The sequence below is a fragment of the Struthio camelus genome, chromosome 14, assembly GCF_040807025.1.
Source record: "Struthio camelus isolate bStrCam1 chromosome 14, bStrCam1.hap1, whole genome shotgun sequence".
Classification (NCBI taxonomy): Eukaryota; Metazoa; Chordata; class Aves; order Struthioniformes; family Struthionidae; genus Struthio; species Struthio camelus.
Genome location: NC_090955.1, coordinates 89341 through 154391, shown reverse-complemented (window position 1 = coordinate 154391; position 65051 = coordinate 89341). Strand labels below are relative to the sequence as shown.

At 59.5% G+C, this 65051-nt stretch overlaps 1 long non-coding RNA gene across 1 annotated transcript; it reads right to left on the bottom strand.

Annotated features, from left to right (window-relative positions):
• Positions 1 to 4813: 4813 nt before the first annotated feature.
• Positions 4814 to 9128, bottom strand: LOC138061018 (uncharacterized). Its single transcript, XR_011134590.1, has 2 exons — positions 9024 to 9128; positions 4814 to 7364 (listed from the first exon to the last, which is right to left on the bottom strand). It is a non-coding gene; the product is annotated as an uncharacterized lncRNA (long non-coding RNA).
• Between the last annotated feature and the right edge of the window lie 55923 nt (positions 9129 to 65051).

Sequence of the window (65051 nt, the reverse complement as noted above, 5' to 3'; positions counted from 1 at the left end):
GGTGAGCGCGTCTCTTCGGGTGGCCGCGGGTGTCAGGCGGTCTCCTGCCCGCTGGGGCCGTCGCTGCGTGGAGGCGGAGGTGCGGGGCGAGTTTTGGGGAGGGGGCTCGGGCCTGGTGCCGCGCCGCGCCGGCAGCGCGGCCCAAGGTCTGCCGGGAGCGCGGGTTTGACCGTCCGTTTGCCGCGTGTCGCCCTCAGGGCCCCGGTTCCTCCCCGGCGCGGCCGGGGCGGGCGCTCGCCCCTGCGGAGGCGGCCGGGAGGAGCGGCGAGGCTGGCGGGCCCCGGAGCGGCGTTGGGCCGACGGCTCCCGTCGCGGCTGGCTTGCCCGAGGGTGCTGGTAAGTCGCAAGGAAGCTTAAAGCTACCGGACCAAACCGATTTAAGGTCACTTTGAGCCAGGTGCAGTTAGTGCAGCGCCGAGATCGTTTACTTGAGAGTTGTAGCTAGGGAAATGAGAAGGTGGACGGAGGAAAAGTACTCCCAGGCACCCGCACCCTGAGGCCTCCCCCAGCTGCGGGCCCAGACTGTGGGCCCCAGCCAACCCGGGCACCAACTGATGGAAACCCCCACTGAGCCTTGCTGAGTCCTCCCTCCTCTACAGCTGCCCCTAAATAGTATCTTGGTTTTAATAATTTAAATTAATTTATTAATTTATGAATTAACAGATTAATTTGTAAAAGGTGTTCTAATACATATCGGGTGTGATCTGTGTCTCCCCCTTGACTCCTTCCCACTTTAGAGAAGAGGGAATTTACAGCGCTTCTTGCTGAAGAATGTTGATGGGTGGATGCACAGATGACAAATGGATTTTTCTCTCTTTTCCTCACCACCAAGCCCTCTGTATGTGCAAGAGGACTCTCGAAGTGTGGCTGGTCTGAGATAATAGTGCTGTGCACAATGCTTAAGGAGAATATTAACATAGAACTGCAGGCTAAGGGATAACCTAAAACACTAAAAGGCTCAGGAAAAAGCTAGGAGAACAGTGAGGGGCTATGGGAAGCCCCAGTGACGCTACAGAAAACAGCCTGGCTTTTAGGCACGTTCTCAGAGAAGGAGCAATGTCTTACTCCAGCCCATAGGCAATGGGTGCTATTAATTACCACCTGTAATTACCAAAAGTTCTGTAAAAGCAGAAGGGGCTAGAGATGATGCATAGCAGATTATGAACTATAAAGTTGAAACAACAATCTTCTTTTAAAATAGAAACACGTTAGTCCTAAGTAATAGATGAATGTAGCTTTGAGTAACGTGAAGAGAAGTGGTTAAGTCAGTCACCCTGAAAACCTTTGAGAAGTGGTCCAAAAATCTGGTACCCTCATGGCCTCATCAGTCTTTCGGGTTTGTTTGGTAGGGTGGCCCACTGAAGGGGGACACCTTGAAGAGAAGCAGCTAGACGTCATGATGCAGTTGTTCATTTTGGTCATCGCCTCTGAGGTAAGCATCCAAGTACAGGAGGGATAATCTAGGAGATGTATCAAAAAGGTAACAGGTTTGAAACAGAGGCAGGCAAATTAAGTGCTGTCATTCTTCCATGTAGTTAAAGACTGAGAGAATTGTTGGTTAAGCACGTGTATACAAGGGTTTGAGAAAGGATATTGAATGGTACAATAACAGTGAACCAGAATAAGGTTTCATGGAAGATGGCATAGGTGTGTACTAGGTGATGTGCCTGCCTGTCTAATAACCTAGCCCTAGTTGCTGTATGTTTTGTTACCAAACTGTTTACCCTGTAATGTATGATGCCAAGTGCTGTTATAGCACCTTTCCTTTAAGGAAAAGAAAATAAAAAAAGAACATGGTAAAGAGAAAAAGAACATGCACAAATGTAAGTGTTTCATTGAAGGTAAAATGCAAGTTTATCTGTTTGTTACAGAGATGGAAGCAATGATAGCAAATGCTGACAAAGAGAAAAGATGGACAAGCAGTTTTTGGTGATTAATACCTAATGGACTGGATGAAACAGGGAAGCAAAAATGAAGCTTAATGGACCCTTAATATCATCAGAAACTGCTACAGAAGGAGGTGTTCCACTATGGGTAACTAAGGTAACTATTATAACAAATGCCTGTTATTTCTGTCTCCCGGGGGTGGCACTGAGGACTAAAGTAACCCGTTCTTACCTTTTGGATATTGTTAACTGTATCTGCCTCAGTTTTGCTTTGGTTGTTATCTTATATCCGTATACAAAAAGGAAAAGATATAATACTTGTTAGAGTAATTGCCATGGCTGAAATTGAACAGACCAGGAAAATGTAAGCAAGCTGAAGTAATAAAATCAAATGGAACCAACTGAAAGCTGTCTCCATCTCCCCAAAAGGGAAACCCCATTCCTCCTGTTGAGGAAGGATCCCTAGGAATAGTGATCAGGATAACAGATCACCAACATATAACAGAAGGTCTGCACGTGTTACAAAAAGTATGCTGCATACATATTTCTTTGCATGTGACTTTATGTATCTATGAAGCATCATATTTTAAGAGCTACAAGACAGCAACTTATTATCATAGGGGAATGATAGTCAAGTGACCAGAGTTCCCGAAGAGGAAGTGAGAGTGAGAGAGAAGTATCTGAATTGTAAAATTAAGAGGTGAATTTCAGGAAGGCTCAATTGGTGCAACCCCAGGTTCCTGATATGGCAATGGTATTTGGGGAAACAGGAATAGAGTAGCTAGAAAAAAGGTTAAAGCCTTATGAAATTAAGACTCTTTCTTGTCAGTTCCAACTTTAGGGCAATTTTAGGAGGATTTAATTACCTCCGGCAGAGTTAATATAACTTGCGTGGTATCAGCAGACCACGGTGGGAATTACGGGAAAGGAGTCAGGAATGGAGCTGGAACAAGGAACATGATGCTGCTTTCACTCAACTGAAAGAAGCGGCTGTAAAATCTCCTGCCCTCAAATTCCCAGGACAAGGCAAGCCTTTTTCAGTAAGGATTCCCACATCTACTGATTTCGTGGGAGCAGCGCTGCTGCAAAAGAGCAGTAGAGGGAAAGTGGGTGCCAGTGGCATCATCCTTACATCCCCTTTGAGGCCCGAACAGAAACTCTCTGGCTGTGAGAAAGACTGTTTAGAAGCAATCTGGGCTGTAACTGTCTTTGAGACTTTTACCTTTTATCAGCCCAGATGCAGCCCAATCTGCTCAATTCCCTCTAAACTAGCTCATGTCAGGGAAATAAATAGGCAGCAGAGTATCCTCTGTCTAAGTGGGACAGTGGGCACTGATCTTAACAAGGGGGGAGTTACAGTGCAAGTGTACCAAGAAGCAGATCATCTTCTGTGCATCTGAATTGAATGAGGGGTAGAGCGCGGTTGTGCCAAAAATGTGGACACAGAAGGCTTCTGAAAGATTAAGCTCTAGGAGCTACTTAGTCTAACTTCCCTTTCACAGCAACCCAAGTGTCCTCATGGCTTCCAAAAGGGGAGTTGGGGGAAGCGGTATTTGTGGCTTGCCTGTGCTCGTTTGCTTTGCTTGTGTGTATATTAGATCTGCTTTTGTGCATATAAACGGGTTTGTCTTATGATTTTCTGCAGAGCTCTGATTTTTTTTTTTTGCTTTGCTTTATACTTTCGGAGGATGATGGATTTTACCGTGCCTCCATCAACAAGCGCTGGCTGACAAAGTTATAATGTCCCAGCGGAGACTCTTAGGCAAGACGGAGGAGTTCAGACACGCAGCCTGCCAGAAGAACGTCACCTGGGAGGGGTTGCTAGCCTTGAGCTATAGGCGCTGATGCATATGGCTCATTCTGGCAGACACGGAGGGGTTTTCTTTGGTGGCAGAAATTGTAGCTTGACTGTACACCCTATAGCGGCAGTATTTTTGTGTTTATAAATTGTGTTAATCTTAGGTATTCAGAACATCGGGGATCGACTACATGCTGCCATGAAGAACTACAGGCTACCGCTCTCAGACCTTTGTAAGTTACAGCGTGTCAGGAGCGGCCAGGAGAATCCAAATGCCAGTGGAAAGATTCTCTGCGTGGTCCTGCTGAAGAACTTCAGCTGTAGGAAGGTTGGCTGCATCCTCACTGGACTTGTGAGTAATAAGCCACAATTCATGGACCAGCCAAGGAGAGAGGGGAATAGTGGGCCCGTGGGTGCACCCTCGCTCTTGCAGACACAGACACTCTGGAGGTATAGGGATACAGGCAAGCAGGCCCACAAGTGGCCTCCACGTGCCTTTCGGTGTGGCTGCGGGTCCTCCACACAGCAGTGCCCAAGTGGACTTTGGGCCCAGCGGTACACAGGGAGCTCTGCAGCTCAGCAGGTGAGTGGAACTGGAGCGTGTTGAGGGCTGTTCCGGGCTGTCTGGATCCATCTGGTTCCACTCGCTGTCCCTCTGTCCAGCGCTCCATCTTTTTCTTTCTTTCCCCGTAGCTCTGTCCGATACCCCGTCCCTTTGTTTAGCTACTCAGTGCCCTGCCCAGTTCCCCATCCCTCTGGTACTCTTCGCATCCCTCTGTCAATATCTTCCTCCCTCCGACTGGCTCCCTGTCGCGCTGTCCAGCTCTCCATCATCCTTTTCCCCTCTCTGTCCCACTACCCGCCCGCTGTTCCTCTGTCCAGCTCCCCATCCCTCTGCTGCTCTTGTCTGTCTCTTTGTACCTTTCCAGCCTTCTGTCCCCCTCTCCAGCCTTCTCTTTCTCTTTCCATCCCTCTGTTCAGCTCCCCATCCATCTATTTGTCTCCCTATCCCTCTTTTCCCCTCTTCTATCTCATCTCTCTGTCTGACTTCCCCTCTCTCTTTTTTTTCTCTCCACCTTTCTGGTTGGCTCTTCATCCTTCTCACTCTCTTCCCATTGGTCTGACTGGCTCCCTTTCCCTCTCTTCCAGTCCCCGTTCCTCTGTCTGGTTCTCCACCCTTCTCTTTTGCTTCCCGTCCCTCTGTCTGCTTCCCCTTCCCTCCTTTCCTCTCTTTATTCTTCTGTCCACTTCTACATCCCTCTTTTTCTCTCTTCTGCTCCCTGGTCCTCTGTCCAGCCCTCCACCTGTCTGGCCCTCTGTCCTCTTTTTCTCTTCCTTTGTCCAGGGCCCTGACCCTGGGGCTAGGTCTCTATCCTTCTCTTTCTTTTTCCATCTGTCAGCCAAGCTCTCTATCCCTCTTTTCTTCTGTTCTGCTCCCTGTCCCTCTGTCCAGCTGAAGGTTCATCATTCCTTTGTGTTTTGTCTGGTGTGGAAGGTGTCAAGAGGCAATTGGTGCTCGGCAGAGACGATCAGTAGCAACCAGAGGGTCCCATCAATCTGCCTGGTTCAGGTCATGTCAGATACCCCTGCAGTGACTCTATGTGCAGAGGCATGGGGCTGCGGATGTGCAGTGGGGGAGCACTAATGGGCCAAAGATGCTGTGGAGGATGTGGTAGACATTAGCATGTGGTAGAGATTAGCAGAGGCTCCGAGTACTCGGGTGTTAGGACAGGTGCAGGTAGGGCAGGGTGTGCTAGGGCAGTCTGGAGCTGCTGTTGTCCGTCTTACACGTCAGCGCAGTCTGCAGTTACTGTGTCTTGTCTGCCTGTGCGCAGACAGGGCTGCTGCGCGGTGCAGTTGGAGTCGTGATTGTGTCGCTGGCATTGAGCCCTGTTTTCTGACTTTATGCAAACTGTTGTCTTCCCTACATCAGCCTTACTCTGCTCCTCTTCCAGGAGCCTGTGCTCAGCTCTGCTTTCCAACACGCTGTCACGTCACAGGGATTTCCAGCACGGTCTGTCTAACTTGGGCCACATGCTAGGCAGCCTGAACGAGTGAAGCAAAATCCTTCTTCTGTCATTGTCCAGGCCAGAGTCAGTTTCCCATCAGCTCAGTCTCCAGAGTTTGGAGTTTTTGGAGGCCTTAGTTTTTATCCTGCCTTGGCTGGACAGTGCTTTCTGAGAGTGTCCGTCAGCGGCACAGTTTCCCTGAGGAGGACCATCTACCGAAGGCTGGAGGTGGCCGAGTGCCTGAGCGAGCCTGACTGTATGTGAGGGCTGCCGTGACATCCTTGCGATAAAACGGAGCCTGAGAGAGTGACTGGAGCAGTGTAGAGGGTCAGTCATAATTGTGGGAACAGTTACGGGCCTTGGACAAGGGAGTAGTTCTAGGAGGGCTGCGCAGTTGCCTGGCCTCTCAGTAACTGTTCTGGCTTCTTTGCAGGTGCTGAAGCATAGTCTGGCAGTCGAAGGAGCGGTGTCACAGCTGGGAGCTCTGCGGAGATCTGTGGCTGGCCATGAAGGTTGCGCTCTGACTTGCAGCGTGGACACAGCTAAGTCTTGGGGCTGCACTGTGTGTGTGCAGGGCTGGGAGGTGGAAGGTGGTTGTCCCCTAGGTGGTTGCTGGTGTCACTGGCTGTGGATGTTTGCCCATGGAACCGAGGGGACCAAAAATATTAATTGTCTGTAATGGAGTTGAATAAGCGCTTGCAATGTTTCAGGTAGGTTCAGTGGAAGTGCAGCTTACTGCAGTCCTGTGGAGCGATTCTTGCATGTGCTCACATTTGAATGGTGGCTAAGACCAAGCTTATAAACAGCAACTGTAACATGATTCTGATGCATATCTTCCTGTTCTGCTGTACTTCTAAATGAAGGGGAAACTTCTTAAGCTGTGGGCAAAACTTGCAAGCTCATGTGTACTTTGGTGTTTCTTGCTTAAAGCTGAGGGTTTGGAGTTTTTCACTTGAGGTTTATTGTTTAGTTTGTTGTTGAGGGTCTGTCACTCAGGGGCTATGGTTTATTACTTTATTTTGTGGGGTTGTCTTTATCAGTCAGGGTTTACAGTTCGCTGACTTAGCGATCAGGGCGCAGGATTTAAAATCCAACCTCATCCGTAAATTTTAAAGCAACCACTTGGGTTCCAAGATTTGCAGTTTGTCACTTAGGGTTCAGGGCTTACGCCTTACTGATAAATGACAAGGGCTGAATCCTTAGATAATAAACTGTAAGCCCCGAAGCCTAAGCAGCAGGCTGCAAACCCTTCTTTGGGGTTCCTAACCTTCCCCTGTTCCCAGTGTTCAGCTTTGCGCACTGACCTGAGGTCTGGATTTGATAAGGCGCAGGCCCATCGCACTGAGAGTGGTAATGTGACAGGTGAGGTGAGAGCTGTGAAAGTGTCTTGCAGGGCTCTAGTCTGGGGTAGGGCAGTAGTGCAGACAGGCAGGATCAGAGATCAAAGATCCTCTCACCTGTCAGAGCTGAATCCTATCCCTGAAGGAAAAAGTAGAGGGGATAGGCTGTCAGCTACTCAGACGCCTGCCACCTCAAGGGCAGCAGCAGGAGCTGACCCTTCCCCAAAGGACCGACGAACGCTGGTGCAGAGATGACTCTTCAGGTGTCACAGGGTAAGGAGAAGCATGCTGGCACTGAGCTCCATGGCAAACTCCCTCCCAGGTGTTGCTTCTGTGCAGTAAAACAATAAACAGTTGCTTTACTCTTTGCGCTCGTGTCTGTGGTTTCTGCTGTCGCTTTGCCTGAAGATGATGCCCAGGGGAGGAGGTTACACATTGTGTCTGGGATTGGGAGCTGGTCCCCACATCCTTTGTACTTGGGGGTCCCTGCGGTTCCCAGGGACCCCAGTGCTGTTCACAGGGCTCAGGGTAACTTCCCTTGTATTGCCTCGACCCTTGGGGCTCTTGGTGGAGTTTTCCATTATCCTGGGGGCAGCCAGGGCCCCCCCCAGGGCCATGTGAAGTCCCCAGACTGCCCTCAGATTTGCTTTCAGCACTCCGCAATGTCCCTCATGTGTCGGTGGCGGGGGCCTGTGTGCCTGGTGCTGGGAGACAGTTTTCCTGGGGAAAGGGGGAGCCTGCAGGCACCTTGCCGTCAGCTGCATTGAGCCCTGTGACATGCCTTGTGGCCCCTTTAGTGTGCACAAAGGCCCTTCACTTGAATTTTGGTTTGCCCAAGAGCCCTGCATTTGCCCTTTGGTGGTCCTCAGGACAGCTCAATTCACGTTTTGGGTTGCTGGCAAGCCCTCTGTGTGCTTTTCCGCGTGCCCTGGGGCCCGATGTTTGTTTTGCAGCACACTGCAAAGTTCCTTGTCCAGGGATCCAGGACAAGGATCCCTGGAAAGATCCAGAGGATCTTTATCCCCTGTCCCAGAGTTTTCTGGGTGATTTTTGGTGTGCCCCAGGGTCCTGCCTTTGCCTTTTGGTGCCCCCAGAGTCACTCTGTTTGCTCTATCATCACCTGGTAATTTTTTTTTTTTAACTTCTATTGCACCCAGAGGTCTCGATTTGTTCTCTTGTCCCCTGAATACTCCCTTTTCCTCTCTGTACAGCCCAGGGCTCTCCCTTCAGCTTTTAGCGAGCACCTCTCAGGCGCTGGGGTGCCTCTGCTGCCCTGGCAGCCCCAGCTGTCCCTGATGGGGCTGAGGGTAATTCCCTTCCCCTGGTTCCTGAGGGCTGCAGCTGGGGGCCCTGGGGCTGGAACAAGCCCCAGGTGGGGCTGGGGGCCACGGCAGGCATGTGCCGGGGCTGGGGCCGCAGTCGGGAGGAAGCTCGTGCAGGGGCCGGTCTGGGACAACGGAGCTGCCTCTGAGCACCGCCCGCCGGGACCGGCGCTGCGGCCGCACCGCGGAGGAGGTGAGCGGGGCCGGGGGGTGCGCGCGTCCCGGCAGACGGGAGCATCTCGGGCCAGCGGAAACTGCGCCGGGGATGGCGGTGCACCAGGGCGGTGGGGAAGAGCGGAGCACCGGGGCCACGGGGAGTGGTCAGGAAGGGGGTGCGCCAGGGCTGGGGGAGAGGTAGGAGGGGGGCCAGGGCTGTGATGGGGCGAGGAGCGGAGAGAAAAGGGGGGCGCCAGGGCGAGGGTGGAACGAGGAAGGGGTTGCGCCGGGGCTGGAGGAGGAAGGAAAAGGGGCGTCGGGGCTGCAGTGGTGTGGGGGGAGGGAGGACGGGGGGGCGTCGGGGCTGGCGGGGTTGGTTTATTGCGCGGTCGGAGTGGCGCGAGGGGTCCTGGGTCAGACCGGGACCGTGTCGGGGGGGGCGGGGGAAGGAGAGATCCCAGAGGAAGGCCTGGGAGAGTCGCAGTGGGGGCAGGGGCAGTGTCGGAGCTGACCCGGGGCCGGTCCGGCGGCGTCGGGGGAATCTCGGGCCGGGGTTGGGGATCGCGGGGCCGCGCTCCGGGCTCGGCGGCGTCCGGGTGTCAGGGGGCGGGAGGGTGGTTGGGACGGGAAGGAAGTGAAGGAACCGAGGGTCAAGCTTCACAGAGCGCTGAGGACCGCGGCATGCCGGGAGCAGTAGTCTTCCGGCACGGGGCTTCCGGGCGGCCATGTTGTTTCGCGGGCCATGCCGGGAGCAGTAGTCTTCCGGCATGGGGCTTCCGGGCGGCCATGTTGTTTTGCGGGCCATGCCGGGAGGAGTAGTCTTCCGGCACGGGGCTTCCGGGCGGCCATGTTGGTTCGCCGTGCATGCCGGGAGGAGTAGTCTTCCGGCACGGGGCTTCCGGGCGGCCATGTTGGTTCGCTCTGCATACTGGGAGGAGTAGTCTTCCGGTACGGGGCTTCCGGGAGGCCATGTTGCTTTGCGCGGTGTGCCGGGAGCAGTAGTCTTCCGGCACGGGACTTCCGGGAGGCCATGTTGTTTCGCTCTGCCTGCCGGGAGTAGTAAACTTCCGGCACTGAGCTTCCGGGAGGCCATTTTGTTTCGCTCTGCCTGCCGGGAGCAGTCGTCTTCCGGCAAGGGGCTTCCGGGCGGCCATGTTGTTTCACTCTGCATGCTGGGAGTAGTAAACTTCCGGCACTGAGCTTCCGGGCGGCCATGTTGCTTCGCTCTGCATGCCGGGAGGAGTAGTCTTCCAGCAGTAGCTTTCCCGGCGGCCATTTTAATCTGCAGGGCATGCTGGCAGGTGTTACCTTCCCCTGCTGGGCTTTTGGGAGACCATCTTGTGTCTCTCGAGGTGGCAGGAGGTGCAGCTGTCAGCGGGTTTCCCACCCGCTGGCCACGTTGTGTTCTGTGGCATACCAGGAGCTGTAGTTCCAGGTGTCTGTGCCTTCTCAGCCCTGCAGCATTGGCCCAGTGTCTCTGTTCCTCACTGGACATTTGCTGCTCCCAGGAGAGTGTCCATGGGTCACCGAGGCAGTGGAATTTCCCTGTCTTTCCCTGGTACAGGGCAGGAAGTATTTTCCATCTCTGGTGTGCCCAGACAGGGTTCTTCCCCAGGGCCTGGGGATGTCCCTATTGTCCCTGGGGAGGGCAGGGAGAGTGTGAGGGGCCGTGGGGGCTCCTGATAGTCATAGCTTTGTTCAGGCTTAGGGCCAGGTAGGCAGCAACAACTAGGAGGAGTGGTGGCGCTGGGAGGGAATGGTGCAAAGCTGTCCTGTTTTGCAGCACAAGGAAACGCAACCAGCACTGTGGCTGTCCGAGGACCCTAAAAGAGCCGGAGAGACCCTGGAACAGCCGCAGGCACCCACAGCAGCCCCAGGGACTGTGTCACTGCCTCCCAAGGTCACTGTGTTCAGCTACCTTTAACTGGGTGGAAAGAGCCTCCAGGAGCCCTGGGCACAGCTGCAGAGGATCCCCAGTTGCCTCTACATATTTTCTTTACAAACATGGGATCTCTTGGATGCCTTGCTGCTGCTTCTGTGTTGCTCAGTGCCTAGGTGTGCTATGTTCGCATCCACCCTCTGTGCTGCCCTCTGCTCTGTTAGAGCTGTTGGCCGGATCAAAAGGGGTGTGCGGCTAAGAGCTAGGCCAGGGGGTCTCAGCTGCCTGGTATAGGACAAATAGGAGGGGGAATGGGCAACAGGACATAAAAGTACATGTGGATGAGAAACAGGTGCTTTAGAGGACTAAGATGCAGGGGCAACTGACAGGAGTAGAAGTAGCAGGGGAAAAGGGTGATGAGGAAGATGTGTTGTTAGAGGCAGTACAGCGGAGAAGAGAGGGGGAAAAATGCTCCTATGATGAAATAAGAACTGTCCTGAAGAGATTTGCTTTTTGCCCTTCAGGTTATGACTCTACATGACTTCCTGAGAACTGTTCTGAGCACATGGTGTTGTAGGTCAAGACTGCCTGGGCAGTGATCCTCAAGTTGTCTGCCAAGACTACGCAACAGCTGACAGCTGCCTGCGGAATGAAAGCAAAGGCCTGCTTCTCAGAGGTAAGAGGCAGGGTCCAAGTGGAAGGATTATGGCAGGTGAGTTAATGTCCCAGAACCTTCAGTTTTCTGCCTCATCACCCCAGGACTCACCCGTTTGCTCCCTAGTTCCTTCAGGACCTATCCATTTGCCTTCAGGTGTGCTCCAAGACACTCCATTTGTTCTCCTGTCCCCTCGGAAGTCTTTGCTGCTTTCTAGTTCCTGCATGATTACTCTGCCATTTAGTGTCTGTGGGTCTTCTGGTAGCATCAAGACTCCTATGTTTGTTCTTTTGTCCTATTAAGTCCCCTCTCTCTTTCTTCTGGGTCCCTCAAAACCCCTCCATTTGCCATTAGTGCATCCCAGAGCCTTTGTTTTTCCCTGTAGTCCTCTCAGGATGCCTCTGTTTGCCCTCTGAGCCCCTTAGGGCCCACCTCACTGTCTCTTAGTCCCATCAGCAGCCCTCTGATTGCCACACACTCCCCTCAGGAACCTTTGTTTGCCTTGAGGGCACTCCAGAACCCTGGGCGCTCATGGCACCCTTTCAGTGTGCCCTGAAGCCCTCCTTTTCTATTCCTTGCACCACAGAGTCCTCTCTATGCCCTATCCCTATGACCGTTCTGTGTGCCCTCTATCCCATCAGGTCCCCTTTCCTTCCAGTCCCCTCAAGACTCCTCCATCTTCCTTTCTTTTACCTCAGAGCTCTCTGTGTTCTCTAGTCTGATCAAAATCAATCCATGTGGCATGTAGCCTCAAAACTGCTGGCCTTCATTGTGTTCCAGCATTGCCTAAATGCCCCCAAATCCCACCTGAGCTCCTCCTTGGGAGTTCTGTTTCTCTCAGATCCCTTTCTGTTCTCCTTCTTTGCCTCTTAGTGCATACTATAGCCCTCCATTTCCTTGCAGCCTGCCTTATGCCTTCTCAATTATCTTCTACTCCCTTCAGAACCCCCATGTTTGTTCTTCAAAGCACCCCAGAACCCTGTGTTCTCCTGTCGTGCTCCAGGGCCGTTTGCAACCTAGTCCCATCAGAACCAGTCCTTTTCCATTTTGGTGCACCCCAGTGCCCACTGTGTGCTGTCTCTTCCCCTCAGGACCCCGGCATCTAATCCCCACAGAATGCCTCCTTTGGCCCTTGGGCTCCCTAACAACCCCTTCCTGAGCCCTTGATTTGAACTGGAGACATCCTTCTGACATGCCATCCTAGAACCCAATGAATGCCCTCTAATCTTCTCAAGACTCTTCCATTTTCTAATCTAGTTACCTCAAAACTGCTCCCAAAGCCTTCACTGTGCCCTAGAGGCCTCTCTTTGATGTCTAGTCCCCCTAGGCCTGCTCCAATCCTCTCAGAAGCCCTCCATTGTGCACCAGAGGCTCTCTTGGGTGTGTAGAGTCCTTAGGAGCCCTCTAGTACCCTCAGAACCCCTCCTGAGGCCTTTGTAGTGCCCCAGAGCCCTCTTGGGGTCCAGTAGCTCTCTTAGGACCTAATTCCTTCAGTACCCCTCTTTTGGCCTGCGTTGTGCAGGAGCCCTCTGTTAGCCTTCTAGCTCTCAGGGGACCACTCCAGTCCCATCAGAACCCCTCCTTTTGCCTTCATTGTGCCCCCTTGCTTTTTTTTTTTTTTTTTTTCTTTCTAGCCCACTTACAACTTCCCTAGTCTACTCTAGGTGTCTCTTTTGGCCAAAATTGTGTCCCAGAGCCCTCTTTTAGCCCTCCAGATCCCTTAGGACCTCTCTTTTCCCCCTCAGGATCCTTTAGGACCTTTGTTCCCAGAGGCTTCCTTTGATCATATAACCCCCTTATGACCCTTCTAGTGAACTCGGTACCCATCTTTTGGCCTTTCCTGTGCCCCAGAGAGCTCTATTGACCCTCTAGACCCACTAGAACCTTTCCAGTCGCCCCTGAACCCCTCTAGAGGCCTTTATTATGCCACAGAGCTGTCTTTTGGCCCTCCTGACCCCTGAGTCTTTTTTTGGCAATGTTAGACCCCTGAGAATCCCTCTAGTGCACTCTGAATGACTCTTCCAAACTTCTTTCTGCCCCAGAACAGTCAGGCCCTTTGGACCCCTTAGGACCCCTGTAGTCCCCTTGGAACTGCCCTGTAGGATTTCGTTGTACCCCAGAGTTCTGTGTTAACCCTCTGGAGCCCTTAGCACCCCTCTAGGCTGCCCTACTCTCCACTTTGGCCTTGAATTTTGACCCACAGACCTCTGTTGGCCCTCTAGTCCCTTCAGAAACCTTCCAGAGGCATTTGTTACTCAGAACCAGTCCTCGGATGCTTGTTGTGCTCCAGAGCTGTCTTCTGGCCCTCCAGCACCTACAGGAGCCCGTTTATCTGCTCAGAACCCCTCCTCAGGTCTTCCTTGTTCCCTAGAGTCATTTTTCAGGGACATGGAGGCCCAAGCGGTCCTCTAGTGCGCTCTAGCCTACTCTTCCAACATTCTGTCAGCCCTAAAGCTGTATCTTGGCTCCTCAGGCCCCTTAGCACCACTCCAGGGCACTCTGGACCACTCTTTGTGTCTTCCTTGCTGCCCAGAGCTGTCTGCCAGCCCTCCGCTGGCAAATAGTTCCTTTGGCTAGGAACTGTCTAGTTGCCTCTGAAGCCCTCCTGAGGTCACCCTTGTTCCCCAGGTTTTAATTTGTTGGCCATCGGGTCTCCTCAGCATCCCTCTAGTGTGTTCTGGGCTACTCTTTTGGCCTGTCTTCTTCCCCGAGGCTGTATGTTGGCCCTCGAGACCCCTTAGGCCCCCTGGAGTCAACTCACAAACCCTCTGGAGCCCTGGGTTGGCCCTCCAGCCCCCTCAGCAGCCCTCTCTTCTGCTCTGGAGCCCCCTTTAGGCCACCTTCTTCTCACCACAGACATCTGCTGGCCCCCATAAACCCCTTGAAGGCCCCCTCCAGTGTGCTATGGCCTACTCTTGCCGCCTCCTTTGGGCCCCAGAGGTGTCTTTTGGACGTCCAGCCCCTTTAGCCCCCCTCTAGTCCCATCAGAAGCCCTGGGGAGACCTTGGTTTGTCCTGGAGCCCCGCTGTGGCCCTCCGGCCCTCCTAGCAGCCATCTAGTATACTCGGGACGACTCTTGAACCGAACGCTGTGCCCCAGAGTCCTCTTTAGGCCCTCTGGACCCCTTGGGACTGTTCTTGTTCCCCAGAGGCCGCCATGGAGGTCCTCCTTCTTCCTTCCCCAGAGTTGTCTTTTGGCTAGGCACATGCCTGGAGGGCCCCCTCTGGTGCCCTCGGGACTACTCTGGCAGGTTTCCCTGTGCCCCAGAGCTGGATCTTGGCTCCCTAGGCCCCTTTGCACCGCTCTAGAGCACTCCGCACCACTCTCTGGCTCCTCCTTGCTAGCCAGAGCTGTCTCTTGCTTGTGCTGAGCCCTCAGGAACGGTCTAGGTGGCCCAGACCCCCTCCTGAGCTCCTCCTCCTTCCCCAGAGTCTCTTTGTGGCCATGCAGAGCCCTTAGAAGCCCTCTCGTGACTTCTGAACTACAATTGCAGTACTCGTTGTGCCCCAGAGCTGTTTTTTGGCCCCCCAGATCCCTTAGGCACTGTCTAGGTGGCCCTGATCCCCTCCTGAGCTCCTCTTCCTTCCCCAAAGTGGTCTTTTAGCTAGGCACACGCCTTGAGGGCCCCCTCTGCTGCCCTCGGGACTACTTTGGCAGGTTTCCCTGTGCCCCAGAGCTGTCTTCGGGCCCCCCACAGCTCTTAGCACTGCTGTCTCCACCTCAGAGCCCCTGGGCAGACTTTTGGGGTGCCCCAGAGCACTCTTTTGGCCCTCCGGACCCCTTAGGCACTGTCTAGGTGGCCCAGACCCCCTCCTCAGCTCCTCCTCCTTCCCTAGAGTGGGGTTTTGGGTCATGTAAACCCTTGAGGGCCCCCTCTGGTGCCCTCGGGACTACTCTGGCAGGTTTCCCTCTGCCCCAGAGCTGTCTTCGGGCCCCCCACAGCTCTTAGCACTGCTCTCTCCACCTCAGAGCCCCTGGGGAGACCACAGCACTGTTTTAGCCCTCCGGACCCCTTAGGCACTGTCTAGGTGGCCCAGACGCCGTCCTCAGCTCCTCCTCCTTCCCCAGAGTTGTCTTTTGGCTAGGCACACGCCTTGAGGGCCCCCTCTGGTGCCCTCGGCACTACTCTGGCAGGTGTCCCTGTGCCCCAGAGCTGGATCTTGGCTCCCTAGGCCCCTTCGCACTGCTCTAGAGGGCTCCGCACCACTCTTTGGCTCTTCCTTGCTGCCCAGAGCTGTCCCTTGCTCGTGTCGAGCCCTCAGGAAAGGTCTAGGTGGCCCAGACCCCCTCCAGAGGTCTTCCTTTTCCCCCAGAGTCTCCTTTTGTCCTGGCACACGCCTTGAGGGTCCCCTCTGGTGCCCTCGGGACTACTCTGGCAGGTTTCCCTGTGCCCCAGAGCTGTCTTCGGCCCCCCCACAGCTCTTAGCACTGCTCTCTCCACCTCAGAGCCCCTGGGGAGACCTTTGGGGTGCCCCAGAGCTGTCTTTTGCCTCTCCAGACCCCTTAGACACTGTCTAGGTGGCCCAGACCCCTTCCTCAGCTCCTCCTCCTTCCCTAGAGTGGGGTTTTGGGTCATGTAAACCCTTGAGGGACCCCTCTGGTGCCCTCGGGACTACTCTGGCAGGTTTCCCTCTGCCCCAGAGCTGTCTTCGGGCCCCCCACAGCTCTTAGCACTGCTCTCTCCACCTCAGAGCCCCTGGGGAGACCTTTGGGGTGCCCCAGAGCTGTCTTTTGGCTCTCCAGACCCCTTAGGCACTGTCTAGGTGGCCCAGACCCCTTCCTCAGCTCCTCCCCCTTCCCTAGAGTGGGGTTTTGGGCCATGTAAACCCTTGAGGGCCCCCTCTGGGGCCCTCAGCACTACTCTGGCAGGTTTCCCTGTGCCCAGAGCTGGATCTTGGCTCCCTAGGCCCCTTCGCACTGCTCTAGAGTACTCCACAGCACTCTCTGGCTCTTCCTTGCTAGCCAGAGCTGGCTCTTGCTCGTGCTGAGTCCTCAGGAACGGTCTAGGTGGCCCAGACCCCCTCCTGAGCTCCTCCTCCTTCCCCAGAGTCTCTTTGTGGCCATGCAGAGCCCTTAGAAGCCCTCTCGTGACTTCTGAACTACAATTGCAGTACTCGTTGTGCCCCAGAGCTGTTTTTTGGCCCCCCAGATCCCTTAGGCACTGTCTAGGTGGCCCTGATCCCCTCCTGAGCTCCTCCTCCTTCCCCAGAGTGGTCTTTTAGCTAGGCACACGCCTTGAGGGCCCCCTCTGCTGCCCTCGGGACTACTTTGGCAGGTTTCCCTGTGCCCCAGAGCTGTCTTCGGGCCCCCCACAGCTCTTAGCACTGCTGTCTCCACCTCAGAGCCCCTGGGCAGACTTTTGGGGTGCCCCAGAGCACTCTTTTGGCCCTCCGGACCCCTTAGGCACTGTCTAGGTGGCCCAGACCCCCTCCTCAGCTCCTCCTCCTTCCCTAGAGTGGGGTTTTGGGTCATGTAAACCCTTGAGGGCCCCCTCTGGTGCCCTCGGGACTACTCTGGCAGGTTTCCCTCTGCCCCAGAGCTGTCTTCGGCCCCCCCACAGCTCTTAGCACTGCTCTCTCCACCTCAGAGCCCCTGGGCAGACTTTTGGGGTGCCCCACAGCACTCTTTTGGCCCTCCGGACCCCTCAGGAACGGTCTAGGTGGCCCAGACCCCCTCCTCAGCTCCTCCTCCTTCCCTAGAGTGGGGTTTTGGGTCATGTAAACCCTTGAGGGCCCCCTCTGGTGCCCTTGGGACTACTCTGGCAGGTTTCCCTCTGCCCCAGAGCTGTGTAGGTGCCCCCCACAGCTCTTAGCACTGCTCTATCCACCTCAGAGCCCCTGGGGAGACCACAGCACTGTTTTAGCCCTCCGGACCCCTTAGGCACTGTCTAGGTGGCCCAGACGCCGTCCTCAGCTCCTCCTCCTTCCCCAGAGTTGTCTTTTGGCTAGGCACACACCTTGAGGGCCCCCTCTGGTGCCCTCGGCACTACTCTGGCAGGTGTCCCTGTGCCCCAGAGCTGTCTTCGGCCCCCCCACAGCTCTTAGCACTGCTCTCTCCACCTCAGAGCCCCTGGGGAGACCTTTGGGGTGCCCCAGAGCTGTCTTTTGCCTCTCCAGACCCCTTAGACACTGTCTAGGTGGCCCAGACCCCTTCCTCAGCTCCTCCTCCTTCCCTAGAGTGGGGTTTTGGGTCATGTAAACCCTTGAGGGACCCCTCTGGTGCCCTCGGGACTACTCTGGCAGGTTTCCCTCTGCCCCAGAGCTGTCTTCGGGCCCCCCACAGCTCTTAGCACTGCTCTCTCCACCTCAGAGCCCCTGGGGAGACCTTTGGGGTGCCCCAGAGCTGTCTTTTGGCTCTCCAGACCCCTTAGGCACTGTCTAGGTGGCCCAGACCCCTTCCTCAGCTCCTCCCCCTTCCCTAGAGTGGGGTTTTGGGCCATGTAAACCCTTAAGGGCCCCCTCTGGGGCCCTCAGCACTACTCTGGCAGGTTTCCCTGTGCCCCAGAGCTGGATCTTGGCTCCCTAGGCCCCTTCGCACTGCTCTAGAGTACTCCACAGCACTCTTTGGCTCTTCCTTCCTAGCCAGAGATGTCTCTTGCTCGTACTGAGCCCTTAGGCACTGTCTAGGTGGCCCAGACCCCCTCCTGAGCTCCTCCTCCTTCCCCAGAGTCTCTTTGTGGCCATGCAGAGCCCTTAGAAGCCCTCTCGTGACTTCTGAACTACAATTGCAGTACTCGTTGTGCCCCAGAGCTGTTTTTTGGCCCCCCAGATCCCTTAGGCACTGTCTAGGTGGCCCTGATCCCCTCCTGAGCTCCTCCTCCTTCCCCAGAGTGGTCTTTTAGCTAGGCACACGCCTTGAGGGCCCCCTCTGCTGCCCTCGGGACTACTTTGGCAGGTTTCCCTGTGCCCCAGAGCTGTGTTGGGGCCCCCCAGAACTCTTAGCACTGCTGTCTCCACCTCAGAGCCCCTGGGCAGACTTTTGGGGTGCCCCAGAGCACTCTTTTGGCCCTCCGGACCCCTTAGGCACTGTCTAGGTGGCCCAGACCCCTTCCTCAGCTCCTCCTCCTTCCCCAGAGTTGCCTTTTGGCTAGGCACACACCTTGAGGGCCCCCTCTGGTGCCCTCGGGACTACTCTGGCAGGTTTCCCTGTGCCCCAGAGCTGGATCTTGGCTCCCTAGGCCCCTTCACACTGATCTAGAGCACTCCGCAGCACTCTTTGGCTCTTCCTTCCTAGCCAGAGATGTCTCTTGCTCGTACTGAGCCCTCAGGCAAGGTCTAGGTGGCCCAGACCCCCTCCTGAGCTCCTCCTCCTTCCCCAGAGTCTCTTTGTGGCCATGCAGAGCCCTTAGAAGCCCTCTCGTGACTTCTGAACTACAATTGCAGTACTCGTTGTGTCCCAGAGCTGTTTTTTGGCCCCCCAGATCCCTTAGGCACTGTCTAGGTGGCCCAGAGCCCCTCCTAAGCTCCTCTTCCTTCCCCAGAGTGGTCTTTTGGCTAGGCACACGCCTTGAGGGCCCCCTCTGGTGCCCTCGGCACTACTCTGGCAGGTTTCCCTGTGCCCCAGAGCTGGATCTTGGCTCCCTAGGCCCCTTTGCACCGCTCTAGAGCGCTCCGCACCACTCTCTGGCTCTTCCTTGCTGCCCAGAGCTGTCCCTTGCTCGTGCTGAGCCCTCAGGCAAGGTCTAGGTGGCCCAGACCCCCTCCAGAGGTCTTCCTTCTCCCCCAGAGTTGCCTTTTGGCTACGCACACGCCTTGAGGGCCCCCTCTGGTGTCCTCGGGACTACTCTGGCAGGTTTCCCTGTGCCCCAGAGCTGTCTTCGGCCCCCCCACAGCTCTTAGCACTGCTCTCTCCACCTCAGAGCCCCTGCGGAGACCTTTGGGGTGCCCCAGAGCAGTCTTTTGGCCCCCCAGACCCCTTAGGCACTGTCTAGGTGGCCCAGACCCCTCCTCAGCTCCTCCCCCTTCCCCAGAATGGGGTTTTGGGCCATGTAAACCCTTGAGGGCCCCCTCTGGGGCCCTCGGGACTACTCTGGCAGGTTTCCCTGTGCCCCAGAGCTGGATCTTGGCTCCCTAGGCCCCTTCGCACTGCTCTAGAGTACTCCACACCACTCTCTGGCTCTTCCTTGCTAGCCAGAGCTGGCTCTTGCTCGTGCTGAGTCCTCAGGAACGGTCTAGGTGGCCCAGACCCCCTCCTGAGCTCCTCCTCCTTCCCCAGAGTCTCTTTGTGGCCATGCAGAGCCCTTAGAAGCCCTCTCGTGACTTCTGAACTACAATTGCAGTACTCATTGTGTCCCAGAGCTGTTTTTTGGCCCCCCAGATCCCTTAGGCACTGTCTAGGTGGCCCAGATCCCCTCCTGAGCTCCTCCTCCTTCCCCAGAGTTGTCTTTTAGCTAGGCACACGCCTTGAGGGCCCCCTCTGGTGCCCTCGGCACTACTCTGGCAGGTGTCCCTGTGCCCCAGAGCTGGATCTTGGCTCCCTAGGCCCCTTCGCACTGCTCTAGAGGGCTCCGCACCACTCTTTGGCTCTTCCTTGCTGCCCAGAGCTGTCCCTTGCTCGTGTCGAGCCCTCAGGAAAGGTCTAGGTGGCCCAGACCCCCTCCAGAGGTCTTCCTTTTCCCCCAGAGTCTCCTTTTGTCCTGGCACACGCCTTGAGGGTCCCCTCTGGTGCCCTCGGGACTACTCTGGCAGGTTTCCCTGTGCCCCAGAGCTGTCTTCGGCCCCCCCACAGCTCTTAGCACTGCTCTCTCCACCTCAGAGCCCCTGGGGAGACCTTTGGGGTGCCCCAGAGCTGTCTTTTGCCTCTCCAGACCCCTTAGACACTGTCTAGGTGGCCCAGACCCCTTCCTCAGCTCCTCCTCCTTCCCTAGAGTGGGGTTTTGGGTCATGTAAACCCTTGAGGGACCCCTCTGGTGCCCTCGGGACTACTCTGGCAGGTTTCCCTCTGCCCCAGAGCTGTCTTCGGGCCCCCCACAGCTCTTAGCACTGCTCTCTCCACCTCAGAGCCCCTGGGGAGACCTTTGGCGTGCCCCAGAGCTGTCTTTTGGCTCTCCAGACCCCTTAGGCACTGTCTAGGTGGCCCAGACCCCTTCCTCAGCTCCTCCCCCTTCCCTAGAGTGGGGTTTTGGGCCATGTAAACCCTTGAGGGCCCCCTCTGGGGCCCTCAGCACTACTCTGGCAGGTTTCCCTGTGCCCAGAGCTGGATCTTGGCTCCCTAGGCCCCTTCGCACTGCTCTAGAGTACTCCACAGCACTCTCTGGCTCTTCCTTGCTAGCCAGAGCTGGCTCTTGCTCGTGCTGAGTCCTCAGGAACGGTCTAGGTGGCCCAGACCCCCTCCTGAGCTCCTCCTCCTTCCCCAGAGTCTCTTTGTGGCCATGCAGAGCCCTTAGAAGCCCTCTCGTGACTTCTGAACTACAATTGCAGTACTCGTTGTGCCCCAGAGCTGTTTTTTGGCCCCCCAGATCCCTTAGGCACTGTCTAGGTGGCCCTGATCCCCTCCTGAGCTCCTCCTCCTTCCCCAGAGTGGTCTTTTAGCTAGGCACACGCCTTGAGGGCCCCCTCTGCTGCCCTCGGGACTACTTTGGCAGGTTTCCCTGTGCCCCAGAGCTGTCTTCGGGCCCCCCACAGCTCTTAGCACTGCTGTCTCCACCTCAGAGCCCCTGGGCAGACTTTTGGGGTGCCCCAGAGCACTCTTTTGGCCCTCCGGACCCCTTAGGCACTGTCTAGGTGGCCCAGACCCCCTCCTCAGCTCCTCCTCCTTCCCTAGAGTGGGGTTTTGGGTCATGTAAACCCTTGAGGGCCCCCTCTGGTGCCCTCGGGACTACTCTGGCAGGTTTCCCTCTGCCCCAGAGCTGTCTTCGGCCCCCCCACAGCTCTTAGCACTGCTCTCTCCACCTCAGAGCCCCTGGGCAGACTTTTGGGGTGCCCCACAGCACTCTTTTGGCCCTCCGGACCCCTCAGGAACGGTCTAGGTGGCCCAGACCCCCTCCTCAGCTCCTCCTCCTTCCCTAGAGTGGGGTTTTGGGTCATGTAAACCCTTGAGGGCCCCCTCTGGTGCCCTTGGGACTACTCTGGCAGGTTTCCCTGTGCCCCAGAGCTGTGTAGGTGCCCCCCACAGCTCTTAGCACTGCTCTCTTCACCTCAGAGCCCCTGGGGAGACCACAGCACTGTTTTAGCCCTCCGGACCCCTTAGGCACTGTCTAGGTGGCCCAGACGCCGTCCTCAGCTCCTCCTCCTTCCCCAGAGTTGTCTTTTGGCTAGGCACACGCCTTGAGGGCCCCCTCTGGTGCCCTCGGCACTACTCTGGCAGGTGTCCCTGTGCCCCAGAGCTGTCTTCGGCCCCCCCACAGCTCTTAGCACTGCTCTCTCCACCTCAGAGCCCCTGGGGAGACCTTTGGGGTGCCCCAGAGCTGTCTTTTGCCTCTCCAGACCCCTTAGACACTGTCTAGGTGGCCCAGACCCCTTCCTCAGCTCCTCCTCCTTCCCTAGAGTGGGGTTTTGGGTCATGTAAACCCTTGAGGGACCCCTCTGGTGCCCTCGGGACTACTCTGGCAGGTTTCCCTCTGCCCCAGAGCTGTCTTCGGGCCCCCCACAGCTCTTAGCACTGCTCTCTCCACCTCAGAGCCCCTGGGGAGACCTTTGGGGTGCCCCAGAGCTGTCTTTTGGCTCTCCAGACCCCTTAGGCACTGTCTAGGTGGCCCAGACCCCTTCCTCAGCTCCTCCCCCTTCCCTAGAGTGGGGTTTTGGGCCATGTAAACCCTTAAGGGCCCCCTCTGGGGCCCTCAGCACTACTCTGGCAGGTTTCCCTGTGCCCCAGAGCTGGATCTTGGCTCCCTAGGCCCCTTCGCACTGCTCTAGAGTACTCCACAGCACTCTTTGGCTCTTCCTTCCTAGCCAGAGATGTCTCTTGCTCGTACTGAGCCCTTAGGCACTGTCTAGGTGGCCCAGACCCCCTCCTGAGCTCCTCCTCCTTCCCCAGAGTCTCTTTGTGGCCATGCAGAGCCCTTAGAAGCCCTCTCGTGACTTCTGAACTACAATTGCAGTACTCGTTGTGCCCCAGAGCTGTTTTTTGGCCCCCCAGATCCCTTAGGCACTGTCTAGGTGGCCCTGATCCCCTCCTGAGCTCCTCCTCCTTCCCCAGAGTGGTCTTTTAGCTAGGCACACGCCTTGAGGGCCCCCTCTGCTGCCCTCGGGACTACTTTGGCAGGTTTCCCTGTGCCCCAGAGCTGTGTTGGGGCCCCCCAGAACTCTTAGCACTGCTGTCTCCACCTCAGAGCCCCTGGGCAGACTTTTGGGGTGCCCCAGAGCACTCTTTTGGCCCTCCGGACCCCTTAGGCACTGTCTAGGTGGCCCAGACCCCTTCCTCAGCTCCTCCTCCTTCCCCAGAGTTGCCTTTTGGCTAGGCACACACCTTGAGGGCCCCCTCTGGTGCCCTCGGGACTACTCTGGCAGGTTTCCCTGTGCCCCAGAGCTGGATCTTGGCTCCCTAGGCCCCTTCACACTGATCTAGAGCACTCCGCAGCACTCTTTGGCTCTTCCTTCCTAGCCAGAGATGTCTCTTGCTCGTACTGAGCCCTCAGGCAAGGTCTAGGTGGCCCAGACCCCCTCCTGAGCTCCTCCTCCTTCCCCAGAGTCTCTTTGTGGCCATGCAGAGCCCTTAGAAGCCCTCTCGTGACTTCTGAACTACAATTGCAGTACTCGTTGTGTCCCAGAGCTGTTTTTTGGCCCCCCAGATCCCTTAGGCACTGTCTAGGTGGCCCGGATCCCCTCCTAAGCTCCTCTTCCTTCCCCAGAGTGGTCTTTTGGCTAGGCACACGCCTTGAGGGCCCCCTCTGGTGCCCTCGGCACTACTCTGGCAGGTTTCCCTGTGCCCCAGAGCTGGATCTTGGCTCCCTAGGCCCCTTTGCACCGCTCTAGAGCGCTCCGCACCACTCTCTGGCTCTTCCTTGCTAGCCAGAGCTGTCCCTTGCTCGTGCTGAGCCCTCAGGCAAGGTCTAGGTGGCCCAGACCCCCTCCAGAGGTCTTCCTTCTCCCCCAGAGTTGCCTTTTGGCTACGCACACGCCTTGAGGGCCCCCTCTGGTGTCCTCGGGACTACTCTGGCAGGTTTCCCTGTGCCCCAGAGCTGTCTTCGGCCCCCCCACAGCTCTTAGCACTGCTCTCTCCACCTCAGAGCCCCTGCGGAGACCTTTGGGGTGCCCCAGAGCAGTCTTTTGGCCCCCCAGACCCCTTAGGCACTGTCTAGGTGGCCCAGACCCCTCCTCAGCTCCTCCCCCTTCCCCAGAATGGGGTTTTGGGCCATGTAAACCCTTGAGGGCCCCCTCTGGGGCCCTCGGGACTACTCTGGCAGGTTTCCCTGTGCCCCAGAGCTGGATCTTGGCTCCCTAGGCCCCTTCGCACTGCTCTAGAGTACTCCACACCACTCTCTGGCTCTTCCTTGCTAGCCAGAGCTGGCTCTTGCTCGTGCTGAGTCCTCAGGAACGGTCTAGGTGGCCCAGACCCCCTCCTGAGCTCCTCCTCCTTCCCCAGAGTCTCTTTGTGGCCATGCAGAGCCCTTAGAAGCCCTCTCGTGACTTCTGAACTACAATTGCAGTACTCATTGTGTCCCAGAGCTGTTTTTTGGCCCCCCAGATCCCTTAGGCACTGTCTAGGTGGCCCAGATCCCCTCCTGAGCTCCTCCTCCTTCCCCAGAGTTGTCTTTTAGCTAGGCACACGCCTTGAGGGCCCCCTCTGGTGCCCTCGGCACTATTCTGGCAGGTTTCCCTGTGCCCCAGAGCTGTCTTCGGGCCCCCCACAGCTCTTAGCACTGCTCTATCCACCCCAGAGCCCCTGGGCAGACCTTTGGGGTGCCCCAGAGCTGTGTTGGGGCCCCCCATAGCTCTTAGCACTGCTCTCTCCACCTCAGAGCCCCTGCGGAGACCTTTGGCGTGCCCCAGAGCTGTCTTTTGGCTCTCCGGACCCCTTAGGCACTGTCTAGGTGGCCCAGACCCCTCCTCAGCTCCTCCTCCTTCCCCAGAGTTGTCTTTTGGCTAGGCACACACCTTGAGGGCCCCCTCTGGGGCCCTCGGCACTACTCTGGCAGGTGTCCCTGTGCCCCAGAGCTGGATCTTGGCTCCCTAGGCCCCTTCACACTGATCTAGAGCACTCCGCAGCACTCTTTGGCTCTTCCTTGCTAGCCAGAGCTGTCTCTTGCTCGTGCTGAGTCCTCAGGAACGGTCTAGGTGGCCCAGACCCCCTCCTGAGCTCCTCCTCCTTCCCCAGAGTCTCTTTGTGGCCATGCAGAGCCCTTAGAAGCCCTCTCGTGACTTCTGAACTACAATTGCAGTACTCGTTGTGTCCCAGAGCTGTTTTTTGGCCCCCCAGATCCCTTAGGCACTGTCTAGGTGGCCCAGATCCCCTCCTCAGCTCCTCTTCCTTCCCCAGAGTTGTCTTTTGGCTAGGCACACGCCTTGAGGGCCCCCTCTGGTGCCCTCGGGACTACTCTGGCAGGTTTCCCTCTGCCCCAGAGCTGGATCTTGGCTCCCTAGGCCCCTTCGCACTGCTCTAGAGCACTCCGCAGCACTCTTTGGCTCTTCCTTGCTAGCCAGAGATGTCCCTTGCTCGTGCTGAGCCCTCAGGAACGGTCTAGGTGGCCCAGACCCCCTCCTGAGCTCCTCCTCCTTCCCCAGAGTCTCTTTGTGGCCATGCAGAGCCCTTAGAAGCCCTCTCGTGACTTCTGAACTACAATTGCAGTACTCGTTGTGCCCCAGAGCTGTTTTTTGGCCCCCCAGATCCCTTAGGCACTGTCTAGGTGGCCCTGATCCCCTCCTGAGCTCCTCCTCCTTCCCCAGAGTGGTCTTTTAGCTAGGCACACGCCTTGAGGGCCCCCTCTGCTGCCCTCGGCACTACTCTGGCAGGTTTCCCTGTGCCCCAGAGCTGGATCTTGGCTCCCTAGGCCCCTTTGCACCGCTCTAGAGCGCTCCGCACCACTCTCTGGCTCTTCCTTGCTAGCCAGAGCTGTCCCTTGCTCGTGCTGAGCCCTCAGGCAAGGTCTAGGTGGCCCAGACCCCCTCCAGAGGTCTTCCTTCTCCCCCAGAGTTGCCTTTTGGCTACGCACACGCCTTGAGGGCCCCCTCTGGTGTCCTCGGGACTACTCTGGCAGGTTTCCCTGTGCCCCAGAGCTGTCTTCGGCCCCCCCACAGCTCTTAGCACTGCTCTCTCCACCTCAGAGCCCCTGCGGAGACCTTTGGGGTGCCCCAGAGCAGTCTTTTGGCCCCCCAGACCCCTTAGGCACTGTCTAGGTGGCCCAGACCCCTTCCTCAGCTCCTCCCGCTTCCCTAGAGTGGGGTTTTGGGCCATGTAAACCCTTAAGGGCCCCCTCTGGGGCCCTCAGCACTACTCTGGCAGGTTTCCCTGTGCCCAGAGCTGGATCTTGGCTCCCTAGGCCCCTTCGCACTGCTCTAGAGTACTCCACAGCACTCTCTGGCTCTTCCTTGCTAGCCAGAGCTGGCTCTTGCTCGTGCTGAGTCCTCAGGAACGGTCTAGGTGGCCCAGACCCCCTCCTGAGCTCCTCCTCCTTCCCCAGAGTCTCTTTGTGGCCATGCAGAGCCCTTAGAAGCCCTCTCGTGACTTCTGAACTACAATTGCAGTACTCGTTGTGCCCCAGAGCTGTTTTTTGGCCCCCCAGATCCCTTAGGCACTGTCTAGGTGGCCCAGATCCCCTCCTGAGCTCCTCCTCCTTCCCCAGAGTGGTCTTTTAGCTAGGCACACGCCTTGAGGGCCCCCTCTGCTGCCCTCGGGACTACTTTGGCAATTTTCCCTGTGCCCCAGAGCTGTCTTCGGGCCCCCCAGAACTCTTAGCACTGCTGTCTCCACCTCAGAGCCCCTGGGCAGACTTTTGGGGTGCCCCAGAGCTGTGTTGGGGCCCCCCAGAACTCTTAGCACTGCTGTCTCCACCTCAGAGCCCCTGGGCAGACTTTTGGGGTGCCCCAGAGCACTCTTTTGGCCCTCCGGACCCCTTAGGCACTGTCTAGGTGGCCCAGACCCCCTTCCTCAGCTCCTCCTCCTTCCCTAGAGTGGGGTTTTGGGTCATGTAAACCCTTGAGGGCCCCCTCTGGTGCCCTCGGGACTATTCTGGCAGGTTTCCCTGTGCCCCAGAGCTGTCTTCGGGGTCCACAGAGCTCTTAGCACTGCTCTCTCCACCTCAGAGCCCCTGGGGAGACCTTTGGCGTGCCCCAGAGCTGTCTTTTTGCCCTCCAGACCCCTTAGGCACTGTCTAGGTGGCCCAGAGCCCCTCCTCAGCTCCTCCTCCTTCCCCAGAGTGGTCTTTTGGCTAGGCACACGCCTTGAGGGCCCCCTCTGGTGCCCTCGGCACTACTCTGGCAGGTTTCCCTGTGCCCCAGAGCTGTCTTCGGCCCCCCCACAGCTCTTAGCACTGCTGTCTCCACCTCAGAGCCCCTGGGCAGACTTTTGGGGTGCCCCACAGCATTCTTTTGGCCCTCCGGACCCCTCAGGAACGGTCTAGGTGGCCCAGACCCCCTCCTGAGCTCCTCCTCCTTCCCTAGAGTGGGGTTTTGGGTCATGTAAACCCTTGAGGGCCCCCTCTGGTGCCCTTGGGACTACTCTGGCAGGTTTCCCTGTGCCCCAGAGCTGTGTAGGTGCCCCCCACAGCTCTTAGCACTGCTCTCTTCACCTCAGAGCCCCTGGGGAGACCTTTGGGGTGCCCCAGAGCTGTCTTTTGGCTCTCCAGACCCCTTAGGCACTGTCTAGGTGGCCCAGACCCCTTCCTCAGCTCCTCCTCCTTCCCTAGAGTGGGGTTTTGGGTCATGTAAACCCTTGAGGGCCCCCTCTGGTGCCCTCGGCACTACTCTGGCAGGTTTCCCTGTGCCCCAGAGCTGTCTTCGGGCCCCCCACAGCTCTTAGCACTGCTCTCTCCACCTCAGAGCCCCTGGGGAGACCTTTGGGGTGCCCCAGAGCTGTCTTTTGGCTCTCCAGACCCCTTAGGCACTGTCTAGGTGGCCCAGACCCCTTCCTCAGCCCCTCCCCCTTCCCTAGAGTGGGGTTTTGGGCCATGTAAACCCTTAAGGGCCCCCTCTGGGGCCCTCAGCACTACTCTGGCAGGTTTCCCTGTGCCCAGAGCTGGATCTTGGCTCCCTAGGCCCCTTCGCACTGCTCTAGTGTACTCCACAGCACTCTCTGGCTCTTCCTTGCTAGCCAGAGCTGGCTCTTGCTCGTGCTGAGCCCTCAGGAACGGTCTAGGTGGCCCAGACCCCCTCCTGAGCTCCTCCTCCTTCCCCAGAGTCTCTTTGTGGCCATGCAGAGCCCTTAGAAGCCCTCTCGTGACTTCTGAACTACAATTGCAGTACTCGTTGTGTCCCAGAGCTGTTTTTTGGCCCCCCAGATCCCTTAGGCACTGTCTAGGTGGCCCAGATCCCCTCCTGAGCTCCTCCTCCTTCCCCAGAGTGGTCTTTTAGCTAGGCACACGCCTTGAGGGCCCCCTCTGGTGCCCTCGGGACTACTTTGGCAGGTTTCCCTGTGCCCCAGAGCTGTCTTCGGGCCCCCCACAGCTCTTAGCACTGCTCTATCCAGCTCAGAGCCCCTGGGGAGACCTTTGGGGTGCCCCAGAGCTGTCTTCGGGCCCCCCAGAACTCTTAGCACTGCTGTCTCCACCTCAGAGCCCCTGGGCAGACTTTTGGGGTTCCCCAGAGCACTCTTTTGGCCCTCCAGACCCCTTAGACACTGTCTAGGTGGCCCAGACCCCTTCCTCAGCTCCTCCTCCTTCCCTAGAGTGGGGTTTTGGGTCATGTAAACCCTTGAGGGCCCCCTCTGGTGCCCTCGGCACTACTCTGGCAGGTTTCCCTGTGCCCCAGAGCTGTCTTCGGCCCCCCCACAGCTCTTAGCACTGCTCTCTCCACCTCAGAGCCCCTGGGGAGACCTTTGGCGTGCCCCAGAGCTGTCTTTTGGCTCTCCAGACCCCTTAGGCAATGTCTAGGTGGCCCAGACCCCTTCCTCAGCTCCTCCCCCTTCCCTAGAGTGGGGTTTTGGGCCATGTAAACCCTTAAGGGCCCCCTCTGGGGCCCTCGGGACTACTCTGGCAGGTTTCCCTGTGCCCCAGAGCTGGATCTTGGCTCCCTAGGCCCCTTCGCACTGCTCTAGAGTACTCCACAGCACTCTCTGGCTCTTCCTTGCTAGCCAGAGCTGGCTCTTGCTCATGCTGAGCCCTCAGGAACGGTCTAGGTGGCCCAGACCCCCTCCTGAGCTCCTCCTCCTTCCCCAGAGTCTCTTTGTGGCCATGCAGAGCCCTTAGAAGCCCTCTCGTGACTTCTGAACTACAATTGCAGTACTCGTTGTGTCCCAGAGCTGTTTTTTGGCCCCCCAGATCCCTTAGGCACTGTCTAGGTGGCCCGGATCCCCTCCTAAGCTCCTCTTCCTTCCCCAGAGTTGTCTTTTGGCTAGGCACACGCCTTGAGGGCCCCCTCTGGTGCCCTCGGCACTACTCTGGCAGGTGTCCCTGTGCCCCAGAGCTGGATCTTGGCTCCCTAGGCCCCTTCGCACTGTTCTAGAGGGCTCCGCACCACTCTTTGGCTCTTCCTTGCTGCCCAGAGCTGTCCCTTGCTCGTGCTGAGCCCTCAGGAAAGGTCTAGGTGGCCCAGACCCCCTCCAGAGGTCTTCCTTTTCCCCCAGAGTCTCCTTTTGGCCTGGCACGCGCCTTGAGGGCCCCCTCTGCTGCCCTCGGGACTACTCTGGCAGGTTTCCCTGTGCCCCAGAGCTGTCTTCGGGCCCCCCACAGCTCTTAGCACTGCTCTATCCACCCCAGAGCCCCTGGGCAGACCTTTGGGGTGCCCCAGAGCTGTGTTGGGGCCCCCCATAGCTCTTAGCACTGCTCTCTCCACCTCAGAGCCCCTGCGGAGACCTTTGGCGTGCCCCAGAGCTGTCTTTTGGCTCTCCGGACCCCTTAGGCACTGTCTAGGTGGCCCAGACCCCTCCTCAGCTCCTCCCCCTTCCCCAGAATGGGGTTTTGTAAACCCTTGAGGGCCCCCTCTGGGGCCCTCGGGACTACTCTGGCAGGTTTCCCTGTGCCCCAGAGCTGTCTTCGGGGCCCGCAGAGCTCTTAGCACTGCTCTCTCCACCTCAGAGCCCCTGCGGAGACCTTTGGGTTGCCCCAGAGCTGTGTTGGGGCCCCCCATAGCTCTTAGCACTGCTCTATCCACCTCAGAGCCCCTGCGGAGACCTTTGGCGTGCCCCAGAGCTGTCTTCTGGCCCTCCGGACCCCTTAGGCACTGTCTAGGTGGCCCAGACCCCTTCCTCAGCTCCTCCTCCTTCCCCAGAGTTGTCTTTTGGCTAGGCACACACCTTGAGGGCCCCCTCTGGTGCCCTCGGGACTACTCTGGCAGGTTTCCCTGTGCCCCAGAGCTGGATCTTGGCTCCCTAGGCCCCTTCGCAACTCTCTAGAGCACTCCGCAGCACTCTTTGGCTCTTCCTTGCTAGCCAGAGCTGGCTGTTGCTCGTGCTGAGCCCTCAGGAACGGTCTAGGTGGCCCAGACCCCCTCCTGAGCTCCTCCTCCTTCCCCAGAGTCTCTTTGTGGCCATGCAGAGCCCTTAGAAGCCCTCTCGTGACTTCTGAACTACAATTGCAGTACTCGTTGTGTCCCAGAGCTGTCTTTTGGCTCTCCGGACCCCTTAGGCACTGTCTAGGTGGCCCAGAGCCCTCCTCAGCTCCTCCTCCTTCCCCAGAGTGGTCTTTTGGCTAGGCACACGCCTTGAGGGCCTCCTCTGGTGCCCTCGGGACTACTCTGGCAGGTTTCCCTCTGCCCCAGAGCTGTGTAGGTGCCCCCCAGAACTGTTAGCACTGCTCTCTCCACCTCAGAGCCCCTGCGGAGACCTTTGGCGTGCCCCAGAGCTGTCTTTTTGCCCTCCAGACCCCTTAGGCACTGTCTAGGTGGCCCAGAGCCCCTCCTCAGCTCCTCCTCCTTCCCCAGAGTGGTCTTTTGGCTAGGCACACGCCTTGAGGGCCCCCTCTGGTGCCCTTGGGACTACTCTGGCAGGTGTCCCTGTGCCCCAGAGCTGGATCTTGGCTCCCTAGGCCCCTTCGCACTGTTCTAGAGGGCTCCGCACCACTCTCTGGCTCTTCCTTGCTAGCCAGAGCTGTCCCTTGCTCGTGCTGAGTCCTCAGGAACGGTCTAGGTGGCCCAGACCCCCTCCTGAGCTCCTCCTCCTTCCCCAGAGTCTCTTTGTGGCCATGCAGAGCCCTTAGAAGCCCTCTAGTGACTTCTGAACTACAATTGCAGTACTCATTGTGTCCCAGAGCTGTTTTTTGGCCCCCCAGACCCCTTAGGCACTGTCTAGGTGGCCCAGACCCCTCCTCAGCTCCTCCTCCTTCCCCAGAATGGGGTTTTCGGCCATGTAAACCCTTGAGGGCCCCCTCTGGTGCCCTCGGGACTACTCTGGCAGGTTTCCCTGTGCCCCAGAGCTGTCTTCGGGGCCCCCACAGCTCTTAGCACTGCTCTCTCCACCTCAGAGCCCCTGCGGAGACCTTTGGCGTGCCCCAGAGCTGTCTTTTGGCTCTCCGGACCCCTTAGGCACTGTCTAGGTGGCCCAGAGCCCCTCCTCAGCTCCTCCTCCTTCCCCAGAGTGGTCTTTTGGCTAGGCACACACCTTGAGGGCCCCCTCTGGGGCCCTCGGCACTACTCTGGCAGGTTTCCCTGTGCCCCAGAGCTGGATCTTGGCTCCCTAGGCCCCTTCGCAACTCTCTAGAGCACCCCGCAACACTCTTTGGCTCCTCCTTGCTAGGCAGAGCTGTCTCTTGCTCGTGCTGAGCCCTCAGGAACGGTCTAGGTGGCCCAGACCCCCTCCTCAGCTCCTCCTCCTTCCCCAGAGTTGCCTTTTGGCTAGGCACACGCCTTGAGGGCCCCCTCTGGTGCCCTCGGGACTACTCTGGCAGGTTTCCCTCTTCCCCAGAGCTGTCTTCGGCCCCCCCAGAGCTCTTAGCAGTGTTCTATCCATCTCAGAGCCCCTGGGCAGACCTTTGGGGTGCCCCAGAGTAGTGTTTTGGCTCTCCGGACCCCTTAGGCACTGTCTAGGTGGCCCAGACGCCGTCCTCAGCTCCTCCTCCTTCCCCAGAGTTGTCTTTTGGCTAGGCACACGCCTTGAGGGCCCCCTCTGGTGCCCTCGGCACTACTCTGGCAGGTTTCCCTCTGCCCCAGAGCTGGATCTTGGCTCCCTAGGCCCCTTCGCAATTCTCTAGAGCACTCCGCAGCACTCTTTGGCTCTTCCTTGCTAGCCAGAGCTGTCTCTTGCTCGTGCTGAGCCCTCAGGAACGGTCTAGGTGGCCCAGACCCCCTCCTGAGCTCCTCCTCCTTCCCCAGAGTCTCTTTGTGGCCATGCAGAGCCCTTAGAAGCCCTCTCGTGACTTCTGAACTACAATTGCAGTACTCGTTGTGTCCCAGAGCTGTCTTTTGGCTCTCCGGACCCTTTAGGCACTGTCTAGGTGGCCCAGAGCCCTCCTCAGCTCCTCCTCCTTCCCCAGAGTGGTCTTTTGGCTAGGCACACGCCTTGAGGGCCCCCTCTGGTGCCCTCGAGACTACTCTGGCAGGTTTCCCTCTGCCCCAGAGCTGTGTAGGTGCCCCCCAGAACTGTTAGCACTGCTCTCTCCACCTCAGAGCCCCTGCGGAGACCTTTGGGGTGCCCCAGAGCTGTCTTTTGGCCCCCCAGACCCCTTAGGCACTGTCTAGGTGGCCCAGACCCCTCCTGAGCTCCTCCCCCTTCCCCAGAATGGGGTTTTGGGCCATGTAAACCCTTGAGGGCCCCCTCTGGTGCCCTCGGGACTACTCTGGCAGGTTTCCCTGTGCCCCAGAGCTGGATCTTGGCTCCCTAGGCCCCTTCGCAGTGCTCTAGAGTACTCCACACCACTCTCTCGCTCTTCCTTGCTAGCCAGAGCTGGCTCTTGCTCGTGCTGAGCCCTCAGGAACGGTCTAGGTGGCCCAGACCCCCTCCTGAGCTCCTCCTCCTTCCCCAGAGTGGTCTTTTAGCTAGGCACACGCCTTGAGGGCCCCCTCTGCTGCCCTCGGGACTACTTTGGCAGGTTTCCCTGTGCCCCAGAGCTGTCTTCGGGCCCCCCACAGCTCTTAGCACTGCTCTATCCACCCCAGAGCCCCTGGGGAGACCTTTGGGGTGCCCCAGAGCTGTGTTGGGGCCCCCCATAGCTCTTAGCACTGCTCTCTCCACCTCAGAGCCCCTGCGGAGACCTTTGGCGTGCCCCAGAGCTGTCTTTTGGCTCTCCGGACCCCTTAGGCACTGTCTAGGTGGCCCAGACCCCTCCTCAGCTCCTCCTCCTTCCCCAGAGTGGTCTTTTGGCTAGGCACACACCTTGAGGGCCCCCTCTGGGGCCCTCGGCACTACTCTGGCAGGTGTCCCTGTGCCCCAGAGCTGGATCTTGGCTCCCTAGGCCCCTTCACACTGATCTAGAGCACTCCGCAGCACTCTTTGGCTCTTCCTTGCTAGCCAGAGCTGTCTCTTGCTCGTGCTGAGTCCTCAGGAACGGTCTAGGTGGCCCAGACCCCCTCCTGAGCTCCTCCTCCTTCCCCAGAGTCTCTTTGTGGCCATGCAGAGCCCTTAGAAGCCCTCTCGTGACTTCTGAACTACAATTGCAGTACTCGTTGTGTCCCAGAGCTGTTTTTTGGCCCCCCAGATCCCTTAGGCACTGTCTAGGTGGCCCGGATCCCCTCCTAAGCTCCTCTTCCTTCCCCAGAGTTGTCTTTTGGCTAGGCACACGCCTTGAGGGCCCCCTCTGGTGCCCTCGGCACTACTCTGGCAGGTTTCCCTCTGCCCCAGAGCTGGATCTTGGCTCCCTAGGCCCCTTCGCACTGCTCTAGAGCACTCCGCAGCACTCTTTGGCTCTTCCTTGCTAGCCAGAGATGTCCCTTGCTCGTGCTGAGCCCTCAGGCAAGGTCTAGGTGGCCCAGACCCCTTCCTCAGCTCCTCCTCCTTCCCCAGAGTTGCCTTTTGGCTAGGCACACGCCTTGAGGGCCCCCTCTGGTGTCCTCGGGACTACTCTGGCAGGTGTCCCTGTGCCCCAGAGCTGGATCTTGGCTCCCTAGGCCCCTTCGCACTGCTCTAGAGCACTCCGCAGCACTCTTTGGCTCTTCCTTGCTAGCCAGAGATGTCTCTTGCTCGTACTGAGCCCCTAGGCACTGTCTAGGTGGCCCAGACCCCCTCCTGAGCTCCTCCTCCTTCCCCAGAGTCTCTTTGTGGCCATGCAGAGCCCTTAGAAGCCCTCTCGTGACTTCTGAACTACAATTGCAGTACTCGTTGTGTCCCAGAGCTGTTTTTTGGCCCCCCAGATCCCTTAGGCACTGTCTAGGTGGCCCGGATCCCCTCCTAAGCTCCTCTTCCTTCCCCAGAGTTGTCTTTTGGCTAGGCACACGCCTTGAGGGCCCCCTCTGGTGCCCTCGGCACTACTCTGGCAGGTTTCCCTGTGCCCCAGAGCTGGATCTTGGCTCCCTAGGCCCCTTCGCACTGTTCTAGAGGGCTCCGCACCACTCTTTGGCTCTTCCTTGCTGCCCAGAGCTGTCCCTTGCTCGTGCTGAGCCCTCAGGAAAGGTCTAGGTGGCCCAGACCCCCTCCAGAGGTCTTCCTTCTCCCCCAGAGTCTCCTTTTGGCCTGGCACGCGCCTTGAGGGCCCCCTCTGCTGCCCTCGGGACTACTCTGGCAGGTTTCCCTGTGCCCCAGAGCTGTGTTGGGGCCCCCCACAGCTCTTAGCACTGCTCTCTCCACCTCAGAGCCCCTGCGGAGACCTTTGGGGTGCCCCAGAGCTGTCTTTTGGCCCCCCAGACCCCTTAGGCACTGTCTAGGTGGCCCAGACTCCGTCCTCAGCTCCTCCTCCTTCCCCAGAATGGGGTTTTGGGCCATGTAAACCCTTGAGGGCCCCCTCTGGTGCCCTCGGGACTACTCTGGCAGGTTTCCCTGTGCCCCAGAGCTGTCTTCGGCCCCCCCACAGCTCTTAGCACTGCTCTATCCACCTCAGAGCCCCTGCGGAGACCTTTGGGGTGCCCCAGAGCTGTCTTTTGGCTCTCCAGACCCCTTAGGCAATGTCTAGGTGGCCCAGACCCCTTCCTCAGCTCCTCCCCCTTCCCTAGAGTGGGGTTTTGGGCCATGTAAACCCTTAAGGGCCCCCTCTGGTGCCCTCGGGACTACTCTGGCAGGTTTCCCTGTGCCCCAGAGCTGGATCTTGGCTCCCTAGGCCCCTTCGCACTGCTCTAGAGTACTCCACAGCACTCTCTGGCTCTTCCTTGCTAGCCAGAGCTGGCTCTTGCTCGTGCTGAGCCCTCAGGAACGGTCTAGGTGGCCCAGACCCCCTCCTGAGCTCCTCCTCCTTCCCCAGAGTCTCTTTGTGGCCATGCAGAGCCCTTAGAAGCCCTCTCGTGACTTCTGAACTACAATTGCAGTACTCGTTGTGTCCCAGAGCTGTTTTTTGGCCCCCCAGATCCCTTAGGCACTGTCTAGGTGGCCCGGATCCCCTCCTAAGCTCCTCTTCCTTCCCCAGAGTTGTCTTTTGGCTAGGCACACGCCTTGAGGGCCCCCTCTGGTGCCCTCGGCACTACTCTGGCAGGTGTCCCTGTGTCCCAGAGCTGGATCTTGGCTCCCTAGGCCCCTTCGCACTGTTCTAGAGGGCTCCGCACCACTCTTTGGCTCTTCCTTGCTGCCCAGAGCTGTCCCTTGCTCGTGCTGAGCCCTCAGGAAAGGTCTAGGTGGCCCAGACCCCCTCCAGAGGTCTTCCTTTTCCCCCAGAGTCTCCTTTTGGCCTGGCACGCGCCTTGAGGGCCCCCTCTGCTGCCCTCGGGACTACTCTGGCAGGTTTCCCTGTGCCCCAGAGCTGTCTTCGGGCCCCCCACAGCTCTTAGCACTGCTCTATCCACCCCAGAGCCCCTGGGCAGACCTTTGGGGTGCCCCAGAGCTGTGTTGGGGCCCCCCATAGCTCTTAGCACTGCTCTCTCCACCTCAGAGCCCCTGCGGAGACCTTTGGCGTGCCCCAGAGCTGTCTTTTGGCTCTCCGGACCCCTTAGGCACTGTCTAGGTGGCCCAGACCCCTCCTCAGCTCCTCCCCCTTCCCCAGAATGGGGTTTTGTAAACCCTTGAGGGCCCCCTCTGGGGCCCTCGGCACTACTCTGGCAGGTTTCCCTGTGCCCCAGAGCTGTCTTCGGGGCCCGCAGAGCTCTTAGCACTGCTCTCTCCACCTCAGAGCCCCTGCAGAGACCTTTGGGTTGCCCCAGAGCTGTGTTGGGGCCCCCCATAGCTCTTAGCACTGCTCTATCCACCTCAGAGCCCCTGCGGAGACCTTTGGCGTGCCCCAGAGCTGTCTTTTTGCCCTCCAGACCCCTTAGGCACTGTCTAGGTGGCCCAGAGCCCCTCCTCAGCTCCTCCTCCTTCCCCAGAGTTGTCTTTTGGCTAGGCACACGCCTTGAGGGCCCCCTCTGGGGCCCTCGGCACTACTCTGGCAGGTTTCCCTCTGCCCCAGAGCTGGATCTTGGCTCCCTAGGCCCCTTCGCAACTCTCTAGAGCACTCCGCAGCACTCTTTGGCTCTTCCTTGCTAGCCAGAGCTGTCTCTTGCTCGTGCTGAGCCCTCAGGAACGGTCTAGGTGGCCCAGACCCCCTCCTGAGCTCCTCCTCCTTCCCCAGAGTCTCTTTGTGGCCATGCAGAGCCCTTAGAAGCCCTCTCGTGACTTCTGAACTACAATTGCAGTACTCGTTGTGTCCCAGAGCTGTCTTTTGGCTCTCCGGACCCTTAGGCACTGTCTAGGTGGCCCAGAGCCCTCCTCAGCTCCTCCTCCTTCCCCAGAGTGGTCTTTTGGCTAGGCACACGCCTTGAGGGCCCCCTCTGGTGCCCTCGAGACTACTCTGGCAGGTTTCCCTCTGCCCCAGAGCTGTGTAGGTGCCCCCCAGAACTGTTAGCACTGCTCTCTCCACCTCAGAGCCCCTGCGGAGACCTTTGGGGTGCCCCAGAGCTGTCTTTTGGCCCCCCAGACCCCTTAGGCACTGTCTAGGTGGCCCAGACCCCTCCTGAGCTCCTCCCCCTTCCCCAGAATGGGGTTTTGGGCCATGTAAACCCTTGAGGGCCCCCTCTGGTGCCCTCGGGACTACTCTGGCAGGTTTCCCTGTGCCCCAGAGCTGGATCTTGGCTCCCTAGGCCCCTTCGCAGTGCTCTAGAGTACTCCACACCACTCTCTCGCTCTTCCTTGCTAGCCAGAGCTGGCTCTTGCTCGTGCTGAGCCCTCAGGAACGGTCTAGGTGGCCCAGACCCCCTCCTGAGCTCCTCCTCCTTCCCCAGAGTGGTCTTTTAGCTAGGCACACGCCTTGAGGGCCCCCTCTGCTGCCCTCGGGACTACTTTGGCAGGTTTCCCTGTGCCCCAGAGCTGTCTTCGGGCCCCCCACAGCTCTTAGCACTGCTCTATCCACCTCAGAGCCCCTGGGGAGACCTTTGGGGTGCCCCAGAGCTGTGTTGGGGCCCCCCATAGCTCTTAGCACTGCTCTCTCCACCTCAGAGCCCCTGCGGAGACCTTTGGCGTGCCCCAGAGCTGTCTTTTGGCTCTCCGGACCCCTTAGGCACTGTCTAGGTGGCCCAGACCCCTCCTCAGCTCCTCCTCCTTCCCCAGAGTGGTCTTTTGGCTAGGCACACACCTTGAGGGCCCCCTCTGGGGCCCTCGGCACTACTCTGGCAGGTGTCCCTGTGCCCCAGAGCTGGATCTTGGCTCCCTAGGCCCCTTCACACTGATCTAGAGCACTCCGCAGCACTCTTTGGCTCTTCCTTGCTAGCCAGAGCTGTCTCTTGCTCGTGCTGAGTCCTCAGGAACGGTCTAGGTGGCCCAGACCCCCTCCTGAGCTCCTCCTCCTTCCCCAGAGTCTCTTTGTGGCCATGCAGAGCCCTTAGAAGCCCTCTCGTGACTTCTGAACTACAATTGCAGTACTCGTTGTGTCCCAGAGCTGTTTTTTGGCCCCCCAGATCCCTTAGGCACTGTCTAGGTGGCCCGGATCCCCTCCTAAGCTCCTCTTCCTTCCCCAGAGTTGTCTTTTGGCTAGGCACACGCCTTGAGGGCCCCCTCTGGTGCCCTCGGCACTACTCTGGCAGGTTTCCCTCTGCCCCAGAGCTGGATCTTGGCTCCCTAGGCCCCTTCGCACTGCTCTAGAGCACTCCGCAGCACTCTTTGGCTCTTCCTTGCTAGCCAGAGATGTCCCTTGCTCGTGCTGAGCCCTCAGGCAAGGTCTAGGTGGCCCAGACCCCTTCCTCAGCTCCTCCTCCTTCCCCAGAGTTGCCTTTTGGCTAGGCACACGCCTTGAGGGCCCCCTCTGGTGTCCTCGGGACTACTCTGGCAGGTGTCCCTGTGCCCCAGAGCTGGATCTTGGCTCCCTAGGCCCCTTCGCACTGCTCTAGAGCACTCCGCAGCACTCTTTGGCTCTTCCTTGCTAGCCAGAGATGTCTCTTGCTCGTACTGAGCCCCTAGGCACTGTCTAGGTGGCCCAGACCCCCTCCTGAGCTCCTCCTCCTTCCCCAGAGTCTCTTTGTGGCCATGCAGAGCCCTTAGAAGCCCTCTCGTGACTTCTGAACTACAATTGCAGTACTCGTTGTGTCCCAGAGCTGTTTTTTGGCCCCCCAGATCCCTTAGGCACTGTCTAGGTGGCCCGGATCCCCTCCTAAGCTCCTCTTCCTTCCCCAGAGTTGTCTTTTGGCTAGGCACACGCCTTGAGGGCCCCCTCTGGTGCCCTCGGCACTACTCTAGCAGGTTTCCCTCTGCCCCAGAGCTGGATCTTGGCTCCCTAGGCCCCTTCGCACTGTTCTAGAGGGCTCCGCACCACTCTTTGGCTCTTCCTTGCTGCCCAGAGCTGTCCCTTGCTCGTGCTGAGCCCTCAGGAAAGGTCTAGGTGGCCCAGACCCCCTCCAGAGGTCTTCCTTTTCCCCCAGAGTCTCCTTTTGGCCTGGCACGCGCCTTGAGGGCCCCCTCTGGTGCCCTCGGGACTACTCTGGCAGGTTTCCCTGTGCCCCAGAGCTGTCTTCGGGCCCCCCACAGCTCTTAGCACTGCTCTCTCCACCTCAGAGCCCCTGCGGAGACCTTTGGGGTGCCCCAGAGCTGTCTTTTGGCCCCCCAGACCCCTTAGGCACTGTCTAGGTGGCCCAGACCCCTCCTCAGCTCCTCCCCCTTCCCCAGAATGGGGTTTTGGGCCATGTAAACCCTTGAGGGCCCCCTCTGGTGCCCTCGGGACTACTCTGGCAGGTTTCCCTGTGCCCCAGAGCTGGATTTTGGCTCCCTAGGCCCCTTCGCACTGTTCTAGAGGGCTCCGCACCACTCTCTGGCTCTTCCTTGCTAGCCAGAGCTGTCCCTTGCTCGTGCTGAGCCCTCAGGAACGGTCTAGGTGGCCCAGACCCCCTCCTGAGCTCCTCCTCCTTCCCCAGAGTCTCTTTGTGGCCATGCAGAGCCCTTAGAAGCCCTCTCGTGACTTCTGAACTACAATTGCAGTACTCATTGTGTCCCAGAGCTGTTTTTTGGCCCCCCAGACCCCTTAGGCACTGTCTAGGTGGCCCAGACCCCTCCTCAGCTCCTCCTCCTTCCCCAGAATGGGGTTTTCGGCCATGTAAACCCTTGAGGGCCCCCTCTGGTGCCCTCGGCACTACTCTGGCAGGTTTCCCTGTGCCCCAGAGCTGTCTTCGGGGCCCCCACAGCTCTTAGCACTGCTCTCTCCACCTCAGAGCCCCTGCGGAGACCTTTGGCGTGCCCCAGAGCTGTCTTTTGGCTCTCCGGACCCCTTAGGCACTGTCTAGGTGGCCCAGAGCCCCTCCTCAGCTCCTCCTCCTTCCCCAGAGTGGTCTTTTGGCTAGGCACACACCTTGAGGGCCCCCTCTGGGGCCCTCGGCACTACTCTGGCAGGTTTCCCTGTGCCCCAGAGCTGGATCTTGGCTCCCTAGGCCCCTTCGCAACTCTCTAGAGCACCCCGCAACACTCTTTGGCTCCTCCTTGCTAGCCAGAGCTGTCTCTTGCTCATGCTGAGCCCTCAGGAACGGTCTAGGTGGCCCAGACCCCCTCCTCAGCTCCTCCTCCTTCCCCAGAGTTGCCTTTTGGCTAGGCACACGCCTTGAGGGCCCCCTCTGGTGCCCTCGGGACTACTCTGGCAGGTTTCCCTCTTCCCCAGAGCTGTCTTCGGCCCCCCCAGAGCTCTTAGCAGTGTTCTATCCATCTCAGAGCCCCTGGGCAGACCTTTGGGGTGCCCCAGAGTAGTGTTTTGGCTCTCCGGACCCCTTAGGCACTGTCTAGGTGGCCCAGACGCCGTCCTCAGCTCCTCCTCCTTCCCCAGAGTTGTCTTTTGGCTAGGCACACGCCTTGAGGGCCCCCTCTGGTGCCCTCGGGACTACTCTGGCAGGTTTCCCTCTGCCCCAGAGCTGGATCTTGGCTCCCTAGGCCCCTTCGCAACTCTCTAGAGCACTCCGCAGCACTCTTTGGCTCTTCCTTGCTAGCCAGAGCTGTCTCTTGCTCGTGCTGAGCCCTCAGGAACGGTCTAGGTGGCCCAGACCCCCTCCTGAGCTCCTCCTCCTTCCCCAGAGTCTCTTTGTGGCCATGCAGAGCCCTTAGAAGCCCTCTCGTGACTTCTGAACTACAATTGCAGTACTCGTTGTGTCCCAGAGCTGTCTTTTGGCTCTCCGGACCCTTTAGGCACTGTCTAGGTGGCCCAGAGCCCTCCTCAGCTCCTCCTCCTTCCCCAGAGTGGTCTTTTGGCTAGGCACACGCCTTGAGGGCCCCCTCTGGTGCCCTCGAGACTACTCTGGCAGGTTTCCCTCTGCCCCAGAGCTGTGTAGGTGCCCCCCAGAACTGTTAGCACTGCTCTCTCCACCTCAGAGCCCCTGCGGAGACCTTTGGGGTGCCCCAGAGCTGTCTTTTGGCCCCCCAGACCCCTTAGGCACTGTCTAGGTGGCCCAGACCCCTCCTGAGCTCCTCCCCCTTCCCCAGAATGGGGTTTTGGGCCATGTAAACCCTTGAGGGCCCCCTCTGGTGCCCTCGGGACTACTCTGGCAGGTTTCCCTGTGCCCCAGAGCTGGATCTTGGCTCCCTAGGCCCCTTCGCAGTGCTCTAGAGTACTCCACACCACTCTCTCGCTCTTCCTTGCTAGCCAGAGCTGGCTCTTGCTCGTGCTGAGCCCTCAGGCAAGGTCTAGGTGGCCCAGACCCCCTCCTGAGCTCCTCCTCCTTCCCCAGAGTGGTCTTTTAGCTAGGCACACGCCTTGAGGGCCCCCTCTGCTGCCCTCGGGACTACTTTGGCAGGTTTCCCTGTGCCCCAGAGCTGTCTTCGGGCCCCCCACAGCTCTTAGCACTGCTCTATCCACCTCAGAGCCCCTGGGGAGACCTTTGGGGTGCCCCAGAGCTGTGTTGGGGCCCCCCATAGCTCTTAGCACTGCTCTCTCCACCTCAGAGCCCCTGCGGAGACCTTTGGCGTGCCCCAGAGCTGTCTTTTGGCTCTCCGGACCCCTTAGGCACTGTCTAGGTGGCCCAGACCCCTCCTCAGCTCCTCCTCCTTCCCCAGAGTGGTCTTTTGGCTAGGCACACACCTTGAGGGCCCCCTCTGGGGCCCTCGGCACTACTCTGGCAGGTGTCCCTGTGCCCCAGAGCTGGATCTTGGCTCCCTAGGCCCCTTCACACTGATCTAGAGCACTCCGCAGCACTCTTTGGCTCTTCCTTGACAGCCAGAGCTGTCTCTTGCTCGTGCTGAGTCCTCAGGAACGGTCTAGGTGGCCCAGACCCCCTCCTGAGCTCCTCCTCCTTCCCCAGAGTCTCTTTGTGGCCATGCAGAGCCCTTAGAAGCCCTCTCGTGACTTCTGAACTACAATTGCAGTACTCGTTGTGTCCCAGAGCTGTTTTTTGGCCCCCCAGATCCCTTAGGCACTGTCTAGGTGGCCCGGATCCCCTCCTAAGCTCCTCTTCCTTCCCCAGAGTTGTCTTTTGGCTAGGCACACGCCTTGAGGGCCCCCTCTGGTGCCCTCGGCACTACTCTGGCAGGTTTCCCTCTGCCCCAGAGCTGGATCTTGGCTCCCTAGGCCCCTTCGCACTGCTCTAGAGCACTCCGCAGCACTCTTTGGCTCTTCCTTGCTAGCCAGAGATGTCCCTTGCTCGTGCTGAGCCCTCAGGCAAGGTCTAGGTGGCCCAGACCCCTTCCTCAGCTCCTCCTCCTTCCCCAGAGTTGCCTTTTGGCTAGGCACACGCCTTGAGGGCCCCCTCTGGTGTCCTCGGGACTACTCTGGCAGGTGTCCCTGTGCCCCAGAGCTGGATCTTGGCTCCCTAGGCCCCTTCGCACTGCTCTAGAGCACTCCGCAGCACTCTTTGGCTCTTCCTTGCTAGCCAGAGCTGTCTCTTGCTCGTGCTGAGCCCTTAGGCACTGTCTAGGTGGCCCAGACCCCCTCCTGAGCTCCTCCTCCTTCCCCAGAGTCTCTTTGTGGCCATGCAGAGCCCTTAGAAGCCCTCTCGTGACTTCTGAACTACAATTGCAGTACTCGTTGTGTCCCAGAGCTGTTTTTTGGCCCCCCAGATCCCTTAGGCACTGTCTAGGTGGCCCGGATCCCCTCCTAAGCTCCTCTTCCTTCCCCAGAGTTGTCTTTTGGCTAGGCACACGCCTTGAGGGCCCCCTCTGGTGCCCTCGGCACTACTCTGGCAGGTTTCCCTCTGCCCCAGAGCTGGATCTTGGCTCCCTAGGCCCCTTCGCACTGTTCTAGAGGGCTCCGCACCACTCTTTGGCTCTTCCTTGCTGCCCAGAGCTGTCCCTTGCTCGTGCTGAGCCCTCAGGAAAGGTCTAGGTGGCCCAGACCCCCTCCAGAGGTCTTCCTTTTCCCCCAGAGTCTCCTTTTGGCCTGGCACGCGCCTTGAGGGCCCCCTCTGCTGCCCTCGGGACTACTCTGGCAGGTTTCCCTGTGCCCCAGAGCTGTCTTCGGGCCCCCCACAGCTCTTAGCACTGCTCTCTCCACCTCAGAGCCCCTGCGGAGACCTTTGGGGTGCCCCAGAGCTGTCTTTTGGCCCCCCAGACCCCTTAGGCACTGTCTAGGTGGCCCAGACGCCGTCCTCAGCTCCTCCTCCTTCCCCAGAATGGGGTTTTGGGCCATGTAAACCCTTGAGGGCCCCCTCTGGTGCCCTCGGGACTACTCTGGCAGGTTTCCCTGTGCCCCAGAGCTGGATCTTGGCTCCCTAGGCCCCTTCGCAGTGCTCTAGAGTACTCCACACCACTCTCTGGCTCTTCCTTGCTAGCCAGAGCTGGCTCTTGCTCGTGCTGAGTCCTCAGGAACGGTCTAGGTGGCCCAGACCCCCTCCTGAGCTCCTCCTCCTTCCCCAGAGTCTCTTTGTGGCCATGCAGAGCCCTTAGAAGCCCTCTCGTGACTTCTGAACTACAATTGCAGTACTCGTTGTGTCCCAGAGCTGTTTTTTGGCCCCCCAGATCCCTTAGGCACTGTCTAGGTGGCCCAGATCCCCTCCTAAGCTCCTCTTCCTTCCCCAGAGTTGTCTTTTGGCTAGGCACACGCCTTGAGGGCCCCCTCTGGTGCCCTCGGCACTACTCTGGCAGGTGTCCCTCTGCCCCAGAGCTGGATCTTGGCTCCCTAGGCCCCTTCGCACTGTTCTAGAGGGCTCCGCACCACTCTTTGGCTCTTCCTTGCTGCCCAGAGCTGTCCCTTGCTCGTGCTGAGCCCTCAGGAAAGGTCTAGGTGGCCCAGACCCCCTCCAGAGGTCTTCCTTTTCCCCCAGAGTCTCCTTTTGGCCTGGCACGCGCCTTGAGGGCCCCCTCTGCTGCCCTCGGGACTACTCTGGCAGGTTTCCCTGTGCCCCAGAGCTGTCTTCGGCCCCCCCACAGCTCTTAGCACTGCTCTATCCACCCCAGAGCCCCTGGGCAGACCTTTGGGGTGCCCCAGAGCTGTGTTGGGGCCCCCCATAGCTCTTAGCACTGCTCTCTCCACCTCAGAGCCCCTGCGGAGACCTTTGGCGTGCCCCAGAGCTGTCTTTTGGCTCTCCGGACCCCTTAGGCACTGTCTAGGTGGCCCAGACCCCTCCTCAGCTCCTCCCCCTTCCCCAGAATGGGGTTTTGTAAACCCTTGAGGGCCCCCTCTGGGGCCCTCGGCACTACTCTGGCAGGTTTCCCTGTGCCCCAGAGCTGTCTTCGGGGCCCGCAGAGCTCTTAGCACTGCTCTCTCCACCTCAGAGCCCCTGCGGAGACCTTTGGGTTGCCCCAGAGCTGTGTTGGGGCCCCCCATAGCTCTTAGCACTGCTCTATCCACCTCAGAGCCCCTGCGGAGACCTTTGGCGTGCCCCAGAGCTGTCTTCTGGCCCTCCGGACCCCTTAGGCACTGTCTAGGTGGCCCAGACCCCTTCCTCAGCTCCTCCTCCTCCCCCAGAGTTGTCTTTTGGCTAGGCACACACCTTGAGGGCCCCCTCTGGTGCCCTCGGGACTACTCTGGCAGGTTTCCCTGTGCCCCAGAGCTGGATCTTGGCTCCCTAGGCCCCTTCGCAACTCTCTAGAGCACTCCGCAGCACTCTCTGGCTCTTCCTTGCTAGCCAGAGCTGGCTGTTGCTCGTGCTGAGCCCTCAGGAACGGTCTAGGTGGCCCAGACCCCCTCCTGAGCTCCTCCTCCTTCCCCAGAGTCTCTTTGTGGCCATGCAGAGCCCTTAGAAGCCCTCTCGTGACTTCTGAACTACAATTGCAGTACTCGTTGTGTCCCAGAGCTGTCTTTTGGCTCTCCGGACCCCTTAGGCACTGTCTAGGTGGCCCAGAGCCCTCCTCAGCTCCTCCTCCTTCCCCAGAGTGGTCTTTTGGCTAGGCACACGCCTTGAGGGCCCCCTCTGGTGCCCTCGGCACTACTCTGGCAGGTTTCCCTGTGCCCCAGAGCTGTCTTCGGGGCCCCCACAGCTCTTAGCACTGCTCTCTCCACCTCAGAGCCCCTGGGGAGACCTTTGGCGTGCCCCAGAGCTGTCTTTTGGCTCTCCGGACCCCTTAGGCACTGTCTAGGTGGCCCAGAGCCCCTCCTCAGCTCCTCCTCCTTCCCCAGAGTGGTCTTTTGGCTAGGCACACACCTTGAGGGCCCCCTCTGGGGCCCTCGGCACTACTCTGGCAGGTTTCCCTGTGCCCCAGAGCTGGATCTTGGCTCCCTAGGCCCCTTCGCAACTCTCTAGAGCACCCCGCAACACTCTTTGGCTCCTCCTTGCTAGGCAGAGCTGTCTCTTGCTCATGCTGAGCCCTCAGGAACGGTCTAGGTGGCCCAGACCCCCTCCTCAGCTCCTCCTCCTTCCCCAGAGTTGCCTTTTGGCTAGGCACACGCCTTGAGGGCCCCCTCTGGTGCCCTCGGGACTACTCTGGCAGGTTTCCCTCTTCCCCAGAGCTGTCTTCGGCCCCCCCAGAGCTCTTAGCAGTGTTCTATCCATCTCAGAGCCCCTGGGCAGACCTTTGGGGTGCCCCAGAGTAGTGTTTTGGCTCTCCGGACCCCTTAGGCACTGTCTAGGTGGCCCAGACGCCGTCCTCAGCTCCTCCTCCTTCCCCAGAGTTGTCTTTTGGCTAGGCACACGCCTTGAGGGCCCCCTCTGGTGCCCTCGGGACTACTCTGGCAGGTTTCCCTCTGCCCCAGAGCTGGATCTTGGCTCCCTAGGCCCCTTCGCAACTCTCTAGAGCACTCCGCAGCACTCTTTGGCTCTTCCTTGCTAGCCAGAGCTGTCTCTTGCTCGTGCTGAGCCCTCAGGAACGGTCTAGGTGGCCCAGACCCCCTCCTGAGCTCCTCCTCCTTCCCCAGAGTCTCTTTGTGGCCATGCAGAGCCCTTAGAAGCCCTCTCGTGACTTCTGAACTACAATTGCAGTACTCGTTGTGTCCCAGAGCTGTCTTTTGGCTCTCCGGACCCTTTAGGCACTGTCTAGGTGGCCCAGAGCCCTCCTCAGCTCCTCCTCCTTCCCCAGAGTGGTCTTTTGGCTAGGCACACGCCTTGAGGGCCCCCTCTGGTGCCCTCGAGACTACTCTGGCAGGTTTCCCTCTGCCCCAGAGCTGTGTAGGTGCCCCCCAGAACTGTTAGCACTGCTCTCTCCACCTCAGAGCCCCTGCGGAGACCTTTGGGGTGCCCCAGAGCTGTCTTTTGGCCCCCCAGACCCCTTAGGCACTGTCTAGGTGGCCCAGACCCCTCCTGAGCTCCTCCCCCTTCCCCAGAATGGGGTTTTGGGCCATGTAAACCCTTGAGGGCCCCCTCTGGTGCCCTCGGGACTACTCTGGCAGGTTTCCCTGTGCCCCAGAGCTGGATCTTGGCTCCCTAGGCCCCTTCGCAGTGCTCTAGAGTACTCCACACCACTCTCTCGCTCTTCCTTGCTAGCCAGAGCTGGCTCTTGCTCGTGCTGAGCCCTCAGGAACGGTCTAGGTGGCCCAGACCCCCTCCTGAGCTCCTCCTCCTTCCCCAGAGTGGTCTTTTAGCTAGGCACACGCCTTGAGGGCCCCCTCTGCTGCCCTCGGGACTACTTTGGCAGGTTTCCCTGTGCCCCAGAGCTGTCTTCGGGCCCCCCACAGCTCTTAGCACTGCTCTATCCACCTCAGAGCCCCTGGGGAGACCTTTGGGGTGCCCCAGAGCTGTGTTGGGGCCCCCCATAGCTCTTAGCACTGCTCTCTCCACCTCAGAGCCCCTGCGGAGACCTTTGGCGTGCCCCAGAGCTGTCTTTTGGCTCTCCGGACCCCTTAGGCACTGTCTAGGTGGCCCAGACCCCTCCTCAGCTCCTCCTCCTTCCCCAGAGTGGTCTTTTGGCTAGGCACACACCTTGAGGGCCCCCTCTGGGGCCCTCGGCACTACTCTGGCAGGTGTCCCTGTGCCCCAGAGCTGGATCTTGGCTCCCTAGGCCCCTTCACACTGATCTAGAGCACTCCGCAGCACTCTTTGGCTCTTCCTTGCTAGCCAGAGCTGTCTCTTGCTCGTGCTGAGTCCTCAGGAACGGTCTAGGTGGCCCAGACCCCCTCCTGAGCTCCTCCTCCTTCCCCAGAGTCTCTTTGTGGCCATGCAGAGCCCTTAGAAGCCCTCTCATGACTTCTGAACTACAATTGCAGTACTCGTTGTGTCCCAGAGCTGTTTTTTGGCCCCCCAGATCCCTTAGGCACTGTCTAGGTGGCCCGGATCCCCTCCTAAGCTCCTCTTCCTTCCCCAGAGTTGTCTTTTGGCTAGGCACACGCCTTGAGGGCCCCCTCTGGTGCCCTCGGCACTACTCTGGCAGGTTTCCCTGTGCCCCAGAGCTGGATCTTGGCTCCCTAGGCCCCTTCGCACTGCTCTAGAGCACTCCGCAGCACTCTTTGGCTCTTCCTTGCTAGCCAGAGATGTCCCTTGCTCGTGCTGAGCCCTCAGGCAAGGTCTAGGTGGCCCAGACCCCTTCCTCAGCTCCTCCTCCTTCCCCAGAGTTGCCTTTTGGCTAGGCACACGCCTTGAGGGCCCCCTCTGGTGTCCTCGGGACTACTCTGGCAGGTGTCCCTGTGCCCCAGAGCTGGATCTTGGCTCCCTAGGCCCCTTCGCACTGCTCTAGAGCACTCCGCAGCACTCTTTGGCTCTTCCTTGCTAGCCAGAGATGTCTCTTGCTCGTACTGAGCCCCTAGGCACTGTCTAGGTGGCCCAGACCCCCTCCTGAGCTCCTCCTCCTTCCCCAGAGTCTCTTTGTGGCCATGCAGAGCCCTTAGAAGCCCTCTCGTGACTTCTGAACTACAATTGCAGTACTCGTTGTGTCCCAGAGCTGTTTTTTGGCCCCCCAGATCCCTTAGGCACTGTCTAGGTGGCCCGGATCCCCTCCTAAGCTCCTCTTCCTTCCCCAGAGTTGTCTTTTGGCTAGGCACACGCCTTGAGGGCCCCCTCTGGTGCCCTCGGCACTACTCTAGCAGGTTTCCCTCTGCCCCAGAGCTGGATCTTGGCTCCCTAGGCCCCTTCGCACTGTTCTAGAGGGCTCCGCACCACTCTTTGGCTCTTCCTTGCTGCCCAGAGCTGTCCCTTGCTCGTGCTGAGCCCTCAGGAAAGGTCTAGGTGGCCCAGACCCCCTCCAGAGGTCTTCCTTTTCCCCCAGAGTCTCCTTTTGGCCTGGCACGCGCCTTGAGGGCCCCCTCTGCTGCCCTCGGGACTACTCTGGCAGGTTTCCCTGTGCCCCAGAGCTGTCTTCGGGCCCCCCACAGCTCTTAGCACTGCTCTCTCCACCTCAGAGCCCCTGCGGAGACCTTTGGGGTGCCCCAGAGCTGTCTTTTGGCCCCCCAGACCCCTTAGGCACTGTCTAGGTGGCCCAGACCCCTCCTCAGCTCCTCCCCCTTCCCCAGAATGGGGTTTTGGGCCATGTAAACCCTTGAGGGCCCCCTCTGGTGCCCTCGGGACTACTCTGGCAGGTTTCCCTGTGCCCCAGAGCTGGATCTTGGCTCCCTAGGCCCCTTCGCAACTCTCTAGAGCACTCCGCAGCACTCTTTGGCTCTTCCTTGCTAGCCAGAGCTGTCTCTTGCTCGTGCTGAGCCCTCAGGAACGGTCTAGGTGGCCCAGACCCCCTCCTGAGCTCCTCCTCCTTCCCCAGAGTCTCTTTGTGGCCATGCAGAGCCCTTAGAAGCCCTCTCGTGACTTCTGAACTACAATTGCAGTACTCGTTGTGTCCCAGAGCTGTCTTTTGGCTCTCCGGACCCTTTAGGCACTGTCTAGGTGGCCCAGAGCCCTCCTCAGCTCCTCCTCCTTCCCCAGAGTGGTCTTTTGGCTAGGCACACGCCTTGAGGGCCCCCTCTGGTGCCCTCGAGACTACTCTGGCAGGTTTCCCTCTGCCCCAGAGCTGTGTAGGTGCCCCCCAGAACTGTTAGCACTGCTCTCTCCACCTCAGAGCCCCTGCGGAGACCTTTGGGGTGCCCCAGAGCTGTCTTTTGGCCCCCCAGACCCCTTAGGCACTGTCTAGGTGGCCCAGACCCCTCCTGAGCTCCTCCCCCTTCCCCAGAATGGGGTTTTGGGCCATGTAAACCCTTGAGGGCCCCCTCTGGTGCCCTCGGGACTACTCTGGCAGGTTTCCCTGTGCCCCAGAGCTGGATCTTGGCTCCCTAGGCCCCTTCGCAGTGCTCTAGAGTACTCCACACCACTCTCTGGCTCTTCCTTGCTAGCCAGAGCTGGCTCTTGCTCGTGCTGAGCCCTCAGGAACGGTCTAGGTGGCCCAGACCCCCTCCTGAGCTCCTCCTCCTTCCCCAGAGTGGTCTTTTAGCTAGGCACACGCCTTGAGGGCCCCCTCTGCTGCCCTCGGGACTACTTTGGCAGGTTTCCCTGTGCCCCAGAGCTGTCTTCGGGCCCCCCACAGCTCTTAGCACTGCTCTATCCACCTCAGAGCCCCTGGGGAGACCTTTGGGGTGCCCCAGAGCTGTGTTGGGGCCCCCCATAGCTCTTAGCACTGCTCTCTCCACCTCAGAGCCCCTGCGGAGACCTTTGGCGTGCCCCAGAGCTGTCTTTTGGCTCTCCGGACCCCTTAGGCACTGTCTAGGTGGCCCAGACCCCTCCTCAGCTCCTCCTCCTTCCCCAGAGTGGTCTTTTGGCTAGGCACACACCTTGAGGGCCCCCTCTGGGGCCCTCGGCACTACTCTGGCAGGTGTCCCTGTGCCCCAGAGCTGGATCTTGGCTCCCTAGGCCCCTTCGCACTGCTCTAGAGCACTCCGCAGCACTCTTTGGCTCTTCCTTGCTAGCCAGAGATGTCTCTTGCTCGTACTGAGCCCCTAGGCACTGTCTAGGTGGCCCAGACCCCCTCCTGAGCTCCTCCTCCTTCCCCAGAGTCTCTTTGTGGCCATGCAGAGCCCTTAGAAGCCCTCTCGTGACTTCTGAACTACAATTGCAGTACTCGTTGTGTCCCAGAGCTGTTTTTTGGCCCCCCAGATCCCTTAGGCACTGTCTAGGTGGCCCGGATCCCCTCCTAAGCTCCTCTTCCTTCCCCAGAGTTGTCTTTTGGCTAGGCACACGCCTTGAGGGCCCCCTCTGGTGCCCTCGGCACTACTCTGGCAGGTTTCCCTCTGCCCCAGAGCTGGATCTTGGCTCCCTAGGCCCCTTCGCACTGCTCTAGAGCACTCCGCAGCACTCTTTGGCTCTTCCTTGCTAGCCAGAGATGTCCCTTGCTCGTGCTGAGCCCTCAGGCAAGGTCTAGGTGGCCCAGACCCCTTCCTCAGCTCCTCCTCCTTCCCCAGAGTTGCCTTTTGGCTAGGCACACGCCTTGAGGGCCCCCTCTGGTGTCCTCGGGACTACTCTGGCAGGTGTCCCTGTGCCCCAGAGCTGGATCTTGGCTCCCTAGGCCCCTTCGCACTGCTCTAGAGCACTCCGCAGCACTCTTTGGCTCTTCCTTGCTAGCCAGAGCTGTCTCTTGCTCGTGCTGAGCCCTTAGGCACTGTCTAGGTGGCCCAGACCCCCTCCTGAGCTCCTCCTCCTTCCCCAGAGTCTCTTTGTGGCCATGCAGAGCCCTTAGAAGCCCTCTCGTGACTTCTGAACTACAATTGCAGTACTCGTTGTGTCCCAGAGCTGTTTTTTGGCCCCCCAGATCCCTTAGGCACTGTCTAGGTGGCCCGGATCCCCTCCTAAGCTCCTCTTCCTTCCCCAGAGTTGTCTTTTGGCTAGGCACACGCCTTGAGGGCCCCCTCTGGTGCCCTCGGCACTACTCTGGCAGGTTTCCCTCTGCCCCAGAGCTGGATCTTGGCTCCCTAGGCCCCTTCGCACTGTTCTAGAGGGCTCCGCACCACTCTTTGGCTCTTCCTTGCTGCCCAGAGCTGTCCCTTGCTCGTGCTGAGCCCTCAGGAAAGGTCTAGGTGGCCCAGACCCCCTCCAGAGGTCTTCCTTTTCCCCCAGAGTCTCCTTTTGGCCTGGCACGCGCCTTGAGGGCCCCCTCTGCTGCCCTCGGGACTACTCTGGCAGGTTTCCCTGTGCCCCAGAGCTGTCTTCGGGCCCCCCACAGCTCTTAGCACTGCTCTCTCCACCTCAGAGCCCCTGCGGAGACCTTTGGGGTGCCCCAGAGCTGTCTTTTGGCCCCCCAGACCCCTTAGGCACTGTCTAGGTGGCCCAGACGCCGTCCTCAGCTCCTCCTCCTTCCCCAGAATGGGGTTTTGGGCCATGTAAACCCTTGAGGGCCCCCTCTGGTGCCCTCGGGACTACTCTGGCAGGTTTCCCTGTGCCCCAGAGCTGGATCTTGGCTCCCTAGGCCCCTTCGCAGTGCTCTAGAGTACTCCACACCACTCTCTGGCTCTTCCTTGCTAGCCAGAGCTGGCTCTTGCTCGTGCTGAGTCCTCAGGAACGGTCTAGGTGGCCCAGACCCCCTCCTGAGCTCCTCCTCCTTCCCCAGAGTCTCTTTGTGGCCATGCAGAGCCCTTAGAAGCCCTCTCGTGACTTCTGAACTACAATTGCAGTACTCGTTGTGTCCCAGAGCTGTTTTTTGGCCCCCCAGATCCCTTAGGCACTGTCTAGGTGGCCCGGATCCCCTCCTAAGCTCCTCTTCCTTCCCCAGAGTTGTCTTTTGGCTAGGCACACGCCTTGAGGGCCCCCTCTGGTGCCCTCGGCACTACTCTGGCAGGTGTCCCTCTGCCCCAGAGCTGGATCTTGGCTCCCTAGGCCCCTTCGCACTGTTCTAGAGGGCTCCGCACCACTCTTTGGCTCTTCCTTGCTGCCCAGAGCTGTCCCTTGCTCGTGCTGAGCCCTCAGGAAAGGTCTAGGTGGCCCAGACCCCCTCCAGAGGTCTTCCTTTTCCCCCAGAGTCTCCTTTTGGCCTGGCACGCGCCTTGAGGGCCCCCTCTGCTGCCCTCGGGACTACTCTGGCAGGTTTCCCTGTGCCCCAGAGCTGTCTTCGGGCCCCCCACAGCTCTTAGCACTGCTCTATCCACCCCAGAGCCCCTGGGCAGACCTTTGGGGTGCCCCAGAGCTGTGTTGGGGCCCCCCATAGCTCTTAGCACTGCTCTCTCCACCTCAGAGCCCCTGCGGAGACCTTTGGCGTGCCCCAGAGCTGTCTTTTGGCTCTCCGGACCCCTTAGGCACTGTCTAGGTGGCCCAGACCCCTCCTCAGCTCCTCCCCCTTCCCCAGAATGGGGTTTTGTAAACCCTTGAGGGCCCCCTCTGGGGCCCTCGGCACTACTCTGGCAGGTTTCCCTGTGCCCCAGAGCTGTCTTCGGGGCCCGCAGAGCTCTTAGCACTGCTCTCTCCACCTCAGAGCCCCTGCGGAGACCTTTGGGTTGCCCCAGAGCTGTGTTGGGGCCCCCCATAGCTCTTAGCACTGCTCTATCCACCTCAGAGCCCCTGCGGAGACCTTTGGCGTGCCCCAGAGCTGTCTTCTGGCCCTCCGGACCCCTTAGGCACTGTCTAGGTGGCCCAGACCCCTTCCTCAGCTCCTCCTCCTCCCCCAGAGTTGTCTTTTGGCTAGGCACACACCTTGAGGGCCCCCTCTGGTGCCCTCGGGACTACTCTGGCAGGTTTCCCTGTGCCCCAGAGCTGGATCTTGGCTCCCTAGGCCCCTTCGCAACTCTCTAGAGCACTCCGCAGCACTCTCTGGCTCTTCCTTGCTAGCCAGAGCTGGCTGTTGCTCGTGCTGAGCCCTCAGGAACGGTCTAGGTGGCCCAGACCCCCTCCTGAGCTCCTCCTCCTTCCCCAGAGTCTCTTTGTGGCCATGCAGAGCCCTTAGAAGCCCTCTCGTGACTTCTGAACTACAATTGCAGTACTCGTTGTGTCCCAGAGCTGTCTTTTGGCTCTCCGGACCCCTTAGGCACTGTCTAGGTGGCCCAGAGCCCTCCTCAGCTCCTCCTCCTTCCCCAGAGTGGTCTTTTGGCTAGGCACACGCCTTGAGGGCCCCCTCTGGTGCCCTCGGCACTACTCTGGCAGGTTTCCCTGTGCCCCAGAGCTGTCTTCGGGGCCCCCACAGCTCTTAGCACTGCTCTCTCCACCTCAGAGCCCCTGCGGAGACCTTTGGCGTGCCCCAGAGCTGTCTTTTGGCTCTCCGGACCCCTTAGGCACTGTCTAGGTGGCCCAGAGCCCCTCCTCAGCTCCTCCTCCTTCCCCAGAGTGGTCTTTTGGCTAGGCACACACCTTGAGGGCCCCCTCTGGGGCCCTCGGCACTACTCTGGCAGGTTTCCCTCTGCCCCAGAGCTGGATCTTGGCTCCCTAGGCCCCTTCGCAACTCTCTAGAGCACCCCGCAACACTCTTTGGCTCCTCCTTGCTAGGCAGAGCTGTCTCTTGCTCATGCTGAGCCCTCAGGAACGGTCTAGGTGGCCCAGACCCCCTCCTCAGCTCCTCCTCCTTCCCCAGAGTTGCCTTTTGGCTAGGCACACGCCTTGAGGGCCCCCTCTGGTGCCCTCGGGACTACTCTGGCAGGTTTCCCTCTTCCCCAGAGCTGTCTTCGGCCCCCCCAGAGCTCTTAGCAGTGTTCTATCCATCTCAGAGCCCCTGGGCAGACCTTTGGGGTGCCCCAGAGTAGTGTTTTGGCTCTCCGGACCCCTTAGGCACTGTCTAGGTGGCCCAGACGCCGTCCTCAGCTCCTCCTCCTTCCCCAGAGTTGTCTTTTGGCTAGGCACACGCCTTGAGGGCCCCCTCTGGTGCCCTCGGGACTACTCTGGCAGGTTTCCCTCTGCCCCAGAGCTGGATCTTGGCTCCCTAGGCCCCTTCGCAACTCTCTAGAGCACTCCGCAGCACTCTTTGGCTCTTCCTTGCTAGCCAGAGCTGTCTCTTGCTCGTGCTGAGCCCTCAGGAACGGTCTAGGTGGCCCAGACCCCCTCCTGAGCTCCTCCTCCTTCCCCAGAGTCTCTTTGTGGCCATGCAGAGCCCTTAGAAGCCCTCTCGTGACTTCTGAACTACAATTGCAGTACTCGTTGTGTCCCAGAGCTGTCTTTTGGCTCTCCGGACCCTTTAGGCACTGTCTAGGTGGCCCAGAGCCCTCCTCAGCTCCTCCTCCTTCCCCAGAGTGGTCTTTTGGCTAGGCACACGCCTTGAGGGCCCCCTCTGGTGCCCTCGAGACTACTCTGGCAGGTTTCCCTCTGCCCCAGAGCTGTGTAGGTGCCCCCCAGAACTGTTAGCACTGCTCTCTCCACCTCAGAGCCCCTGCGGAGACCTTTGGGGTGCCCCAGAGCTGTCTTTTGGCCCCCCAGACCCCTTAGGCACTGTCTAGGTGGCCCAGACCCCTCCTGAGCTCCTCCCCCTTCCCCAGAATGGGGTTTTGGGCCATGTAAACCCTTGAGGGCCCCCTCTGGTGCCCTCGGGACTACTCTGGCAGGTTTCCCTGTGCCCCAGAGCTGGATCTTGGCTCCCTAGGCCCCTTCGCAGTGCTCTAGAGTACTCCACACCACTCTCTCGCTCTTCCTTGCTAGCCAGAGCTGGCTCTTGCTCGTGCTGAGCCCTCAGGAACGGTCTAGGTGGCCCAGACCCCCTCCTGAGCTCCTCCTCCTTCCCCAGAGTGGTCTTTTAGCTAGGCACACGCCTTGAGGGCCCCCTCTGCTGCCCTCGGGACTACTTTGGCAGGTTTCCCTGTGCCCCAGAGCTGTCTTCGGGCCCCCCACAGCTCTTAGCACTGCTCTATCCACCTCAGAGCCCCTGGGGAGACCTTTGGGGTGCCCCAGAGCTGTGTTGGGGCCCCCCATAGCTCTTAGCACTGCTCTCTCCACCTCAGAGCCCCTGCGGAGACCTTTGGCGTGCCCCAGAGCTGTCTTTTGGCTCTCCGGACCCCTTAGGCACTGTCTAGGTGGCCCAGACCCCTCCTCAGCTCCTCCTCCTTCCCCAGAGTGGTCTTTTGGCTAGGCACACACCTTGAGGGCCCCCTCTGGGGCCCTCGGCACTACTCTGGCAGGTGTCCCTGTGCCCCAGAGCTGGATCTTGGCTCCCTAGGCCCCTTCACACTGATCTAGAGCACTCCGCAGCACTCTTTGGCTCTTCCTTGCTAGCCAGAGCTGTCTCTTGCTCGTGCTGAGTCCTCAGGAACGGTCTAGGTGGCCCAGACCCCCTCCTGAGCTCCTCCTCCTTCCCCAGAGTCTCTTTGTGGCCATGCAGAGCCCTTAGAAGCCCTCTCATGACTTCTGAACTACAATTGCAGTACTCGTTGTGTCCCAGAGCTGTTTTTTGGCCCCCCAGATCCCTTAGGCACTGTCTAGGTGGCCCGGATCCCCTCCTAAGCTCCTCTTCCTTCCCCAGAGTTGTCTTTTGGCTAGGCACACGCCTTGAGGGCCCCCTCTGGTGCCCTCGGCACTACTCTGGCAGGTTTCCCTGTGCCCCAGAGCTGGATCTTGGCTCCCTAGGCCCCTTCGCACTGCTCTAGAGCACTCCGCAGCACTCTTTGGCTCTTCCTTGCTAGCCAGAGATGTCCCTTGCTCGTGCTGAGCCCTCAGGCAAGGTCTAGGTGGCCCAGACCCCTTCCTCAGCTCCTCCTCCTTCCCCAGAGTTGCCTTTTGGCTAGGCACACGCCTTGAGGGCCCCCTCTGGTGTCCTCGGGACTACTCTGGCAGGTGTCCCTGTGCCCCAGAGCTGGATCTTGGCTCCCTAGGCCCCTTCGCACTGCTCTAGAGCACTCCGCAGCACTCTTTGGCTCTTCCTTGCTAGCCAGAGATGTCTCTTGCTCGTACTGAGCCCCTAGGCACTGTCTAGGTGGCCCAGACCCCCTCCTGAGCTCCTCCTCCTTCCCCAGAGTCTCTTTGTGGCCATGCAGAGCCCTTAGAAGCCCTCTCGTGACTTCTGAACTACAATTGCAGTACTCGTTGTGTCCCAGAGCTGTTTTTTGGCCCCCCAGATCCCTTAGGCACTGTCTAGGTGGCCCGGATCCCCTCCTAAGCTCCTCTTCCTTCCCCAGAGTTGTCTTTTGGCTAGGCACACGCCTTGAGGGCCCCCTCTGGTGCCCTCGGCACTACTCTAGCAGGTTTCCCTCTGCCCCAGAGCTGGATCTTGGCTCCCTAGGCCCCTTCGCACTGTTCTAGAGGGCTCCGCACCACTCTTTGGCTCTTCCTTGCTGCCCAGAGCTGTCCCTTGCTCGTGCTGAGCCCTCAGGAAAGGTCTAGGTGGCCCAGACCCCCTCCAGAGGTCTTCCTTTTCCCCCAGAGTCTCCTTTTGGCCTGGCACGCGCCTTGAGGGCCCCCTCTGCTGCCCTCGGGACTACTCTGGCAGGTTTCCCTGTGCCCCAGAGCTGTCTTCGGGCCCCCCACAGCTCTTAGCACTGCTCTCTCCACCTCAGAGCCCCTGCGGAGACCTTTGGGGTGCCCCAGAGCTGTCTTTTGGCCCCCCAGACCCCTTAGGCACTGTCTAGGTGGCCCAGACCCCTCCTCAGCTCCTCCCCCTTCCCCAGAATGGGGTTTTGGGCCATGTAAACCCTTGAGGGCCCCCTCTGGTGCCCTCGGGACTACTCTGGCAGGTTTCCCTGTGCCCCAGAGCTGGATCTTGGCTCCCTAGGCCCCTTCGCAGTGCTCTAGAGGGCTCCGCACCACTCTCTGGCTCTTCCTTGCTAGCCAGAGCTGTCCCTTGCTCGTGCTGAGCCCTCAGGAACGGTCTAGGTGGCCCAGACCCCCTCCTGAGCTCCTCCTCCTTCCCCAGAGTCTCTTTGTGGCCATGCAGAGCCCTTAGAAGCCCTCTCGTGACTTCTGAACTACAATTGCAGTACTCATTGTGTCCCAGAGCTGTTTTTTGGCCCCCCAGACCCCTTAGGCACTGTCTAGGTGGCCCAGACCCCTCCTCAGCTCCTCCTCCTTCCCCAGAATGGGGTTTTCGGCCATGTAAACCCTTGAGGGCCCCCTCTGGTGCCCTCGGCACTACTCTGGCAGGTTTCCCTGTGCCCCAGAGCTGTCTTCGGGGCCCCCACAGCTCTTAGCACTGCTCTCTCCACCTCAGAGCCCCTGCGGAGACCTTTGGCGTGCCCCAGAGCTGTCTTTTGGCTCTCCGGACCCCTTAGGCACTGTCTAGGTGGCCCAGAGCCCCTCCTCAGCTCCTCCTCCTTCCCCAGAGTGCTCTTTTGGCTAGGCACACACCTTGAGGGCCCCCTCTGGGGCCCTCGGCACTACTCTGGCAGGTTTCCCTCTGCCCCAGAGCTGGATCTTGGCTCCCTAGGCCCCTTCGCAACTCTCTAGAGCACCCCGCAACACTCTTTGGCTCCTCCTTGCTAGGCAGAGCTGTCTCTTGCTCATGCTGAGCCCTCAGGAACGGTCTAGGTGGCCCAGACCCCCTCCTCAGCTCCTCCTCCTTCCCCAGAGTTGCCTTTTGGCTAGGCACACGCCTTGAGGGCCCCCTCTGGTGCCCTCGGGACTACTCTGGCAGGTTTCCCTCTTCCCCAGAGCTGTCTTCGGCCCCCCCAGAGCTCTTAGCAGTGTTCTATCCATCTCAGAGCCCCTGGGCAGACCTTTGGGGTGCCCCAGAGTAGTGTTTTGGCTCTCCGGACCCCTTAGGCACTGTCTAGGTGGCCCAGACGCCGTCCTCAGCTCCTCCTCCTTCCCCAGAGTTGTCTTTTGGCTAGGCACACGCCTTGAGGGCCCCCTCTGGTGCCCTCGGGACTACTCTGGCAGGTTTCCCTCTGCCCCAGAGCTGGATCTTGGCTCCCTAGGCCCCTTCGCAACTCTCTAGAGCACTCCGCAGCACTCTTTGGCTCTTCCTTGCTAGCCAGAGCTGTCTCTTGCTCGTGCTGAGCCCTCAGGAACGGTCTAGGTGGCCCAGACCCCCTCCTGAGCTCCTCCTCCTTCCCCAGAGTCTCTTTGTGGCCATGCAGAGCCCTTAGAAGCCCTCTCGTGACTTCTGAACTACAATTGCAGTACTCGTTGTGTCCCAGAGCTGTCTTTTGGCTCTCCGGACCCTTTAGGCACTGTCTAGGTGGCCCAGAGCCCTCCTCAGCTCCTCCTCCTTCCCCAGAGTGGTCTTTTGGCTAGGCACACGCCTTGAGGGCCCCCTCTGGTGCCCTCGAGACTACTCTGGCAGGTTTCCCTCTGCCCCAGAGCTGTGTAGGTGCCCCCCAGAACTGTTAGCACTGCTCTCTCCACCTCAGAGCCCCTGCGGAGACCTTTGGGGTGCCCCAGAGCTGTCTTTTGGCCCCCCAGACCCCTTAGGCACTGTCTAGGTGGCCCAGACCCCTCCTCAGCTCCTCCCCCTTCCCCAGAATGGGGTTTTGGGCCATGTAAACCCTTGAGGGCCCCCTCTGGTGCCCTCGGGACTACTCTGGCAGGTTTCCCTGTGCCCCAGAGCTGGATCTTGGCTCCCTAGGCCCCTTCGCAGTGCTCTAGAGTACTCCACACCACTCTCTCGCTCTTCCTTGCTAGCCAGAGCTGGCTCTTGCTCGTGCTGAGCCCTCAGGAACGGTCTAGGTGGCCCAGACCCCCTCCTGAGCTCCTCCTCCTTCCCCAGAGTGGTCTTTTAGCTAGGCACACGCCTTGAGGGCCCCCTCTGCTGCCCTCGGGACTACTTTGGCAGGTTTCCCTGTGCCCCAGAGCTGTCTTCGGGCCCCCCACAGCTCTTAGCACTGCTCTATCCACCTCAGAGCCCCTGGGGAGACCTTTGGGGTGCCCCAGAGCTGTGTTGGGGCCCCCCATAGCTCTTAGCACTGCTCTCTCCACCTCAGAGCCCCTGCGGAGACCTTTGGCGTGCCCCAGAGCTGTCTTTTGGCTCTCCGGACCCCTTAGGCACTGTCTAGGTGGCCCAGACCCCTCCTCAGCTCCTCTTCCTTCCCCAGAGTTGTCTTTTGGCTAGGCACACACCTTGAGGGCCCCCTCTGGGGCCCTCGGCACTACTCTGGCAGGTGTCCCTGTGCCCCAGAGCTGGATCTTGGCTCCCTAGGCCCCTTCACACTGATCTAGAGCACTCCGCAGCACTCTTTGGCTCTTCCTTGCTAGCCAGAGCTGTCTCTTGCTCGTGCTGAGTCCTCAGGAACGGTCTAGGTGGCCCAGACCCCCTCCTGAGCTCCTCCTCCTTCCCCAGAGTCTCTTTGTGGCCATGCAGAGCCCTTAGAAGCCCTCTCGTGACTTCTGAACTACAATTGCAGTACTCGTTGTGTCCCAGAGCTGTTTTTTGGCCCCCCAGATCCCTTAGGCACTGTCTAGGTGGCCCGGATCCCCTCCTAAGCTCCTCTTCCTTCCCCAGAGTTGTCTTTTGGCTAGGCACACGCCTTGAGGGCCCCCTCTGGTGCCCTCGGCACTACTCTGGCAGGTTTCCCTCTGCCCCAGAGCTGGATCTTGGCTCCCTAGGCCCCTTCGCACTGCTCTAGAGCACTCCGCAGCACTCTTTGGCTCTTCCTTGCTAGCCAGAGATGTCCCTTGCTCGTGCTGAGCCCTCAGGCAAGGTCTAGGTGGCCCAGACCCCTTCCTCAGCTCCTCCTCCTTCCCCAGAGTTGCCTTTTGGCTAGGCACACGCCTTGAGGGCCCCCTCTGGTGTCCTCGGGACTACTCTGGCAGGTGTCCCTGTGCCCCAGAGCTGGATCTTGGCTCCCTAGGCCCCTTCGCACTGCTCTAGAGCACTCCGCAGCACTCTTTGGCTCTTCCTTGCTAGCCAGAGATGTCTCTTGCTCGTACTGAGCCCCTAGGCACTGTCTAGGTGGCCCAGACCCCCTCCTGAGCTCCTCCTCCTTCCCCAGAGTCTCTTTGTGGCCATGCAGAGCCCTTAGAAGCCCTCTCGTGACTTCTGAACTACAATTGCAGTACTCGTTGTGTCCCAGAGCTGTTTTTTGGCCCCCCAGATCCCTTAGGCACTGTCTAGGTGGCCCGGATCCCCTCCTAAGCTCCTCTTCCTTCCCCAGAGTTGTCTTTTGGCTAGGCACACGCCTTGAGGGCCCCCTCTGGTGCCCTCGGCACTACTCTAGCAGGTTTCCCTCTGCCCCAGAGCTGGATCTTGGCTCCCTAGGCCCCTTCGCACTGTTCTAGAGGGCTCCGCACCACTCTTTGGCTCTTCCTTGCTGCCCAGAGCTGTCCCTTGCTCGTGCTGAGCCCTCAGGAAAGGTCTAGGTGGCCCAGACCCCCTCCAGAGGTCTTCCTTTTCCCCCAGAGTCTCCTTTTGGCCTGGCACGCGCCTTGAGGGCCCCCTCTGGTGCCCTCGGGACTACTCTGGCAGGTTTCCCTGTGCCCCAGAGCTGTCTTCGGGCCCCCCACAGCTCTTAGCACTGCTCTCTCCACCTCAGAGCCCCTGCGGAGACCTTTGGGGTGCCCCAGAGCTGTCTTTTGGCCCCCCAGACCCCTTAGGCACTGTCTAGGTGGCCCAGACCCCTCCTGAGCTCCTCCCCCTTCCCCAGAATGGGGTTTTGGGCCATGTAAACCCTTGAGGGCCCCCTCTGGTGCCCTCGGGACTACTCTGGCAGGTTTCCCTGTGCCCCAGAGCTGGATCTTGGCTCCCTAGGCCCCTTCGCAGTGCTCTAGAGGGCTCCACACCACTCTCTGGCTCTTCCTTGCTAGCCAGAGCTGTCCCTTGCTCGTGCTGAGCCCTCAGGAACGGTCTAGGTGGCCCAGACCCCCTCCTGAGCTCCTCCTCCTTCCCCAGAGTCTCTTTGTGGCCATGCAGAGCCCTTAGAAGCCCTCTCGTGACTTCTGAACTACAATTGCAGTACTCATTGTGTCCCAGAGCTGTTTTTTGGCCCCCCAGACCCCTTAGGCACTGTCTAGGTGGCCCAGACCCCTCCTCAGCTCCTCCTCCTTCCCCAGAATGGGGTTTTCGGCCATGTAAACCCTTGAGGGCCCCCTCTGGTGCCCTCGGCACTACTCTGGCAGGTTTCCCTGTGCCCCAGAGCTGTCTTCGGGGCCCCCACAGCTCTTAGCACTGCTCTCTCCACCTCAGAGCCCCTGCGGAGACCTTTGGCGTGCCCCAGAGCTGTCTTTTGGCTCTCCGGACCCCTTAGGCACTGTCTAGGTGGCCCAGAGCCCCTCCTCAGCTCCTCCTCCTTCCCCAGAGTGGTCTTTTGGCTAGGCACACACCTTGAGGGCCCCCTCTGGGGCCCTCGGCACTACTCTGGCAGGTTTCCCTGTGCCCCAGAGCTGGATCTTGGCTCCCTAGGCCCCTTCGCAACTCTCTAGAGCACCCCGCAACACTCTTTGGCTCCTCCTTGCTAGGCAGAGCTGTCTCTTGCTCATGCTGAGCCCTCAGGAACGGTCTAGGTGGCCCAGACCCCCTCCTCAGCTCCTCCTCCTTCCCCAGAGTTGCCTTTTGGCTAGGCACACGCCTTGAGGGCCCCCTCTGGTGCCCTCGGGACTACTCTGGCAGGTTTCCCTCTTCCCCAGAGCTGTCTTCGGCCCCCCCAGAGCTCTTAGCAGTGTTCTATCCATCTCAGAGCCCCTGGGCAGACCTTTGGGGTGCCCCAGAGTAGTGTTTTGGCTCTCCGGACCCCTTAGGCACTGTCTAGGTGGCCCAGACGCCGTCCTCAGCTCCTCCTCCTTCCCCAGAGTTGTCTTTTGGCTAGGCACACGCCTTGAGGGCCCCCTCTGGTGCCCTCGGGACTACTCTGGCAGGTTTCCCTCTGCCCCAGAGCTGGATCTTGGCTCCCTAGGCCCCTTCGCAACTCTCTAGAGCACTCCGCAGCACTCTTTGGCTCTTCCTTGCTAGCCAGAGCTGTCTCTTGCTCGTGCTGAGCCCTCAGGAACGGTCTAGGTGGCCCAGACCCCCTCCTGAGCTCCTCCTCCTTCCCCAGAGTCTCTTTGTGGCCATGCAGAGCCCTTAGAAGCCCTCTCGTGACTTCTGAACTACAATTGCAGTACTCGTTGTGTCCCAGAGCTGTCTTTTGGCTCTCCGGACCCTTTAGGCACTGTCTAGGTGGCCCAGAGCCCTCCTCAGCTCCTCCTCCTTCCCCAGAGTGGTCTTTTGGCTAGGCACACGCCTTGAGGGCCCCCTCTGGTGCCCTCGAGACTACTCTGGCAGGTTTCCCTCTGCCCCAGAGCTGTGTAGGTGCCCCCCAGAACTGTTAGCACTGCTCTCTCCACCTCAGAGCCCCTGCGGAGACCTTTGGGGTGCCCCAGAGCTGTCTTTTGGCCCCCCAGACCCCTTAGGCACTGTCTAGGTGGCCCAGACCCCTCCTGAGCTCCTCCCCCTTCCCCAGAATGGGGTTTTGGGCCATGTAAACCCTTGAGGGCCCCCTCTGGTGCCCTCGGGACTACTCTGGCAGGTTTCCCTGTGCCCCAGAGCTGGATCTTGGCTCCCTAGGCCCCTTCGCAGTGCTCTAGAGTACTCCACACCACTCTCTCGCTCTTCCTTGCTAGCCAGAGCTGTCTCTTGCTCGTGCTGAGCCCTCAGGAACGGTCTAGGTGGCCCAGACCCCCTCCTGAGCTCCTCCTCCTTCCCCAGAGTCTCTTTGTGGCCATGCAGAGCCCTTAGAAGCCCTCTCGTGACTTCTGAACTACAATTGCAGTACTCGTTGTGTCCCAGAGCTGTCTTTTGGCTCTCCGGACCCCTTAGGCACTGTCTAGGTGGCCCAGAGCCCTCCTCAGCTCCTCCTCCTTCCCCAGAGTGGTCTTTTGGCTAGGCACACGCCTTGAGGGCCTCCTCTGGTGCCCTCGGGACTACTCTGGCAGGTTTCCCTCTGCCCCAGAGCTGTGTAGGTGCCCCCCAGAACTGTTAGCACTGCTCTCTCCACCTCAGAGCCCCTGCGGAGACCTTTGGGGTGCCCCAGAGCTGTCTTTTGGCCCCCCAGACCCCTTAGGCACTGTCTAGGTGGCCCAGAGCCCCTCCTCAGCTCCTTCTCCTTCCCCAGAGTGGTCTTTTGGCTAGGCACACGCCTTGAGGGCCCCCTCTGGTGCCCTTGGGACTACTCTGGCAGGTGTCCCTGTGCCCCAGAGCTGGATTTTGGCTCCCTAGGCCCCTTCGCACTGTTCTAGAGGGCTCCGCACCACTCTCTGGCTCTTCCTTGCTAGCCAGAGCTGTCCCTTGCTCGTGCTGAGCCCTCAGGAACGGTCTAGGTGGCCCAGACCCCCTCCTGAGCTCCTCCTCCTTCCCCAGAGTCTCTTTGTGGCCATGCAGAGCCCTTAGAAGCCCTCTCGTGACTTCTGAACTACAATTGCAGTACTCATTGTGTCCCAGAGCTGTTTTTTGGCCCCCCAGACCCCTTAGGCACTGTCTAGGTGGCCCAGACCCCTCCTCAGCTCCTCCTCCTTCCCCAGAATGGGGTTTTCGGCCATGTAAACCCTTGAGGGCCCCCTCTGGTGCCCTCGGCACTACTCTGGCAGGTTTCCCTGTGCCCCAGAGCTGTCTTCGGGGCCCCCACAGCTCTTAGCACTGCTCTCTCCACCTCAGAGCCCCTGCGGAGACCTTTGGCGTGCCCCAGAGCTGTCTTTTGGCTCTCCGGACCCCTTAGGCACTGTCTAGGTGGCCCAGAGCCCCTCCTCAGCTCCTCCTCCTTCCCCAGAGTGCTCTTTTGGCTAGGCACACACCTTGAGGGCCCCCTCTGGGGCCCTCGGCACTACTCTGGCAGGTTTCCCTGTGCCCCAGAGCTGGATCTTGGCTCCCTAGGCCCCTTCGCAACTCTCTAGAGCACCCCGCAACACTCTTTGGCTCCTCCTTGCTAGGCAGAGCTGTCTCTTGCTCATGCTGAGCCCTCAGGAACGGTCTAGGTGGCCCAGACCCCCTCCTCAGCTCCTCCTCCTTCCCCAGAGTTGCCTTTTGGCTAGGCACACGCCTTGAGGGCCCCCTCTGGTGCCCTCGGGACTACTCTGGCAGGTTTCCCTCTTCCCCAGAGCTGTCTTCGGCCCCCCCAGAGCTCTTAGCAGTGTTCTATCCATCTCAGAGCCCCTGGGCAGACCTTTGGGGTGCCCCAGAGTAGTGTTTTGGCTCTCCGGACCCCTTAGGCACTGTCTAGGTGGCCCAGACGCCGTCCTCAGCTCCTCCTCCTTCCCCAGAGTTGTCTTTTGGCTAGGCACACGCCTTGAGGGCCCCCTCTGGTGCCCTCGGGACTACTCTGGCAGGTTTCCCTCTGCCCCAGAGCTGGATCTTGGCTCCCTAGGCCCCTTCGCAACTCTCTAGAGCACTCCGCAGCACTCTTTGGCTCTTCCTTGCTAGCCAGAGCTGTCTCTTGCTCGTGCTGAGCCCTCAGGAACGGTCTAGGTGGCCCAGACCCCCTCCTGAGCTCCTCCTCCTTCCCCAGAGTCTCTTTGTGGCCATGCAGAGCCCTTAGAAGCCCTCTCGTGACTTCTGAACTACAATTGCAGTACTCGTTGTGTCCCAGAGCTGTCTTTTGGCTCTCCGGACCCTTTAGGCACTGTCTAGGTGGCCCAGAGCCCTCCTCAGCTCCTCCTCCTTCCCCAGAGTGGTCTTTTGGCTAGGCACACGCCTTGAGGGCCCCCTCTGGTGCCCTCGAGACTACTCTGGCAGGTTTCCCTCTGCCCCAGAGCTGTGTAGGTGCCCCCCAGAACTGTTAGCACTGCTCTCTCCACCTCAGAGCCCCTGCGGAGACCTTTGGGGTGCCCCAGAGCTGTCTTTTGGCCCCCCAGACCCCTTAGGCACTGTCTAGGTGGCCCAGACCCCTCCTGAGCTCCTCCCCCTTCCCCAGAATGGGGTTTTGGGCCATGTAAACCCTTGAGGGCCCCCTCTGGTGCCCTCGGGACTACTCTGGCAGGTTTCCCTGTGCCCCAGAGCTGGATCTTGGCTCCCTAGGCCCCTTCGCAGTGCTCTAGAGTACTCCACACCACTCTCTCGCTCTTCCTTGCTAGCCAGAGCTGGCTCTTGCTCGTGCTGAGCCCTCAGGAACGGTCTAGGTGGCCCAGACCCCCTCCTGAGCTCCTCCTCCTTCCCCAGAGTGGTCTTTTAGCTAGGCACACGCCTTGAGGGCCCCCTCTGCTGCCCTCGGGACTACTTTGGCAGGTTTCCCTGTGCCCCAGAGCTGTCTTCGGGCCCCCCACAGCTCTTAGCACTGCTCTATCCACCTCAGAGCCCCTGGGGAGACCTTTGGGGTGCCCCAGAGCTGTGTTGGGGCCCCCCATAGCTCTTAGCACTGCTCTCTCCACCTCAGAGCCCCTGCGGAGACCTTTGGCGTGCCCCAGAGCTGTCTTTTGGCTCTCCGGACCCCTTAGGCACTGTCTAGGTGGCCCAGACCCCTCCTCAGCTCCTCTTCCTTCCCCAGAGTTGTCTTTTGGCTAGGCACACACCTTGAGGGCCCCCTCTGGGGCCCTCGGCACTACTCTGGCAGGTGTCCCTGTGCCCCAGAGCTGGATCTTGGCTCCCTAGGCCCCTTCACACTGATCTAGAGCACTCCGCAGCACTCTTTGGCTCTTCCTTGCTAGCCAGAGCTGTCTCTTGCTCGTGCTGAGTCCTCAGGAACGGTCTAGGTGGCCCAGACCCCCTCCTGAGCTCCTCCTCCTTCCCCAGAGTCTCTTTGTGGCCATGCAGAGCCCTTAGAAGCCCTCTCGTGACTTCTGAACTACAATTGCAGTACTCGTTGTGTCCCAGAGCTGTTTTTTGGCCCCCCAGATCCCTTAGGCACTGTCTAGGTGGCCCGGATCCCCTCCTAAGCTCCTCTTCCTTCCCCAGAGTTGTCTTTTGGCTAGGCACACGCCTTGAGGGCCCCCTCTGGTGCCCTCGGCACTACTCTGGCAGGTTTCCCTCTGCCCCAGAGCTGGATCTTGGCTCCCTAGGCCCCTTCGCACTGCTCTAGAGCACTCCGCAGCACTCTTTGGCTCTTCCTTGCTAGCCAGAGATGTCCCTTGCTCGTGCTGAGCCCTCAGGCAAGGTCTAGGTGGCCCAGACCCCTTCCTCAGCTCCTCCTCCTTCCCCAGAGTTGCCTTTTGGCTAGGCACACGCCTTGAGGGCCCCCTCTGGTGTCCTCGGGACTACTCTGGCAGGTGTCCCTGTGCCCCAGAGCTGGATCTTGGCTCCCTAGGCCCCTTCGCACTGCTCTAGAGCACTCCGCAGCACTCTTTGGCTCTTCCTTGCTAGCCAGAGATGTCTCTTGCTCGTACTGAGCCCCTAGGCACTGTCTAGGTGGCCCAGACCCCCTCCTGAGCTCCTCCTCCTTCCCCAGAGTCTCTTTGTGGCCATGCAGAGCCCTTAGAAGCCCTCTCGTGACTTCTGAACTACAATTGCAGTACTCGTTGTGTCCCAGAGCTGTTTTTTGGCCCCCCAGATCCCTTAGGCACTGTCTAGGTGGCCCGGATCCCCTCC